General features: G+C 35.5%; 2 protein-coding genes across 4 annotated transcripts; both read left to right on the top strand.

Annotated features, from left to right (window-relative positions):
• Nucleotides 1–542: 542 nt before the first annotated feature.
• LOC129002036 (probable prefoldin subunit 4) lies at nucleotides 543–26,502 on the top strand. Its single transcript, XM_054429542.1, has 4 exons — nucleotides 543–656; nucleotides 8,354–8,458; nucleotides 8,728–8,841; nucleotides 26,267–26,502. Exons 1-4 carry the CDS (start codon nucleotides 624–626, stop codon nucleotides 26,417–26,419), a joined length of 405 nt encoding a protein of 134 aa, XP_054285517.1. The 5' UTR covers nucleotides 543–623; the 3' UTR covers nucleotides 26,420–26,502.
• On the top strand, nucleotides 566–58,391 carry LOC129002032 (lambda-crystallin homolog). Of its 3 annotated transcripts, XM_054429535.1 has the most exons (8): nucleotides 566–656; nucleotides 27,033–27,219; nucleotides 32,438–32,625; nucleotides 35,594–35,802; nucleotides 45,917–46,074; nucleotides 47,703–47,845; nucleotides 48,776–48,870; nucleotides 58,208–58,391. In XM_054429535.1, the coding sequence occupies exons 2-8, from the start codon at nucleotides 27,179–27,181 to the stop codon at nucleotides 58,328–58,330; spliced, it is 957 nt and encodes a 318-aa protein (XP_054285510.1). In that variant the 5' UTR covers nucleotides 566–656; nucleotides 27,033–27,178; the 3' UTR covers nucleotides 58,331–58,391. The 3 variants fall into 3 exon arrangements, with proteins under 3 accessions (XP_054285510.1, XP_054285508.1, XP_054285509.1); XM_054429534.1 differs by lacking the exons at nucleotides 566–656; nucleotides 27,033–27,219; nucleotides 32,438–32,625; ... (2 more) ...; nucleotides 47,703–47,845; nucleotides 48,776–48,870 and adding exons at nucleotides 50,066–50,099; nucleotides 50,384–51,571; XM_054429533.1 differs by lacking the exons at nucleotides 566–656; nucleotides 27,033–27,219; nucleotides 32,438–32,625; ... (2 more) ...; nucleotides 47,703–47,845; nucleotides 48,776–48,870 and adding an exon at nucleotides 50,011–51,571.
• The last annotated feature ends 2,557 nt before the right edge of the window (nucleotides 58,392–60,948 follow it).

The raw sequence follows: 60,948 nt of genomic DNA, 5'->3' as shown, positions 1-60,948 counted from the left end.
ATAAAAAGAAGAATATGAATACAATAAAGGCTCATTTCACACAATCAGTTAACATTCACACAACACTCTCCTTTGGCCTAAGGTTCTTCTATCCGAGGTCCCCCCTCCTTTTCGGGATAGGTAAAGGCCTGATGGACCCCTGGCCGAGAAGATATCTCACCCTCGACCTTAAATCCTCTCATTTCCTAATCATTAGATGCATCCCTCTTTAAAACAAATGTGAACAGAAACTAACAAAAACAAAATAGAAACAGAAACTATCACATAAATGTAAATGTGTAACTAACATAACATAACCTTTGTTACAGAAAGTGTCAAATGCCCAAAGACAACCACAGAAGGATTCAGTGAGTAATAGTCATCATCAGAAATCTAATAGGCTACGTGGAGTAATTATCCAAGCCTTAAGCCTTAAGGGCTCAGAAAAAAAAAAAAAAAAAAAAAAAAAAAAACCACAACGTCCACAGTCCACACCACAACACAACCGACTCGACTACCAACACCAGCAGGATAGCACAATTGAATGTTTATTAAATAAACATATACAATTTTTGTATCATTTAATAACTGCAGCATCAAAAATCTGAAAATATTCCCGAAATAACTTGGAGATTCGCTACGTAATGACTTCAGCATCCAAAGGAGGCTTTCAACCCGTAAGTTTGAATATAATGTTTATTTCTTTTAGGTTATGGTAGGGCCCAGTTTCTGGTTTACTCTCCTAAGTAAGTCATAAGTCATTTATTTAGCCAAATCAACCAAATACAATTAGCGTTAGCTATGTCAAAATAAACTTAAATAAACTGGAGTAAAACTTAAAACATCACAGTGGAGATTCTCAAGATTCAGAAAAGAGCCTTAAGAATTATCACCTTTAATGACAGACTGGCTCATAGTAGGCCATAGGCCCCTTTTAGTGAAGCTAGGAATACCTACTGTCTTCGGCCATTACATTCTCCCGTCCCTTCTTCATGTTTGGGATAAACATAGAGACCCAGTCCATTCCTACAACACCAGTCAGAGAAACATGCTGGATGTTCCCTGCGTTAGGCTCTCTAAGACAGCTGCTACCTATCGAATTCAGGGTCTAAAGTTTTTTAACAAACTGCCGATGACCATTGGGGACTGGAGAAGGGGTTATCTCAAGGAAAAACTTATGTTGATTATGAAAGAGAGAGCCTACTAGGCTATAGAATATCGGAGTTCATGACCGATAATGAGATTGCAAACATACGGTGGCCATCTTTCTATAATTTCTGTAAGTTATTTTTAACCTGTAGGCCTATATAACTTACTTAACCCTCCGAGTGTTATGTGTCGTAAAAGCGACTCATAACACATCCGCTGTAGTGTTATGTGTTGCTTTTGCGACTCACAAACACTGTTTGCGGCGCCGGCTCTGGGACTGACTGAATCGGATTGAACTGGATCGAGTTAGGTATCGTTTTTTTCAGCAGATTCAGAGCTTTCTCCTTATGTCTGTTTCTATACGCTTTTCATTTTAGTTCCGAAAATATTGTAGCAGACAGCTGACGTGCGTATATGTAAACAGCTTGGTTAACCTCGCACTGATGACTGATGTGTTTTATTTCGTTTATCATTGTTTTAGTGTTAAAAATCAAAAGTAGTGATATAAGTGGTGCATTATAAGAAGATTTAAGTGATTTTGAAAAGCTGGTTGATGATCCTGAAGAAGTAGGTAGTGATATTGATGTAAATTATCAGCCATATTCCTAGCTATGGTTAAGCCATGCATTCTTAGCTAAACGCTATGTACCGAAATCTGCTTTTTGCCCATAACTTATTTATTTGCAAACCTACTTCCTTATATTAGGAATTATATTTTTGGAATCCTCATAAAATTCTGAAAAAAGTGGCTATTTAAAAATATTTGTAAACCTATTAGGCCTAATTATAACAATTTATTGAGCGTAAACATAAATTTTTTTCATTTATTTTAATAGCTTAATTTTTGAGAAATGTTAACCCCATAAAAATTGTTGAACATTTTTTTGTAATGTTTTATATGTTACATTGAAGCCCATAATTTTCTAAACAAAATCTATACTTATTTAATACGCAAGCAGGATTTTTGTGACAATTACTCCTCCGAAACTACTGAACCGATTGACATGTTTTTGGTGTCATTGGAAGGAGCGTAACGTGAAGTTGTGCAGGAAACTTTCTTTTTAGGTAAATAATTAGAGAGTGAGGCCCTGGGGCCCTTTTAAGTTTCGTATTTCTCCATAAGATTAACATGGGAAATAAACATTGTTTTGAAACTCCAGCTGTTGTCAGAAATTAAATATTACATTTGCTTTGAAATTTAAATGTAAACAACCAGAACTGTCAAATGCCTGAAGAAGAACACATGTTGTTAATTGTAGACAGTCAATGTGTAAATTATCTATGTTGTATTAAAAATGTGTATAGTTTTTGGATGTTGGTTTGTGTTTAATGATATAAGTTATTAATTATTGAAATTTTATTTTAAGGATTTGGCATATGAGTATGCCTATGATAAATAACTCCATTTCAGAGTTCTGCCAGTTTTTGCCTAACTCTGTTCTGTAGAGTTTAAAGTAGCCTAAACCCCACACCTACAAATTGGCTAAATAACTAAGGTAGGGCTACGGTACATTATAAAAGCTGACAGCCTTTTTACTTTGACTTAAATTGTAAGCTTACCTTTTCCCGTCCATGGACAGTTTGATAGTTAAACATTAACCCTTTAAACTGGAATAGGACTGTTATGTAAATTGTGAGTATTTTTATCAGTTAATAATCTTTTAGTTGACTCTTTTAAAATCATCGGAAATTTGTTATTAGTTTTTAAACAAGTCATTTGTTTATTTGTAACTCCTCAACTCATGTACTTATTTGAAATTGCTCGATTTCGAGCAACATGTACACTAGTTATATATAAAACAGTATACTTTTGTGATATGCAGAAAACCCTCTCATACCTCATAGGTTATCCTGCATAAGCATATGGGAGCGTAGCTTTATAGCAAACCCGAATCTTTAATCTTATTCTACTTTATGCTATGAGCTGGGTAGCTGTTCAATAAGAGAACCAGATCGTGTTCATCAAACAGGATTTTTAATTGTCTTTAAGTAATAAAGTTTAATACAGTGACGGTTACTTTCAAATATAGCCTACTAACAAATGCCTGGTAGGAACCGCTCTGGAGGTAGCTTGAATCTTAGATTGATAATCCCCAAAAACGAAACGAAACTATTCCCTTGTAATCTAATCAAATCAAAGTATCTATCCCCAAAAGAATTCCTTCAAAACAAATCACAAAACTCCAATTAACTTACAGTCCCCTTAAATCAAAAACTTCCCGTACAAAACTCCCGACTACTGGGCCTAACCCCAAGATAGAGAAACCAGTACTCACCCAACTCTCCTGGGCACCTTGCCCCGGGCAACTGACCCCTTTCTCTACCTCAGGTGGCCTATTTATTGATCTAACAGCTACTGAGTGCAAAGCCCTCAGTGTTTACAAAACACCTCCAGCACGCTTCACAGCAAGTAAGGCCTGACCACAGGTCATCAACCTAGCTTGCCCAGGCTACCCTCCTTTACACTTTACATTGTTTTTAAGTTTCTAAGATACATTTTAATAAAACCCTGCGATTACGCAATAAATGGGCGAACATTGAGACCAAAACTAGAGACACTTGGAGGGTTAACTTGATACTTGTACCTAGGTATCCCATTAGTAGCACGGGTGTGCCATGGTTGTCAAAATTTTGGCCTATTCTTGATTTAAAAACTCTTCTACTGAGTAGTAAGGCCTGGTTGTTAAAATATTCTTTAAGCGTGGATTTAAACTTCTCCGCATCTTCAATTTCCCTTATGCCTGCTGGAATTTTATTGTATATTCTTATGCATGTAGGTCTTGGTCCATCTCTCACTAAACTGGACGAAACTTGCGGTACATGTAACATTTCCTTCTGCCTCGTTGAATAGTTATGGATTTGTTGATTTTTTGGAAAATGTTCTGGTTTCCTTTTAACTGTCACTGCAGACTCAAGAATGAACAGAGCAGTATTTTCAGCTGTAAGTACTTATAAAGATTGGTTTACAATGTGATAAGTAAGGTTCTCTCGCAATTGTTCTTACTATGCGTTTTTGAAGCAAAAATATACGCTCCGCCAAAGGACTATTCCCCCAAAATATAACACCATAGTTCATTATGCTATAGAAGCATCCAAAATAAACTTTCAACAGTACAGCTTGATCAACTATCATTTGCAGCCTACGTACCATGTGGCACACAGCTTTCAGTCTTGCTGCTGTGGCATTCACTTGGTTCTGCCATTTTAAGAAACTGGCTATTGTCAGACCAAGATACTTAATAGAGTGATCTACAACAATACTAGCTGCCTCAAGGCGAAGTAGTGGGGTGCTTTCAGGCTTCTTACGGTTGTAGAATTGTATAGCTTTAGTTTTACCCCTATTCAGTATAAGATCGTTTTCTTTACACCATCCGCTCATTTCATTTAGGCCAGTTTGCGCCTTGTCTCTTAGCCTACCCAGGTCACTGTCCTGCACTAAGTGACTCACATCATCAGCAAAAAGCCACACTTTCCCTTCAGTTAAAAATTTGGGTAAATCATTGACATAGGCCTAGATCAGAAACAATACTGGTCCAAGGTTGGAGCCTTGCGGCACTCTGGTGTTTATGGCAGGGGAAATTGTGGAACGGTAGTTTCTTGTTAGTCCATCAGAGCCTGAATATTTTATTGTTACAATCTGGTGTCGGTCCTGTAGGTAGGTAGAAATCCATTTTACTTTTCATTGGAGTGGCTTACCTTTAATTCCAATATTTGCCAGTTTAATTTTAAGTTTACTATGGGAGAGAAGGTCAAACAAAGGCCTTAGTCATGTCATAAAACAAGCACAGGGATTCTTCCTATCCAACACATCCAGGTTGTCATGTACTGAGACTAATAAATAAAAAATTGCATCAGTTGTTGAACTGTTTTTTTTCTAAATCCATATTGTTGTGGACGTTTTGGTGATAAAAGATTGTTATGTGATAAAAAAGGATTTTTAAGTCTTTTAAGGAAAATTATTTTGAAAATCTTAGAAAATGCACTTTGGACTGCCACTGGCCTGTGGTTTTTTACTTGATCTTTCTCATCCTTTTTGTGGATAGGTACTACCTTGGATGTCTTTAGTTTGCTAGGAAAATCTCCATTTTCACAAGATTTATTTATAATTTTAGCAAGTGGTTTAGCAATTGATTCTTTGCATGGGGATATCATCTACTCCACAGCTTTTTTTAAGACTAACCTTATCTATACCCTCCATTACCTCACTTTCAGTAGTAGGCCATAAGCGGAAATCCTCACCGTCACCAACACCCGATATCAGAGGCTCCTCTTCACTTGTCCCAGTCAGTTTTAATACCTCTTCTACAAAGTAATTAATTATTAAATACATTTGCAACATTAACTGGATTCGTTAAATGGATTTGTATTCATCATTCAGTTTCAAGCTTAAATTAACATTATTTACAAAATTATCACCACAAGTTAAACTTTTTACTATCTGCCAAGATTCCTTGCTAACATTTTTAGCATTATCTATTTTAGAATCGTAGAATTATTTCTTGGTACTATTTAGGAGTTTGGCATGTTTTAAAGCATGGCTAAAGGACATGGCTTTTTACTCAATTGATGAGTTTTTTGCCAATTCACTCTCCTCCCTGCTCACCATTTGTACTCTGTAAATATTAATGATAGGGCTAAACTTAGTTAAATGTTTTCATATTCAATTTTATGTATGAAGTGATGTTTTAATTTTTTATTGACATGAACAATCCAGTTTTCTCTGGTAAAAGTTCACGACAGAAGGTAAAAGGTAAAAAGGTATGTTGATTTTTAGCATTCAAGTATTCTGTTTTTGAATTATTACTAGGCCTATTGTTAGGTATTTCTTGTCTCCCAATACAATTGTGTTAGGTTATCTTGTGACCGTAAAACTTCTTGAGTTACCCATTTAATCGGTCTTGACATTAAAAATGCCTTGGAAAACATAGGCTAATTCAAATATATACAAAAATGTTGTGTAAAACTGGTCAAAAATAAAATCCACACTCTGATTTTTGTTATCAATTTGCCAGCCTTGAGTTGCTGTCATTCTTGCAAACAGCTCCAGAGATGAGCTATTTATTTTCCTCTTCTCAATGGTTTTCTTGATAAGGCTGTGTCTCATGGCGAGATTAATTTTGAGGTACAAAATATTATGGTCAGACAGTATTCTTAAGGCTGGCAGTGCCCCAGAAACATAAGCTTTCATCCAAACTAGTAATAAAATAATCAATCTGACTAATACTTTCCTCTGTTACTCTGGTAGGGGTTTTTAAAGATACATGTAGGCCATATGAGTCTAAAACGTCATATAGACACTCTTTTTGCCATGATTCTTTCAAATTGTCCACATTTAAGTCCCCATTGTATACGTAGTGAAGTATTTTTTCTTTTTAGCGAATTTCCCTATAGGGAAGTAGCTATTACCGTAGGTCTCATGGTAAGACTTAGGCCCGGGACCGATTTACTTTTTCATTTTAATGTCCCCAGAGGCCAAAAACACCATTCGTTCAAATTTTTATATATGTATATATATATATATATAGATATATAGATTTATATATATATGTGTCCGTGAACACGATAACTTGAGTAATTTTTATCCGATTTTGATGAAATTTGGTTTGAAGGTGTAAGGCGGGATAAACTTGAATGAGTTCGTGATCCAGCATGATCGGACTATGGGAACAGGGTTTTATGGGGGGGTTTATGGGGTAAAAATTGGTTTTTCTCACTTCTTACCATCAAAACACAAAATTTCCCAATTTTTCTCTAAACCTTCTTAAAGAGCTTAAAAAAACAAACAATTCAGTATATCAAAGTGTTTTTGTATGGTTATTGGTTACGGAGAAAACTAAAAAAATGGTAAATTTAAAATTCCCATGTTATTCTTATGGAGAATATTGTAAAATGTTGTAGTTTGCTTGTTTATGGATATATTTTGATCAAACTTGGCAAATTTATTTATTTTATAGTAAGCTATAAATATTTTACTAAAAACACACTACTTTATTAGTTTCCTTGTAGCAGCAAACCTAGGTACTCGTTAAACCTAATGTTATTTAAATAGATCAATTGAAAATCAATTCGGCCAAATGGAAATTCGCTTAGACGGCAGGTTTGCTGCGGCGGGGGTATTGTACATTTAAAAGAAATGTATTTATTTTTCTGTTGAGACGCAATTCATCCCCATTTTGGGTAAAAGATGAAGAAGGAGTAAGTAAGTAAGTAGGCCTAAGTACGTGTGCATTTGGTTGTTCTGTAGACTATTATTTTTAATATATCAGTCCTCCAATCATTGCAATGACATAAAAATTAAGTTATGCGTAAATTTAACTACAGGCCTATCAATTAGATACAGTGCGATTCTTCTGGTAATTATTTATAGGTAAGGTGCGACCGACGGAGGGTTACCAAAACTTATGTGGCCCAAGTGATGTTTCCAAGTGACTTCAAATCCAAAGATTTAACCTAATTAAATATTATGAGGGTACTTTCCTGTTAATGGGAACATTCATTATTATCAATGACTTTTTCGATATAGCCTATCTGTATTTATATTTCAATCCGATATATCGATATTAGGCCTAACAAATTGAAACATATCAGTTGACAACTACGATAAATACATCAGGTATGAAGTAACTAAGTTCACCAGTCTGTGGCAGGACTAGATAGGAGAGTCTCGCATTGGATAAATAATTACTCAGATGTAAATTGATAAGATTGGTGGATATTTAGTTAAGTACGTTCCACATATGATTAGCCATTTTGCTACGTTATATAGTCAATGTTTATACCCATCTGCACTGTGTGTGTAATGTTATTAAAGTTGTTCTAATATGACTACAATAGTAGTATAATTATAGTAGCCTAAATAAGTTAGGACCTCATTTTACGAGAAAGGAGGTATTAAAAAAGTTCTTATTATTTAGTTATTTTATCGAAAAGGTACTATTGACTCAGGTTATTATGGTTTATTGCGTGACAACTTTGTCTTGTTTCGCCGATGAACAATATTTGTTTAGCTTTAGGCTACAATTAAAAAGGAAACACCTCCTATACATAATATTTTAATGCTTGTTTTGTATCGCCCACTTAGGCAGGTCAGTTTTATAGGTCTGATATTTGTTGTTTTTCTCCAATAAAGTCAATTTTCCAAGCGCAATGAAGAGTTTACTCCAGACAGTGCCACCAACGTTTTATGTGTGTTTATGGTACATTTCAGTATTTAAATGTTTTTTAGGACTCAGATGTCCATATTACATTTGAAGATCAGCAGAAGATCAATAAGTTTGCACGTCATAATGCAAAACTAGAAGATTTCAAAGATGAACTGAAGCAGAAACAGGTAATACTTGTGAAATATGTAACTAGCTTGGCAATTTATTTATCTATTTAGCCTATTTACGACAAAGCGCCATTTTACATTAGAATACAGTGCAATGAAACTTACATAAACAAATTTTAATACAAAACTTAGTCCAATCAATGTAGAGAAACAAAAAGATAATTATAGGCCTACAAGTTTTAGTTTTAAAAATAGGCTTTTGATTTTATCTGTTGTTAATTTGTTTAGTTGGTGTCTGTTATATTTATAAATCCTTTCATTATTCTTAGAATGAGCTGAAGAACCTTGAAGAGGCCGCTGACGAAATTGAACTTCTGTCAGATGATAAAATACCTTTCCTTGTGGGAGAGATCTTTGTTTTTCAGGACCAAGAAAAGACACAGGTATGTAAGACAATAACAAAATAACAATTGTAGTTTTTTACCAGAACATAAATGGATCTTTTAGGTATGCTTTTAGGTGTGAGTGATAAACCCAAGTGTGTAAATAAAGTTTATAGGATATGATACTCTGACACTAATGTAAGTTAGATAAATTTTTTTATTTTGTTAGCCAATGAAAACAGGTTGGAGGTGTACCAAGCCCCAGTATATGCTGAATATGATGCTTTCATTCTGTGTTTTCTTATGCATTTGAAACACATTTTCCTAAACTACTAAGGACTGAAACAATTAATAACAATAAAAATGCTTGGATATCCTATGATATAAAACATAAAAAAGAATAATTATAGCGGACTTGGAAAAGCAATACAGAAAACAAAAAACATATTTCCTAAAACAGGGAGTCAAACAGTTAAGAAAAGAACTGAAATTCCAAATATTAAACGAGAAAAAGCAATACTTTGATAGAAAAATATCTGATTCTACCAATAAGTCTAAATCAACATGGAAAATTATCAATTTTGAGATTAAAAACAAAACAAAACAAGAAAAGAACATTAACGAAGTATTAAATGGGTAAGTGTAAATCGGACCCCACACGTGTAGGAAACATATTTAATGATTTAATTTAATTCACAAACCTAGTAGAAGATCAAGTTCTTTCTAATATTAACATAAATATGCAACCTCACAATCAAACTTTATAAGTTTACAAAAGCCTTAAAGTAGTTTTACATTTAAAGAAGACAATGAAAAAGATATCAAAAAGATAGTAAAATTCCTCAAAAATACATTACCCTTGTTAACACGTTCAGTGCTAACAATTATGAGTATTGCGACCCAAAAATGAGAAAAAATTATAATGTGATAACTAACTTAAAAATGATGTCAAGGTATCAAAAATGATCAATCTAGATGTCTCAGTGTCGATTTTGGCTGAAAATGGTGACGTCACTTCCGGGACGGGAATTGCCGTTCTTAAGTACTGATGTCGGTCCTTGTCCAACCCCTTATTTTTCAGCCCCACACGCTCACAGTCACACAGGAAATAGTTTTGTTTATATTCAACAGTTCTTATAACATAAATATTAGTAAAATATATTTCAAGGTGCAAGATGAACTTGAATGAGTTTGCAAACCAGCATGATCGGACCATGGGAACGGGGTTTTATGGGGTAAAAATTGGGTTTTCTCATTTTTGACCCTCAAAACTCAAAATTTCCCAATTTCTCTCTATACCTTTTTAAAGAGCTTAAAAAACAAATAATTTAGTATATCAAAGTGTTTTTGTACCGTTATTGGTTACGGAGAAAATTCAAAAAATTGTTAATTTCAAATTCCCATCTTATTCTTATGGAGAATATTGTTTGTAAAATGTTGTAGTTTGCTTGTTTATGGATATATTTTGTTCAAACTTGTCAAATTTATTTATTTTATGCTAAGCTATTAATATTTTATTATAAAACACACTTTATTAGTTTCACTGTAGCTGCAAGCCTAGGTACTCGTTAAACCTAATGTTAATTAAACCTAACCTAATGTAATTAATGTTTTTAACCTAATCTATCTATATATATAATACGCTAAGCCGATTTTTGTAAACAGAACTCCTCCCTCATTTTTGGACCGATTTTGATGAATGAAGTGTCAAAACAATTGCCCTAATCTGTAGTTTTGCAAAGTGTTTTTCGTTTTTTCAAATCTTTATTAGTTTGGCCAGGATCGTCTATCAAAGTTGGGTTTTCTCCCATAAGATTAACATGGGGGAATTCAAGTATTTTATTGGAAACTTTGTCTCCACTAATTTGAGAGAACGGCTGGGCGTAGAAACTTGGTAGAGGTGTCCAAAGAAAGGTCTTTGTCTGTAGATGAGTTATCAAAAGAAAAACGAAGTAAATTCGCTTAGGGCTCTGCCCCAGAAGCCTTTAAAGATCCCTCCACAGATTTGTTTACATTTTGGTCATGTCGATAATACTTTTTAATAAAACAGCTGTTAATTTTAAAATTGTATTTCAAACAAAACTCATTTATTGGGAGTTACTGAATTGTCCAAAAGAAGTATTCGAAATGTTATTTTCTGATTTTAAAGTTGATTTTCTTCTGTATCATGTCATGTGTTGCAATGTAAAGTTCCATAACGAAATCAGTAGAAAATCCTTTTATCACAATAACTCTAACAAGTATTTCTTATTAAACTATCTTATATCTATTTTACTGGTTGGTGTCTGCCTTTTTCACACCTTTTCCCTATATTTTATCGTATTATTCTAGACAGATAATCATAGGTTCATGAGATTATTGTTATACGTGCTTTCAATCATTGGAAAAATCTTCGATTGTGTAATACAATACAAAATAGTACCAGTGCAGAAGGGCACGGTGCCCATTTGAGCCGTGTCCGTATTTTGTTAAATTAATAGTGGTTTACAGCAACTGGATAAAACATTTTACAATATTCATGTAGAAATATGTGCATGATTTAGAAAGTCATTAAGCTATAAAACTGCAATATACTGCAGATTTTTCAGAGAGGTTACTGTGCTTGTGACATAAATTAGTCATCAGCTGTTGATATTGTGAACATTTTTTTATTTGATTATCTTTGGATGATTTATTATTGATTCTGGTTGTCATGGAGAAATTAATATTTACCAGAGTTGGATTGTTCTGATGTGGAAAAAATGTTAGTTCTTTTTTAAGCATTAAATATCTTTAACTATTTTTTTTATTTGCATGTTGATTTAATTACAAGCTATTTCGGCATTATGTCAGGTACTGGTGTTAAGTTCTCAGACTTGATTAAGCAGTATGATGGAAGTGGTGATTTTAGTGAATGGTTAAAGAAACTAGAATTGGTATGTAAGCTCCAAAAGGTGAAAGACTTGCAGACAGTTCTCCCTCTATTTTTGGCTGGAGGAGCATTTTCTGTTTATGACGGGCTAGCAGAAAATGTAAAGAGTAACTATGAGGCTCTCACCAATGCATTGCTGCAGGCCTTTTCTGCGAACAGTTTTCAGGCTTATGCAGAATTTACAGCTAGGCGTCTACTACTGGGTGAGTCACTAGATGTATATGCTTCTGATTTGAAGAGACTGGCAAAATTGGTGGACCCTTTTGTATCTGATGAGTGGATTAAGAGCGCAGTTGTACATGGCTTGCCAGAAGATACTCAAACCCAGTTGAAAGCTGCGTGTTCTCTTCAAAGCATGGAGTTGTCGGATGTAATGACAAGAGCTAGGAATCTGTTGGGCAGTGAGTCAAACTTTGGGGCGGTTGCACAGGCTAATGCCAAAGTTTTCAAAGTTGGTAAACAGTGGTCTAAAAAATGCTTTGTTTGTGACAGGGAAGGTCACGTAGCACGTTCATGTCCCCATCCAAATCGTGAGTCAAAAGTAACCTGTTACCGGTGCGGGGAGGTAGGACATTATGCCTCAAAATGTTCACAAATTCCAAAAAACGAGTGAATGGGGCTGCCTTATGTTGCGCGGGTGGCCCAATTTCTTCAGCGCAACTCCCTACATTAACAATAAGTGTGTCGGGTTTTAAATGCTGTGCCTTGCTGGACTCAGGTTGTTCAAGGAGCATTGTGTCACCTAGTTTAGTGAAATATGGAGTAGAACTGAAGCCAGTAAGTCAAAGGATTATAATGATGAATGGAGAATCAGTTGAGTGTAACATGACATGTATGTTACAAGTTTTGATAAGAGGTGTTCCGCTCACAATGAGTTGCTTGGTTGCCAGTGTATTGCCAAGGTATCAGATGCTTCTAGGGATGGATGCAGTGACTGCAATGGGAGGTGTCACTATTGATGGAGATGGCACTATTACGTTCAGGGACGTTGGTATCGGAGCGATGGCTGAGGCCAAGAAGGAGCTGTGCGTGAAGGAAACCTCGGAGAATGGCAACGATGAGATCGCTATTAATGATTGTGACTTTAATGCGAAATTTGTTGATGGAAAATGGACTGTTGAATGGAATTGGAAAGATGGCGGTAAAACACCTAAGATAAATAACCAAGTACCTTCATACTCAATTTCAAAAGAGGCAAGGGAGGCGTTTGACGCTGAAGTGCATGATTGGATAAGAGACGGTTGGCTCCAGCCTTATGACGGGGAGTTTGATGGCTTAATTCCTTTAATGGCGGTCGTGCAACATAACAAGGACAAAGTGCGACCTGTAATGGATTACAGGGAATTAAATCAGTATGTTTCAAGCCATACAGCAGAGAGTGAGGTTTGTGGGGAAAAGCTAAGGATGTGGAGAAAGCTAGGAGAACATGTGAGCACTATCGACCTTCGTAAGGCCTATCTCCAAATCCATATTGCTCCTCATTTATGGAAATTCCAAGTGGTCCGATTTAAGGATAAGAATTATTGTCTAACGCGACTCGGGTTTGGTCTAAATGTCGCACCGAAAATAATGAGCAAAATTGTTAATAAAGTGCTGTCAATGGACCCAATAGTCCGAAGTGCTACGGACTCTTATGTTGACGACATAGTGGTGAATGAAAACATTGTTGACGGTGATGTAGTAAAGAAGTTGTTGGAAAAATATGGGCTGTCAGCGAAACCAGTGGAGCCACTTGATGGAAGTAGGGTTTTGGGGCTTAACGTTTCAAAAAAAGATGGCAAGTTGATGTGGACCAGAGACAACAAGATAAAAGCTTTGGATAAAATTGAGACCAAGAGGGATGTGTACTCCTTGTGTGGGCAGTTAATCGGACATTTCCCGGTGGCTGGTTGGCTTCGACCAGCATGCAGTTTTCTTAAGAGACAATTGACAGATTTGAAATGGGACGATGTGGTGAGCAACCGAATCAAGATAATGTTAGGAGATATAATGGAAAGCGTAAAAGAAAAGGATCCTGTGTTTGGAAAATGGGCAGTGTCATCTAGTGACAAAGGAACTGTGTGGTGTGATGCTAGCAGCTTGGCGATCGGTATTTGCATTGAAATTGATGGTGAAATAGTTGAGGACGCGTCTTGGCTAAGGAAAGAAGATGATTCGGCGCATATTAACTTAGCTGAGTTAGAGGCTTTGTTGAAAGGAGTGAATTTAGCTTTGAAATGGAATTTGAAGGAGTTATACTTGGTCACAGATTCGGCCACCGTTTATGCTTGGGTAACATCCATATTAACAGGAGACCGACGTATTAAAACACATGGGATGGGTGAAGCTCTTGTAAGAAGACGGCTGGGTTTGTTAAAAGACCTCATATCAGAATGTGGCCTTAAGGTGAGGATGGATCTGGTTAAATCGCAATTTAACAAAGCAGATCGCCTGACGAGAGTTCCTAAAAAGTGGTTGGCAAGAGAGGAGGAAAAGATCAGTATTGCAATGATGGGTGAAGAAGAGGATGAGGATAAACAAAAGTTGGTCAAAAGAATCCATTGTCTGCATCACTTTGGTGTTAATCGGACTCTTTTCACAGTTAGGCGTTGTTACCCGGCCGTTGAGTTTAGTAAACAGGATGTTGACTGCGTAGTCAAATCATGCAAAGAATGTTTATCTGTTGATCCATCCCCCATAAATTGGAAGCCGGGGCACTTGGATTGCGACAAGAATTGGCACAGGCTTGCGATTGATGTGACTCATTATGGGTCATATAAATTTCTTACAATTATAGATTGTGGTCCAAGTCGGTTTTGCATTTGGCGACGGATCCCAAGTGAGACTAAAGAACAGGTAGTAAAAATCTTACTTGAACTGTTTTCAGAACGAGGTCCACCCCAAGAACTATTAATGGACAATAGTGCAACATTCAGATGTGAACAAATTGAACAAATGTGTGAGGAATGGGGGGTTATCCGTCGTTTTAGGTGTGTAAACCGTCCGTCCGGCAATGGAATCGTTGAAAGAAACCATAGAACGATAAAGAGAATGGCAACAAGAACCAGAAGAAGTGTCCAAGAAATGGTATATTGGTATAATTTAACACCAAAAGAAGATTTGAATGAAGAGTCGACACCAAGCTCTAAATTGTTCTGCTACAGGTGGAGGTGTAAGGGCGAACCTGTAAATTGTGACGATGAGCAACTAAGAACTGAGTTTTCACCTGATGAACCTGTGTTTGTCAAGCCTAAAAACTCTCTATGTACTACGAGATGGAAGCCTGGTGTGGTCTCACGGCAGCTCTCACAAACCAGCGTAGAGGTTGATGGTATGCCACACCATATTGCTGATGTTCGTCGTGCTGGTGATGACACCACGGGGGCGTGTGCTTGTGACATAAATTAGTCATCAGCTGTTGATATTGTGAACATTTTTTTATTTGATTATCTTTGGATGATTTATTATTGATTCTGGTTGTCATGGAGAAATTAATATTTACCAGAGTTGGATTGTTCTGATGTGGAAAAAATGTTAGTTCTTTTTTAAGCATTAAATATCTTTAACTATTTTTTTTATTTGCATGTTGATTTAATTACAGTTACTTCGATGTATTCATTCAGCTTATTAAAAACATAATATAGATATGTATACAAATAAGAACTTGAACTTTTAGAGAGCCTTTGAATGTTATTAGACTAACGAAAAGGTTATTATGTAACTGAAAAGGCTGAGACAACTATCTGACATCCCCCATGTCTAGAAATTCCAGCTTAACAGTAACCCCACAGCCAATTTGTCAAAACTGTGCTAGAGGGTTATTCAATGGCACAGAAGTACGATATGAACTGACGTGACGTGACGAAGGAAAAATCAAACTTACACTGTAACGGATATACCTTCCTTTGAAGTTAGAACGTGTCTTTCCAACAAAACGATTTTTTTCAAATAAAATCATAGATTAATCTGCATTACACTGATGAAATTACAGCAGTTTTCAACTACAAAACATCCACCAACACGATTTTAATACTATTTAAAGGTTCTTCCAAAGGAAGAGATACCAGATAGCATACCAACAACTCCGATGGCGTACAGTATGGGAAATATTTTATTCATTGAATGATTAACCATATTTTGTAACTAACGCAATTAATATCATTATTGTTTTTACACTTATTAATTTTTAAACAATGCTAAATGCTGAAAATATGTATGTCACTCAATTTATCGCAGTTAGATTAATTAGCGTAAGCCTTGAAAATAACCGTCGATATCGACGGGTTTCACCTAGTGTAATTAAATAGATTTAATTGAAAATCAATTCAGTCAAATAGAAATTTGCTCAGTCGGCAGGTTTGCTGCGGCAGGGGTGTTTAAATTTATTGTTAGTAAATGAATTCACAAATAACAAAAATCTACTAATAAATTCAAATAAATAATATATTTTATCTTTTTCTACAAGGCAATCAAGGTTAAAATTACAATCAGATATTTATCTTAATGGTTCAAAATTAAATTAATTGGAGTACACTAAATTCCTTGGTCTAATATTAGACCAGCATTTAACTTGGGATAAGCATGAGGAACATGTGGTAAAAAAAAATCTTCAGCAAAAATAAACCTGTACTAAATTCTACGTCAACAGGAAACAGCTCTTAGAATTATCTTTGGTTTAAAAAACAGAGAATCAGTTAGGGTATATTTTTATAAATCGGGTATAATGACCACCTATGATTCATTTATACATTTTTGAAGCCATTCTACATGTATAAAGTTCAGATCATCAAACTAACAATTTCCACAGTTACAATTTACAAAACACCAGGCATGTAGAACAACACAGATTGAAGTTATTTGAGGAAAAACCAGTTTCATTGTCAACCAATTTTTATTTAGCCTACCCAAAAATATTTTCAATGAACATTATAACAATAACTTTAAAAAACTATTTTCAATCTTAAACATTAGGCTATAATCAGTAGAAGAGTTTTGGAAATTATTAAATAACTAGCTGTTGTACCCGTGCTTTGCAACGGGCAGAGGACACAAAATAGAAACATTTTAATCTTTACATCTGTTGCATATAATAATAGTTACACATCCGCCAACACTTTTAGAAAAAAAAAAAAAAAAAAAAAAAAAAAAAAACAGTGGTGTGGCAAAACACAAATAATAAATGTATCAAATAAAGTAAATGTGAACTGAAAGCTATGTTAAGATAAAATAAGAGTATTTTGTATTAACATTTGATAATTAACATATACAACAGATTTTAGAAAACAAAAACAACGTACAATTTAGTTATTGGTGATATTACATATATTAAAAACAATGTGATGTGTAAGTTATGTTAAGTTAATGTAACACATGTTAAGCAGTTAGAATTTATTTAAAGTAGCCTCCAAATTTATACAAAACATCTATACATTGTAATTTTCATACTGTTTCCATGAAAACATATCAATAACATTGTTTTCATAACTTAGACGCTTTATAAAATCCAAAGCAAAGCCGGAGTTGGTACAGCAACGGGTATAGAATCTTTTTTTTTCTATAATCATTGACATAGTTTTAGAATAAATAATCCATGATGAAAGGTTAGATAAACCTACCTCATAGTTATGGAAAACATTATATTTAATTTCTTTGTATCAGCTGTCTGAAATTGTGAAATATACAGTTTAGCAGTTCTTCTTGTTTAAATTTAAATGTCAAAGTAAATGTAAACAAACATTGATAGTGTTCTCATCGCAGCCATGGAGACCAATCAATATTTACTTTTAAAATGTTCACCTCAGAACTTTTAAAGCCAAAGGGGCAAAGCCTACGGTCAGTATCGAAAGGAGAATAGTCCTGTAATGGTCCTTGGTATGGTAGCTATATTTTTGTAAAATTTAAGCCCAGTTGGTTTAGTAGTTTTTGCACCTATTAGTAACACACATACAGACAGACACCATTAGATTTTTATATAATAGTATAGATTAGAAATATGCTATGTTATAGGCCTAATTTATGTTTGTAATCTTTTTAATTTATTATACTTATACCTAATTTTTTGTTTCTTTTTTCCTTTCTGTGACACTATTCATGTATTTCCTGTAAAAATACTTTAATGAATAAAGATGATTTGTATTGTAATGTTTGTAATAAGGTGTGACGTGTTGTCGAAAATCTTAGAAAAATGTATTACAACAGTTTTGAGCTCGCTGCACTTTTGTTGCCAAAACCACGGTCATATCATTAACTAACACAAAACTACAATATTACAATAATTGAAGTGAGAAAAAACTAGTTATAGGTAAGCCGTTTAGAAAACGACCTGCGCGAAATTTTTAGCGCATGTAGGGGAGGTAACGTTGAGGGAGGGTATGTTCCCCCTCTCCGCCAATGTCCGTTTTCACACTGCAGGATCTATTTTTTCCAAATTTTAACATTAGGCTTATGGGACTAAAGTAGCCATATGACAGTTTTTTGTTTACAAGAAAAATGTAAACAAGGGAATCATAAGGTATTTCCGAACTTTCTAGACTATTCTTTTAAACGTTTTTAAACTATTCCTATGATTTTAATAAACAAGAAAATGCCGTTAAAACATTTTTTTAAGGCGCGGAATTCACTGAAAATCGAGAAAATATACGGAACTACTTTCTCAATGCGCGAAGCATAATCAAGGAGCGGAGGGATACGGACCAGTGACTACTTTCTTGGGAATCTATTTGTGTTGACAGCTGATCAGAAACAGCAAATGTTAGAAATCAGGATTTAATAAGCGATATATCGAACCGCATCGAAATCGATATTTAATCCGATAATACATCACAGGTTATATTATGTTGAATTACATCAACGGTGCAGTCAGCTATTACACTTATTAATAAAACGCAGATTGAACACTGATCTAATTTAGGCATTAGACATGTGGGGAAGTAGGTCGGGGTTTATGAGTATTCATGACTACATTAAAAGTTTTGAAGTAAGGTTAGATTAGGGAGGTAAAGTGTAGGTTATAAGTAGGTGATCGAGTTGTTTATTTGTGTTGTGCCATATAATTTTTATCTTTTGAATAGTTGGTTAAACGGGGAAACGATTTCAAAAATGCTTGCATAATGGTCTTAACAGACCATCTACTGTATTCTAGCATTGACTTTATATAAAGTCAATGATTCTAGCAAATTACTACATAAAAACCAAATGAAAAGAACATTTGGATTTGGACCTTTGACCATAGCAAAACTAACATATAATTTATGAAATGTGAAAAGTTGTATATCATTAAATACTATTCTGTAATATTAATAATTGTTCGGCAAATCCTCATTTTAATGGCTCGGCTGAAAATGGAATCTGCATTTTGTGAAACAGTAATTTGGTAACAATTCAGTAATTTCAAATGTTGATAACAGTAGCCTATCCTAAATAATACTGTTATTTGATTGCCAAGCCACGCACGATACATACGTCCAGTTACAACCGTAATAAGTAAATAATTAATTTATACTTTATACCATACATCCATCGCTGACCAGTAATGACTGGATAGATTTCGTCAAAAAATTACCTGGGCTTATAGAAGTACACTTTTAATCACGGTAAGGATAATTGTCTAGGCCTGTACAGAAGTAAGTTAGATAATTTATAATTATATTATCTACATTGTTCAATATTACTTAAGTAATATTTATAATTAAACAAGATTAACTTGGATAATATTAATACACCATGCTTAAGCATTGAAGTACATTTATTACATCATCATAAGTTAGTTCTTCTTACATTGAGTTACAAAAATAGTACACCCGACACCACAGCCTTATGTATCATAGAGTCCTTTAATAGCAAAGGTAGGCTACTATATATAAAGTTATTATAGGCTATACTATTATGTAACATCCTCCTTTTTTAATCAAAATTATTTAAATCAATAAAGTGTTGACAAATGTTGATTAAACAAATGAACAGACAGACTTAAACATATTCCTTCAAATGGTTAGGCTTTCTGATGGTTCGACCGAATCTAGTGGTTTGGTTTGGTACTGGCCTATTAGGTAAAACATTAGGTACTGGTACTGGTATGTTTACATTATCCTCAAACTCATTCTGATTAGGCCTTTCAATATTTTCTAACCCAAAATTAGTTTGTGCGATTAGATCAGAATAATCAGACGGAATGACCTTAGAATAACACTTTCTTAACATAATTCTATTTCTACGATACACTTGACCATATCTATCCTGAACAACATAACTTCTGGGGGGAAAGTTTAACTTTTCAATGACTTTACCACTTATCCACTCTTTACCTTTTTGAATCAAAACATTATCACCTTTATCAAAATGACATAGTGACTTTGATGTCCTATCGTAATACAACTTAGATTTTTCATCTAACCTATCTCTGTTGACATGAACTATTTTTGGATTTAATGCTTTTGTATTTATAGGCATTTTTGACTTCAATACTCTATTTAAAAATAACTGTGCTGGACTAACATTAACATTGTTAAGGGGAGTGTTTCTATAATCCAATAGCAACAATTCGATATCTTTACCACTGTCCTTTGCCCTTCTCAACAGATTTTTGCATATCGCCACTGCTTTCTCAGATCTACCATTACTTCTTGGATAAAAAGGACTACTGGTCACACTTTCAAAATTATATTCATTTGCAAACGATTTAAACATGTGAGAACTAAAAGGAACATTATCTGAAACAAAACGATCTGGTACGCCAAACTGCGAAAAAATATGTTTTAGAACTCTTATGACACTGTTAGCTGATTTGTCAAATAGCTTTCTTAATTCTACCCAGTTAGAATAAGCATCATTTACAACCAAATAATTTTTTCCACCATACTCTAGTATGTCACTATATACAAACTGCCAAGGCCTAGTAGCCTTTTCATGATTTAAAAATGGTTCTTTGCCATTTGCAAACCTATATTTTTCACATATTTGACAACTTAAAACTAGGTTTTCAATGTCCCTGTTTATGTTAGGCCAAAACAAAATTTGTCTTGCTCTAGCTTTGCATTTAACTACACCAAGATGTGATTCATGAATTAGGTTTAGCATACTTTGTCGCAATACAGAAGGAACAATGATCTTGTTACCAAAAAATAGCAAACCATTTTCATGGGAAATTTCATCCTTAATCTTATGATAGGGTTTCAATGCATTATCCAATACTTTATAACCAGGCCACCCTTCATTAACGTATTTGATAACCTTGTTCAAAACTTCATCATTTTCAGTAGCAATTTTAAACTGTAGCTTTTTACTCTCAGACATACTTAACTGATTACTTAGACTATGTACCATTACAGATTTTTCAAGTTCACTGTTTAAATAACTATCATTCTTATCATTCATGTTCTTATCAACTTTCCTTGACAATAAGTCTGCTAGTACATTAGATTTACCAGGTAAGTATTTTACTTCAATGTTATACTTGAGTAGTTCTAGTTTAAACTTCTGTAACCTATTGGAAACTTTATGCATGTTCTTGGAAACAATCGAAACTAGAGGCTTATGGTCAGTATACACAGTAACCTTTTGACCATAAATGAATTTATGATACTTAGACAACGCAAAACACATAGCTGCCATTTCTTTATCTATTATTGGATACCTTAACTCTGTATCGGTTAGTGCTTTAGACGCAAACGCTATCGGACAGCCTTGCTGTAAAAGACATGCTCCATACCCATAATTGGATGAATCAACAAAAATTTCACAATCTATTTTAGGATCAAATATTTTAAGCGATGTCGCTTCAGCAATCTTAGACTTAAGTGTCTCAAATGATTTTGTATGATCTTTTGTCCAAACAAAATCAACATTTTTCTTTAAAAGTTGTCTTAAAGGTTCAGTTAACTGACTCATGTTATGAACAAACTTAGATAAATAGTTAGTTACACCTAAAACACTTTGTAGCTCTTTTTTACTTTTAGGCTCTTCTAACGCAATAATGCTTTTTACACGTTCTGGTTCTGGAGTAACACCTTCTTTTGAAAATATCATGCCTAGATACTTAACACTACTTACTTTAAACTGTAACTTTTTAGCATTGAACTTAACATTGTTTTTTAACGCTCTTTCCATTACATGATTTAAGACTGTGTTATGTTCTGTTTCTGTTTCCGTAGCAATTATAAAATCATCAAAATAGATTCTTACATTAGGAATGTCACCAAACATTTGAACATTATATCTTTGAAAAATTTCTGGACTTACTCGTAACCCGAATGGTAGTTTATTGTACTTAAACTTTCCAAAAGGAGTTATGAATGTAGTTAGCAAGCTACTTTCATTATCTAATTCTATTTGATGAAAACCATCTTTCATGTCAAGTACTGTAAAATAAGACTTTCCTCGTAACAATAGTTCTAACTCATCTGACGATGGAATTGGATACAGATCTAACTTTACACATTCATTAAGCTGAATTGGATCCAAACATATTCGTAAGGACTTGTCTGGTTTTTCTACTATTACAATATTATTTACCCAATCAGTTGGATAATCAACTGGTTCAATTACATTATATTCTGTTAGCCTATCAAGGGCCTCTTTAAGCTTAGGCTTGACTGATTCAGGAATTCTTCGGACTGAATTTACAACAGGTTTAGCACCATCTTTGAGCTCGAGATGTAATTTCTTAGGAAATTTACCTATACCAGTAAAAACTTCTTTATGCTTGTCTACAAACTTCATTTTAGACGCTAAACTCTCTGAATCTAACTCTAAATTATTAATTCTTTGAAGTAAATTTAACTTTATGCAAGCATTTAACCCTAGTATTGGAACACTTTTAGTTTTGACCACTACATATTTAATTTTGTATTTGACTCCATTGACCTCCATTGAATCAAGAATTACATTTCCTAAACATTTTAACTCCTGATTATCATAGCTTAGGATTTTGCTATAATTAGGCTCTAAACTGACCTTGGATAGCTGCAACTGATCCATTACATGTTCAGGTAACACATTGCACTCAGCACCACTATCTAGTTTAAAACTAACACTTTGATTATTAATTTTAACTTGTTGCATCCACGATGACACTTTCACTTTATTGTTCTCCATGCTGTTGATCTTCTCGACGACCTCTCTGGACACATCTTTGAACTGGACTCCTCCTTGGGCTGTATGCTGCGGACTGGACTGCGAACTTGTGTCTTCTTGGAATAGGGCACTTATAAAAATATCTTCCATTTCCTCTAGCCCTAGCTTAGCTTCATGAACAGTTTTATTATGATTTGGCTTACTTTTATTGGCACTTCTTTGACAACCAATGGCATAATGATTCTTAAGTCCACATTTTTTACACGTTCTTCCGTACGCTGGACAGTTAGCCTTTGTATGTTCAGTTCCACACTTAAAACATTTGTATGTTTGAGCTGTCTTTTTATCTTCACGTACTGTAGAAGACTGGTAGCTTTGTTTTTGATTAGGCCTAGTATTACTAGCTTTATTCTGAGAACTAAAACTTCTTCCATTATTGTACGACTTAGGTCTTGTATTATTAATGGCATGTAAGCCTATGCTATTATATGAACTTAGGCCTACCTTACCTTGCATTATTTGCGCTTGCTGTCTACTTAGTTCAGCGGCTCGACACTGATTTAAAGCTTTAGTCAAGGTTAGGTCACTTTCTCGAAGAAGTACTTCTTGAAGCTGTTTATCCACTATACCAATCACTACACGATCACGAATTAGACTCTCCTCGTCTTCTTTAAACTCACACGGCTTTGCTAGACTCTTCAGAGCAGTTACAAAATGTTCAATTGATTCATTTTCTTGCTGAATTCTTGTAAAAAATTTATACCTGTTATATACAACATTCTTCTTGGGCATGAAATAATTATCAAACTGTTCATTTACCTTCTGCAGTGTATCAGCTTCTTCGGGTTTAAATGTGTTGTAGATTTCTATCCCTTCATCACCTATGCAATTTAGCAGCATAGCTATTTTCACCTTGTCTTCTTTTCTTTCATTCCCTGAGGCGAGCAGAAAGTTTTTGAACTTTTGTTTAAATAATGTCCAATTGTTAGCAACATTATCGTCAATTATTAGACCACGCGGCGGCTTGAAATCCATGTTAGGTTAGTTTCCAATTCATTTACATTTCTATAACAAAGTCTTTAACATCGATGTTATGTAGATGAAAAAATAACACCTACGCCACACCTACACCATGTTCAATATTACTTAAGTAATATTTATAATTAAACAAGATTAACTTGGATAATATTAATACACCATGCTTAAGCATTGAAGTACATTTATTACATCATCATAAGTTAGTTCTTCTTACATTGAGTTACAAAAATAGTACACCCGACACCACAGCCTTATGTATCATAGAGTCCTTTAATAGCAAAGGTAGGCTACTATATATAAAGTTATTATAGGCTATACTATTATGTAACATACATTGTATATTTAAGGCGTGTATTCCCTTCTTATTATTATTCTATTTTCACTTAAATCAGCTGAATGCGATGTTTACTTATTACTTATGTTTGGGCCTACATTTCAGCCATCTTATTTGATTGTTCACATTGAAATACATGATTGATAATTCAGTTCATTTTAGTCTTTTAAAGGTGTTTTACATTTGAGTCTTACATTAAAATAGTCCTACATTTTTCGTAGGCCTATGTTTTATCTTTGACTATCAATACAACTAGACATTCCATCCCCATGCTAAATTTGTAACCAGCTTTTTCATCAAAATCTGCTGTATCCAATGGCCAATGGTACAGTAAGTAATAAGGACAGTAAGTGGTAAGGACAGTATTGAAATGCCGTCTCTAAATCGTCCTAATAATGGTAGAAGACCTACATTCCAGTTACATTACAATCATATCCTCCATCAAGAATACTTGGTATTAACAATCATAAATTATTTCTAGCAAAGAAAGCTGAGTTTAACCGATTGCAGGGGTTGAAATGAAGACCAATGTTTATGTTGCACAGTTGAATTTAAATGTCAAATTTCCCCTCTTGTTGTAATACTTTAATACTCGTTTTTTAATAGTTACTGTTTTTTTTTATACTTTAATATAGGTAGCCTACTTTAACCGATTGTAAGGGTGAAAAATGAAGTCCAATGTTTTTGTTGTAGGCTACAGTTGAATTTGAATGTTAAATTCCCTTTGTCCTTTTTATACTTTAATGTCCTTTTTGGATGTTAATATCAGATTCCAACTACTGTAATATTTTCCTGGTCAAAACTACTATAATGCACTTCTGGAAGAGGTAAATTTGAATTATTATAATTTTAATCAATAAAATCAGCATTAGTAAATAAATCTATTGACCTTTTTACATTTAGTTACTTATACAAATATCAAATCACGTTTGTTCCGCTCAACTGGCTTTCACCTCTCTGAAAGCAACCCTAGCACAACACACATAAATAACGATAGACTTAGTCCCAAAGAATTATTGTAGTTCAAAAGGAAATAATTATTGTATTCAACGAGAGCGAGGTGCCGGTCCGGTAGCAGTATGCGAGTACACTGCACTCTGCAGGGTTGTGTTTGTGTTGTGTTGTGTTGTATCACTGCGCGGTGTTCGGGAAGGTTGGGGGTTGGCGGCAGCGGAGTGGGGGAAGAGCCATAGTCTGTCTCACTCCCACAGCTCGGTATCTCTCTCTCGCACCAATGCTACGAGGAGGACGCTTTCTAACAGGCCGACCTATAGTAAAACTAGCTGTTACCCACGGGCTTCACCCCGTTTGACATCATAAGTATTAATCAAACTATTGATTGGTTAAGTTAATCTGAAATAAACAAAATACAGTAAAAGAAACAAATAATCACAGCTGATTTTAATAAGGCAATGAATTGAAATAATAACAAACAAATAAATACAGCTGAGGTATTTTTAACATTTGGTATATGAAAAGTTCCCTTTAGAAAGGAATTACGACCTTAAAGGGCAATTTATGAAATAATGGATAATTTTGCGCAAGGGTTCTCGTCATGACGAACATTTTAAGTATATGGTTTATGGGGGGTGTGACTTGTAGTTTTCTCAAAAGTTCATGGGTACTTTTGGCTTTATATATAGATTTTAATGTAAAATGGTAAAAGTCTTTGCATCTTCTTCAGTGTGTGGACAGCAGCAAACACCCTTGTACAGGTGTTAACCACAGTGTCAATCCAGTCTAGTTTGCTGTGTACATCGTCAAACCAAGACTTTTGACATTGTTTTGGCTTTGTAATACAGTCCTGTTAACAGTGATGTTGGGTAAAATGTTTTGGTCAAGTCGGTTGAGTAGTCGTGTCGTGTGTGGCCAATGATGATTGGTTTGTTTTTGTCCATTCTTTGTTGCTCATTCCGGAAACTATTCTGTTGATGTCGTCGTTCATTAATGTGATTGTTTCATTCGCCTCCACTGAATTTAAAATAATCGTAGATTAGTAAGTCATTAGCATAAGAATGAAACTTGGCGTGTTGTAAAACTGAAGTCATGTCGTTTATGTAAATGGATAAAGTAAAGGGCCAAGTATTAATCCTTGAGTAACACCACAACTGTTTAAGAAATAATCATACTAGCCAGATGATTTTTTTTTTCAGAAATGTTTAGAAGAGGCAAAACAACAAATACAGAAGGAGATTGAAGGGATCGAAGATAAATGCTCTAAATTAAAGGAAATTATGTCAGATTTGAAGACTCAACTGTACGGCAAGTTTGGAAGTCACATCAATCTGGAAGCAGAAGAAGAATAATTATGTTACTTTTTTACTAATTTATTAATTTTTAACACTGTTTTCACCTCTTATGATTGTGCTAATAAACTAATGACACTATCTGTAGGGCTTTATTATTGAATACCTAAAAAACCCTTTACCAAAAATATTATTAATATGAACGAGAAAGGTGTTTAGCAGAAGTTAAAAATCAAGTTTGAAATTTGTTTTAACAATAATTTCTTGACATACATTAATTCCAAATCACCTTGTATTTGCTTTATTATTTTATATGGTGATGTGTTGAAGGCTCGATAATGTTTTGTTTTATGTATTCATATAACTGCCGTAGCAAATTCTTTTTAAATATATATCTGATGATTGGTAAATAAATGCATAATTACAACTTCTTATGTAAGTGGTAAATCATCCAATCTGAACAGGTTTTATTACAAAAACAAATTTCTTATGCTTAACTCCTGCTAAGAAATTAATCTAAAAGTGAAAGTTTATGCAATAAGCTTACTAAGAAATTTAATCCTTTTAAAATCAAAACCACTAATAAACAATTCAAACTATAATTGCTATCTAAATTTAATTGTGAGTTAGTGCTTTTCCTTTTGTGTTACTGAGAGTAATAGGCCTATTACAGGTAACAGCTGTTTATCAGTCGTAATCCTTCATGCAGTTGACCTCGTTATCTGGGTGACCTTGTAGCTAACCAGATAACAGCTGTTCTTTAAAGCAGAAACCAGTCTGACTGAAGCGGTCTGTGAAGTAGTACAGTATCTTACCAACATGGCTGAAGGTGGTAAAGGAAAAATTGGAATACTTGGGAGGTAATTATTGGTATTAAGTTTTATTCGTTCGACTTATGTATCATTACTAATATTTTAGAGTAAAACAGATTTTATAGTGTAGTTTGAGATATAGCATGTTTTCAGTTCACTAAACTTTGGTTTGGTTAGGTTGTCCAGTAACAGGTCATTGACCCCCTCTTGACTCTCCCGGTTATTTACTTATATTGTCAAACAATTGCTTCATTAAAGTAGATAACTTCCATCATGTCTTTGTATATAAAACATTAGGCCAAAAGTTGGTCTTGCAATATTTATAACAAACTCTGAGAGGAAGGTTAAGTCTTTTTCACAATCTCAATGAAAAGCAATCAATAAAAAATTGTATTCGCAAACTGACACACTTTGCTCCATTAGTCTGACATTTAAAAAGTAACACTACAGATTTTTATGGAAAAAATAAAGATGTCAATCACTTTTGAGTTTTGAACCATAAAATATACAGCCTTGGGTGTTGTTCAGGGTTGAAAGGACTATAAGATACTAAATAAATTTTAATCAAATCATTTAAATATTTTTTGTAAAAAGTCATATTTTTCTGTTATTTTCTGAGTTTTTAGAAATTACAATCAACAATCGAGATTTTAAAAAAAGTTGAAAAAATGCCTATAGATATTATGGATTTAGTACCTACATTAAAATTTTAATGAAAGTCGGATCACAGGTGTAATCTGTACACATCCACACACACAGACACACAGATTACTTCAAAACCATTTTGACAAAAGAATACTTTCTCCATATACAGTACCATGTATAGGGGAGAACGTAAAAACATGCAAATATTTTATGTATAGATGTTATATTTATATAATTATTGCACAGCATATGCTAACGGTTGATAGGCCAACCTTTACTTTATACCCCTTACAGCTCCAATTTTAGGTATTTAGGTATATTTCATCAGCTCTAGTCAAGAGTGATGTTTTTACTTTCTCCCCCTAAACCCTATACCATAGTATATGGAGAAAGTATATTGTTTTTGTCAAAATTTTCGAGTTTGAGTTTTGAGTGGATACATCCGTTTTGGGTCCCCCTGGACCCAAAAAAGAGGTTTTCGAAGTGATGTCTGTGTGTGTATGTGTGTCAGAATGTGTGGATGTGTACAGAGCTACAGACTACAGTAGACTCCCTCTTATCCGGACTCCTCGGGACCGAGGCCAGTCCGGATAACGGGTTTTATCGGTTAAACCAACATCCCCAAAAGCTTGTTAAAACAGACTGTTTACTGTGATATTTGATTTAAATTTAGGAGAGCATTGTATTTAGACACATGATAGCTGGTCTCAAAACTTTCCCACGAGAACAGTGGTTTCAGTAGGCCTACTGCCCACTTCCTGCCGATCTAGTCCGGTTAAACCAATGTGCTGATAAAAATTGTCCGGTTAAAGAGATGTCATTTCCGCCCAAGTTTAGTCCGGTTAAGAGGGAGTCTTTTGTACGTACACCTGTGGTCCGATTTTGATGAAATTTGGTATGTAGGTAATCCATGGTATCTCCAGGCATTTTTTCATTTTTTCAAAATTTGTATTTTTAATGGTGTTTTTCCCATAAAATCCATAAAATAACGTAAAAATAAAATTTCTTCAAAAATGGCCCGAACGATTTTGATAAAAATGTTGTAGCTCTTTAAATTCTTAACAAAATGGTAGAACTCCCTTAATTGTAAAAACTACAGTTAAAAAGTTATTGTAAATTATGTTATTTTCCCATCGAAAAAACTTATATAAAATAAGCAAAAATAATATTTTTGAAAAAACCGGTTTTGATTGAAATTAGTATGTGATAATCCTTATAATTCCAAACAACATAATGCAACCCCCCATTGCTGTAAAAAGTTACGTTTCAAAAGTTATTGTATCTCATGTTATTATCCCATAAAAACCCATTAATAAAAGGAAAGATTGATATTTTGGGAAAAACCGATTCTGATTTAATTTTGTCTGTTATGGTCCTTATAATTCCAAACAAAATAGTGGATCCCTTCATTCCTGTAAAAATTACTGTTCAAAAGTTAATGCAACTTTTGTGATTTTACCTATTAAATATTATAGTTACTATCATCGCTTACCCATGATAAAGGTTGTTGACAAGCTAATGGGACAATGTATGTGTCAGATTGCTGATACCGTTTATTTACTTTCTCCCCCTACAGTAGTATCGTTTTTGTCAAAATTTTTGAGTTTGGGTTTTAAGTGAACATATCCGTTGTGGGTCCCACTGAACCCAAAAAAGTGATTTTCGAAGTGATGTGTGTGTGTGTGTGTATGTGTACAGAGCTACAGACCACACTTCAGTGGCGTCATTTCACCAAATCCTTGGTGGGGGCAAACACCATAAAAAATATGAGTATATTTATTTAAATTTAGGCAGAAAGTTGATGAAACTAAGAATTATTGACAACAGACAGAAACACAATAATTTTATGTTGGTAAGTTAGTCATCTAAGAAACGTGATCAATAGTTACATGATGAGTTAATATTATGTTTGTTATTATAGATTCATGACCAATTTCTCTTACAACATTTAGCAATGAATACGGTTGTTCATAGCCTATAGTTTATAACAGTTTATTTTGGTTTTTAAATAAAATACAAGTATTTGAGAACTTAAAAGCAAATCAAATTTTATCACCAATAACATAATTTGACACAAAAGTACAAAAGGCTATTTAACTATATTAAAATGGTAGTCTACAATGTTCAAAATAAATTACGTAAAATTTATACACATGTAAGTTATAATTTTAATGCTTGAATAATTCATAAAAGTAAATGACAAAGCAATGCTTCTAAAAAATCTGAATTTGTATGTATATATATATATATAAAGTAGAAGTAAGTGGTTTATCGTACAGCACCAAACAGAAAAAGTAAATGAATAAGAAAACTACTAATTTATTTGAACTCAAAATGTGCTATCTAAGACAATAAAACAATGATAATTTTTGTTTCAAATTACTGTGCAAGAATATACAGATTTTTGTCTGCTGTGCTTTTTAGGATTTGACAGGAGAAAATATTTGTATATTGGCTAGTACAGCATATTTTTTTCTCTAGCCCTGGATCCAGGGGGGGGGGCAAATGCCCCCCCTGCTCCCTACCCCCGCAAATGACGCCCCTGCCACACCCATAGTCCGATTTTGATTAAATTTGGTATGTAAGTAATCCATGGTATCTCCATGAATTTTTTTTCATTTTTTTCAAAATTTTGATTTTTAACCCTTTGAGTGCCAACGTCCGGGGAACCGGACGTTTTTAAAACGAGCCAAAAGTGCCAACGTCCGGCCGACCGGACGTTTTTAGAACGAGCCAAAAGTGCCAACGTCCGGTTGACCGGACGTTTCGTAATGATCGAACAGCTGTCATAACAACCGAATAAATACTCGGATTCTTTTAACCCATATATTAACATTGAGTCGAAAGTTGCTAGATGCGATACATCGATTTTCGTTGGTCGAAATATCGAAAATTCGATTTTTACGAAATTTTAACCTAAAAATCGCCAGATCGCGCTCGGCATTTTTAGCGCGACTTTCGGGAAAAATCATCGGCATTTTTTGAGCGTTACTTTTATTTCTCGCCTGGCACTCTAAGGGTTAATGGTGATTTTGCCATAAAACCCATAAAATAACGTAAAAATCTGATTTACTTAAAAATGGTCCGAACGATTTTGAATTTAGTACAGTAGACTCCCTCTTATTCGGACACCTTTTAGCCGGACATCGGTTTAACCGGACTATACTCGGCAGAAATTACATCTCTTTAACCGGACAATTTTTATCAGCACATCGGTTTAACCGGAGTAGATCGGCAGGAAGTGGGCAGTACTGAAACAATCGTTCTCGTGCGAAAGATTTGAGACCAGTAATCACGTGTCTAAAAACAATACTCTCCTAAATTTAAGTCAATTACTGTATTCAGTATGCATTAAAACGGTCCGTTTTAAATAATTTTTTGGGACATCGGTTTAGCCGGAAAACCCGTTATCCGAACTGGCCTCGGTCCCGAGGAGTCCGGATAAGAGGGAGTGTACTGTACATTTAGTATGCTATAGTCCTTTAAATTCTGAACAAAATGGTACAAATTTCATTTTCTTATAACTTATGTTATGTAACTTATGTTATTCTCATAAGTAACTATAAAATAACAAAATAATTTAGTTTAATGAAAAAGCCGGTTTTGATTAAAACTAATGTGTTATGGTCCTTATAATTCTAAACAAAATAGTGCAACCCCCATTGTTGTAACAATTATGGTTAAAAAGTTATTGCTTATAACTTTTGTGATTTTTTCCTATAAAATATCATATTTACACCCACCGCTTACCCATGATAAAGATGGTTGACAAGTTTATGGGAGAAAGTATGACTCAGATTGCTGATACCGTTTATTTAAATGTTGAATGCATTTCCAACCTGCTGTACTTGTAAAGCCCATTAAACAAAACAAGGTGGTTATGGAACCCTCAATCTTTTCACTTGGTTATTCATTTTATTGTTTCTCTAGGATTTGAAATATAACAAAATTAAGTTTAAAAAATGATGAATGAGGACCAGGAGACGATTCTGTTCTATCCCTAAATAGTTTTCATAATGCTCCTCATTAAAACCCCCTTATTTTCATTACTCATTCACACTCACTTTCTATGCAGTATTTCTAAGCATTATTCTTTTGACTATTAACAGAATGGTAGGTATTTATTACAGTATATAATATTCGACAGTCTCTTGGATAAATGTTCAATGGTAATAAACAAGGTAACAAGGAATAAAAGAAAGATAAAACAGTGCAACATGAATAGGTTTAATTATATCCGCTTCAAAGATCAGCTCCTTGAAACTAGCTCACCACAACCACCACCACTCTTGGGTTTGACATATTCTTGTGGTGAGACCATTTAATTCTTGATAACACATTTCAGTCAACACTTTTATTTTGTTCTCTAATACCACACACATATTTTGAAACTGGAGATATGTTCAATTGCTGCATTAATTTTAAAGCTCTGCAAAGTCTTGAGATACATACATGCTACATGCTACATGATACATGCTACCCCTGGACGCCCATTGGTTGAATTGAATTGGCCCATGATAGCCCTTGGCATGGTCTCCCTTAGCAATGTTGTCCACTGGCACTGCCTCCTACATTATCATCTTGCTGAGCAAACGTGTACCAACGTGTTGTTGACTTGCAGTGGGCTGATTGGCCGTAGCTGGGCCATGCTGTATGCTGGTGTCGGCTACTCCGTGGTCCTGTATGATGTGGTAGAGCAGCAAGTGACAGCGGCTCTCGCTGACATTGCCAAACAGCTGGAGATGTTAGCGGCTGGTGGGCTACTGCGGGGCTCTCTCACTGCTAAGCAACAGCTCGCCTGCATCTCTGGTGAGCTTAACAAGTCTAGTCTGAAGACAAAATTATGTTACAAGTTAGAAAAGTTTTATAATATCATATGTTATTTATTTATTTACATATCTTATTTTGATTTTTGTTTACTTTGAAAATGGCCTTAGAGCCGAAACTATAGTCAGTAAATATTTTAATAAATAATTCTACTTGGGTACTAAGTTTATTTATGTTTAATCTTTATTTATATACTAGCTGTACCCGCGGGCTTTGCCCCGTTTAACTTCATACTTGGGCTCGTTCGCATGGCTCAATCACGTCCTGGTTGAAGTTCGTTCGCATGGCTCAATCACGTCCTGGTTGAAGTTCGTTCGCTACGCTCACTCACCTTTAGGTTGGAGCTCGTTCGCTGCGCTCACACGTCCTGGTTGAAGTTCGTTCGCTACGCTCACTCACCTTTATGGTTGGAGCTCGTTCGCTGCGCTCACTTGCCTTCAGGTTAGCTCGTTCGCTACGCTACCTCGCCTCCGGGTTGAAGTTCGTTCGCTACGCTCACTCACCTTTTGGTTTCAAATTAGCTGTTGTCAAATATTTAAAAAAATAATAGTGCTGCACTCTGTTGGTAATCCTTGTAACTTTAATGCTATTGAATATCATAGAACAGAACCAACTTGTTTAATTGAAACAGCTGTTATGATTCATTAATTCCATTTAAATATGAGTACTCATTAGGTTATCATGGGAAACTCCAGAGCCACTGGGGCGGAGCCCGAGAGTCCGATCAGAATAAAAACCACTTAGTTTTCCTATTTAATGCCTAAAGAATCAGTGTACCAAATTTCAGCCTCCTAGGTAAGTGGGAAGTGGGAGAATTAGTGATGAGTGAGTGAGTCAGTCAGTCAGTCAGTCAGTGAGGGCTTTGCCTTTTATATATATAGATAGTAGCCCTATTTTTCTATTTTTCATATATATATATATATTAAATATTTAAGTAAATAAGTACAACTGAGCACCCTGAATATTATATTTTATAAATATAATATATTCAGGGTGCTCAGTTGTACTTATTTACTTAAATATTTAATATATCAGCAGCCCTTACACGTGAACACCTAAATTAAAACATAAATGACTAATATATATATATATATATATTAATTATTATAAAATATAATATTCAGGGTGCTCAGTTGTACTTATTCACTTAAATATTTAACATATCAGCAGCCCTATTACGTGAACACCTAAATTAAAACATAAAATATATATATGTATATGTGTGTGTCCGTTAGCACGATAACTCGAGCAAAAATGATCCGATTTTGATGAAATTTGGTACAAACGTGTAAACCTATGTTTATTCGAACGAGTTCGCGATCCAGCATGATCGAACCATGGGAACGGGGGTTTACAGGGGGTTTTATGGGGTAAAAATAGGTTTTTCGCATTTTTGACCCAAAAAACATAAAATTTAGCAATTTCTTTCCAAACCATTTTGTAGAGCTTAAAAAAACAAATAATTTAGTATATTGAAGTGTTATTATGCGCCTAATGGTTACGGAGAAAATTCCAAAAAATTGTAAATTTAAAATTCCCATGTTATTCTTATGGAGAATAAGTAAACTGTTGTAGTTTGCTTGTTTTTTTGTTTATGAACATATTTTGATCAGATTTGGAAAATGTTTTTATTTCTTACTAACTATTAACATTTTAAATAAAAAAAAAACACTTTTACCCTCCCTGTTGCAGCAAACCTAAGTAGGCTATGTGTTAAACTGATTCTATTTAAATAGGGAATAAATGTGATATTTTTAAGAAGACATTTTAGTGTAAATCCAATCAGGCAAATGGAAATTCGTTTAGTCTGCACGTTTGCTGCGGCGGGGGTATTTATAACATATATTAATTGTACATTTAATGGAAATAAAATAATCTTGAATGACAGTTTTGTTTTGATGGACTACGATCAGCTGGTTATTCAGCCAAGACCAGTCACAGTACAACTCCTCTAATCCGTCTTCTACGGGACCAGTGCTATGGTAGAAACAGTGAATTAATTGCTTAACTGACATTTATTGATCGCGCAAGATCGTGAAAGACGCTAATAAATTTCCTGTGAGCACGGGAGACATGTAATATTTTCATGATCACGGAGGATGATGATAAATGTTTCTGTGATTACGGAAAACGATGATGACGTTTATGTGATCAAAGGTGATGAACAAGATTTTTAGCAGAATTGCAGGAGACGGTGACAATCTTCACACGGCCATGGCAAATAGCCACAATATTACCACAGTAAAATTGTTCTCTGATAGGCGACTATAAGATCGGATTAAGCGAGGAGTCAGTCAAGATGAATTAGAATGGGTTCTACTGTATTGAAAGCCCAATGATCAAGGACAGCCAAACCAAGCTTCAAGGGTTCAAATGCCAAGCTTCAAATACGGGATTTGCAGTACATTTTAAAATTTTATGTTTAAACCATTTGAAATTAAACTAATCAATGACAAGTATTTAAGCTACTAGTGATAATAATGCCAGATTAGTTTGAAAGTCTATGACAGATAACCAACTGAATATTATCTGCTTATTGTACATGGTGTTTTATTCCAATATCTCTTTCTTAAATAATAATGTCAAAGGGATTGAAGTGTTTACAATCTTAATAAACTCAATTTTCTTATAAATAGATATTGCAAGACCTCATTGTACATTATAATTTCTATTATTTTGTTGAAAGATGCGTAGTTAGCACAAAATATGACACAAAAGTGTACAGTAATCAGTAATTATATTGTTTTTATGCAAACTTAAGAAAGGATTAGGTTAAAAGGATCCCTTAAAACAATTAGGTTTTATTGACTAGACCAGTTATATCACTAAACGGATGTCCCAATCAATTTATGCTATTTCTGAAGGACCAGTACTAGTCTGACATAACCGATTGATAATTACTTAAATTTTAAATCCGATACATTTATAAGAATAATTTCTGTGATTACAGGAACATCTAGTTTAGAAGGCCTAGTCCAAGATGCTATTCTAGTCCAGGAGTGTGTACCAGAAAATATAGAATTGAAAAAGAAAGTCTTCCAAAATCTGGATAAAGTTGTCGGACCAAAGACCATCCTAGCTAGTTCTACATCAACGTTTGTGCCATCACTGTTTTCTGAGGATCTCAAAAATCGAGCTAGAGTTGTTGTAGCTCACCCGGTGAGTAATTAAATTTTATTACTTACCAGTTTTATCATCGCCCAACTTTTTGATACTGTGTTTTATTTTTATGGAACAATTAAAGAGACTTTATAAATTCATGAAACTCAAAATGCTTAATATTGTATATTTTAAAACCTTATAATTTTACCATTCTTTGATCATTATTTTTTTAACAGATATATTATGCATTGCTTCATGTTAAAGATCCACTCCTCAAAATCTAAATCTAAAAGCTTTTGACTAGAAATTATTACAGTAGAACTCCAATCATTCGTACTCCACTATCCAAACCGTTTACAGAACAAATTTTTAAAATTTTAAACTACAGTAGTACATTTGTTTATTATAGAAACCTTAAGCCGTTATCACAGCAAAATCCTGACTATCACTCATACTCGTATGGATATCATCATCGTCTCCAGGTTTCACAGAATAATCATTATTGTTTACATTAGAGGGCAATTTCTTGTAAAAGGCCAGCATCCATGACAAAACAAACAAAGGAGATTTTGTAAGAATAGATTACTTTCGTCAATAGCTCATTGAATCGTGAGTTTCACTTCAGTACATGTTTCGACACATTGTCATCATCAGCTGAGTACTAGTGAAGTTTTTATTCACCCGATTAGATGGCTTCGTCATTGTTAAATTAAATAAACACATAACACCAATACGACACGACACAGAACATATACATTTACAACACGTAAAGCTTTAAGACATGCAGGCCTGCTTGAACAAAACACACGGTCACGCCGCCGCGGGTCGGGACAGTCACTTCTCATAGAGATCTATGATGAGGTGGAGGCAGGGAATTAATACAAGCTCCCTCACTTCTCATAGAGAGCTATGATGAGGTGGACACAGTGAATTAAGATAAGATGCCTCACTTCTCATAAAGATCTATGATAAAGTGGACGCAGGGAATTCATAAAAGCTCCCTCACTTCTCATAGAAATCTATGATGAGGTGGATGCAGGGAATTCATATAAGATCCCTCACTTCTCATAGAAATCTATGATGAGGTGGATGCAGGGAATTCATATAAGCTCCCTCACATCTCATAGAGATCTATGATGAGGTGGATGCAGGGAATTCATATGAGCTCCCTCACATCTCATAGAGATCTATGAGAAGGTGGACACAGGGAATTCATACAAGCTCCCTCACTTCTCATAGAGATCTATGATGAGGTGGAGGTAGGGAATTAATATAAGCTTCCTCACTTTTCATAGAGATCTATGATGAGGTGGAGGCAGGGAATTAATATAAGTTATTGAAGTTTACTTACTTACTTACTTTATTGAAGTTCTTAGCCTTGAAACTTGGCTTAATGTATTTTTTGCTCCAGTTGAGTCAAAGTATGATGTATTTCACCAAACTTTTATGTATTATTTTGAGTTATGTTTTCCTAAGAAATTATGTAGAAAGTATAGACATAGAAGCAGGTGGTTTACTGAAGAGCTAAAGATTGAAAAACAATCAATTATTGAGTTTGCTAACAATGCTAGAATTTTAAAAAGCAAAACCATGTACAAACAACTAAGACAGAAGAATAAAATGTTTAGAAATAAGGTTACAGCTGCAAAAAAACTATATTATCAAAATAAAATAAACAACTCAAGTAAAGCCCCCCATACACGAGCGAGCATGTTCGCGAGCATGCTCGTGACGGTGTTGGCGACGAACATGCTCGCCTGTGTGTGGGATCCGTCACGGCGAGCATGTTGGGCTCGGCGCTCGGCTCGTCGGACTTGGCGAGCCCGAACACGAACATGCTCGCGAACATGCTTGCCGGTCTGTGGGGACGACCAATATGTTTGAGAGCATGTTCGCCGCTGCAACTTGGGTAGAGATAGGCTAAATGATTTCATCCATGTAGCCGTTACTATGATTCCAGTTACACTCGTGGACTCATTACAAGTAACCGTTCCGGTTCCAAACGATTACTTCGTTACCGCCATTACAAAGTAGCCGCAATAGACAGATTACACTTGTAATCATCATGGTGTTGATACTCTGATGTATTCCAGTTACAGTAATAGATTTAGAATCAATGTTTACAGAAGCTAAATAAATATTTATTTGTGTTTGTAACGCAATAAATACAAATTCAAATGAGTTTCCAAAATAGAGTGTTCATCAATTACAATATATATATTACTACACAAATGTGTAAAATCAATTCTGTAGTAATTTGTCACAATTAAATAATTCTAAGGCCCCTATTAGCCGTGAGCAACATGTGGCGCAGCTAGTGGAGCCGCCGGTGTCGTACGTGTAGAGGGGCATGGAGTCAAATGGTGCCTATTAGCCGCGGGGAGACCGGTGGCGCCGCCGAAAAAGCTGCCCGAGGTGTTGCCGGGAGTGATTTTGCCCAGCAACATGTGTCGCGACCGTTTTAGTGTCCAGGCAGTCGGGGGGCATTGCAGTATATGGAGCCTATTAGCCGTGGGCAACATGCGACGCCACTGACTGCGCTCGCATGCACTATTAACGTGAAAACGAAGCCTGTCACACAGTCTACATCGTGGTTTGAGTCGATTGAGACGTGCCTCACCATATTGCTGTTATATTCATTAGTGACTTCGGTTCACTTTGTTTACCAGTGACCCTTTTAACTTCTTTCCTTCCTTTCATTCTTTCCTTTTTGTGTCATTAGCGTTTTTAGTCGTCTTTAGTTTAGATAAACAATGTCCAGTGCTAATAGTGACGTGCAAATTGTGGATGCAGTCACTCAACGTCATGTTTGACACTAGAGTGTTGTGGTGAATTCCGCTGTTTGAGCGAGCTACGAATGTATCGCGCAACTAGTGTCCAGGTTCCAAAACGCTGTGGGCCACCGGCGGCTTCACTAGCTGCGCCACATGTTGCTCACGGCTAATAGGGGCCTAAGAAAGGCTAGAATAAGCAAAACTATGAAAAATGTTATTGCTCAACTCTGGAATTTTAACCAACATTATTTTCAAACCATGACGGATGAATTTAATCCGATAACTTAAGGCCTGGCACAAACGGTCGATTTTTAGATCGGCCGATTACAAAATCTGCTAAAAATCAGTCGCCCCTGATTTATGTCTAAGAAATAATGCGTATGTTGCAAAAAAAAACTAAATGCTGTAATTGCAGCAAAAAAGCAGGAGTAGGCTAAATAGGCCTACACACAACTTGACTGTCACAGAGCACAAGAGAAGCAAGAATAGGCCTAGGAACCGCTACCGAGCGACGAGCATGTTCGCGAACATGTTCGCGAGCATGCTCGTCCGTCTCTTGGAAACGCCAAGCATGTTCGCGAGCATGCTCGTCCGTCTGTTGCCAACGCCGAGCATGTTCGCGAACATGCTCGCCCGTGTATGGGGGGCTTAACATGAACAAAACCAGCTGGAAAATTATTAACTCTGAAGTCGGTAAGGCAAAAGCAGATAACCACATTACTAGTGTTCATATTAACAATCAATGTTGTTCAGACCCTTATGTTATATGTAATTCATTTAACAATTATTTTACTGATTTGGTTGACACAAACATTGTTCCTAATTTGGATTCACTTGTTAGGGATGTAAAGGACAGTGTAAAAGTAGTTGAGTCAGATTATATAATTCCGGGTTTTCATTGTATACCTGTTGATGAGAAAGAGATAGACGAAATAATAAGTCATCTTAAAAACTCATTTAGCACCGGCTATGATGAGGTCCCTGTGGTGCTCATCAAAAAAGCAAAATTACCCCTCAGAAAACCTATAGCCCATTTAGTAAATTCTTCCTTTGTATCAGGCATTTTTCCTAATAAACTAAAAATTTCTAAATTAATTCCATTATTCAAAAAAGGAGATAGATATGAATTATCAAACTACCGTCCAATTGCTCTGCTTCCGGCCATGTCCAAAATATTTGAGAAAGCCATGTACAACCGTTTATATAGCTTCCTGGAAAGTAATCACCTTTTTGAGGACTGTCAACATGGATTTCGAAGTGGTAGATCAGTTGTGACAGCTGCTACAGAGTTTTTAGAGTCAGTTATTGATTGTTTAGATGCAAAATAAAAGGCTCTTGGTATTTTCATGGATTTAACCAAGGCATTTGACTCTATAAACCACAATCTACTTTTAAATAAATTGTCTAGCATCGGAGTAAAAAATAAATCTCTTCAATGGCTAGAATCATACATTTGTAATAGGAAACAATTTGTAGAAACTATCCAATTCAATAATCAAATGAAAATTACTCACAAGTCAAAAATTAGAACTACTAGGTGGCGTTCGCAGAAGCATCCACAAAATTGAGCGGAGTCATCAATGGTTCATATTATATTGTTAGCGAATTTCCCTATAGGGAAGTAGCTATTACCGTAGGTCTCATGGTAAGACCTAGACCCGGGACCGATTTACTTTTTCATTTTGAGGTCCCCAGAGGCCAAAAACACCATCCGTTCAAATTCATATATATATATATATATATATATATATTTATATATGTGTCCGTTAGCGCGATAACTCGAGCAAAATTAATCCGATTTGGATGAAATTTGGTACAAACGTGTAAACCTACATTTATTCGTACGAGTTCGCGAACCAGCATAATCGGACCATGGGATCAGGGGTTTATGGGGGGTTTTATGGGGTAAAAATGGGTTTTTCTCATTTTTGACCCTTAAAACTTTAAATTTCTAAATTTCTCTCTAGACCATTTTGAAGAGCTTAAAAACAAATAATTTAGTATATTGAAGTGTTTTTGAATGTTCAATGACTACGGAGAAAATTAAAAAAATTGTAAATTTAAAATTCCCATGTTATTCTTATGAAGAATAAATAAACTGTTCTAGTTTGCTTGTTTATGGATATATTTTAATCAAATTTGGCAATTTGGTTTATTTCATGCTAAGCTATCAATATTCCAATTGAAAAAACACACCTCAACATCTCCCCGTAGCAGCAAACCTAACTACTCACTAAACTTAATGTTATTTAAATAGGAAATAAATCTGAAAATTTATAGGGAATATTTTAGTAGAAATCAAGCCGGGTAAATGGAAATTCGCTTAGTATGCAGGTTTGCTGCGACAGGGGTATTTTTGTCATACTGCAGTGAAAACAGTCGTCATTGATGCATGCGTTGCGGGTCTAAAGTAGCATTTTTACTCTTTAGGGAATAAAATTCGTTTTTAGCCTCTATGGAGTAAAACTCAGCTGTTGTCAACTCAGTTGTAAATTTCTATTGTAAACGATTGAATACGTATCGAATTATGTAACGATTCGTGCTTCATAATCATTTTAACCTACAGTCTACAGTCTCTTTTCATAGCATTTTAGCATTGCAGATACATTAATCCATTCCCACACTCAACACTGCCCACCTTTACTACTTCCTTCACCACCCCCTACGTCGTGGACCTGTTTCCGTCTCTTACCATAGCATTTTAGGATTGCAGATACATTAATGTAATTGCCAAAGACAGTTCCCACACTCTGCACTGCAAGCCTTACTAATTCCTTCACCATTTCCTACGTCATAGACATGTTTCCTTCCCTTCTCACAGCATTTAAGTATTAGATACATTTATCTAACTGCCCAAACGGTTCCCTCACTCTGCCCTGCCAGCCTTTACTACTTCCTACGTCTTGGGGGATGTTTCCTTCCCTTCTCATAGCATTTTATGATTGAAGATACGTTAATCTAACTGCCACAGACGGTTCTCAACTCAACATATGTTCATACCTACTTCCTAAGCCACTTCCTACATCGTGGACCTGTTTTCATCACTTTCCATAGCATTTTAGGAATTTAGATACGTTAATCTAATTGCCACAAACATTGCCCACACTCCGCACTGCTAGCCTTTACTACTTCTTTCACCATTTTCTATGTCGTGGGCATGCTTCCATCCCTTATCATAGCATTTCAGCATTGCAGATACATTAATCTAACTGCTACAAACGGTTTCCAGTTCCCAAACTCCACACTGCTCACCTTACTACTTCCTTTACCTCTTCTTACGTCGCAGACATAATTCCCTCTCTTCCCATAGAATTTTAAGATTGTAGATACCAAGATACCATAATCTAATCGTCATAAACAGTTCCCACACTCCGAAAAACTCGCCTTTACCACTTCCTTCATCTCTTCCTACGTCACGGACCTGTTTACCTCCCTTCCCATAGCATTTTAGGATTGCAAGTACCTTAATCTAATCGTCATAAACAGTTACCACACTCAAAAAACTCGCCTTTACTGCTTTCTTCATCACTTCCTACGTCACGGACCTCTTTACTTCCCTTCCCTTAGCATTATTGGAATGCAAATACCTTTATCTAATAGTCATAAACAGTTTCCACAATCCGCACAGCTCACCTTGACTACTTCCTTCACCACTTCCCACATCGCGGACCTGTTTTCCTCCCTTCCCATAGCATTTTAGGATTGCAAATACCTTAATCTAATGGTCATAAACAGATCCCATACCCCGAACAGCTCGCCTTTACTTCTTCCTTCACCACTTCCCACGTCGCAGACCTGTTTCCTTCCCTTCCAATAGCATTTTAGGATTGCAGATACCTTAATTTAATTGTAATAAACAGTTCCCACTCTCCGGACAGCTCGCCTTGACTACTTCCTTCACCACTTCCTACGTCGCGGACCCGTTTTCCTCCCTTCCAATAGAATTTTAGGAATGCAGATACCTAAATCTAATCGTCATAAACAGTTTCTCCACACTCCGGACAGCTCACCTTGACTACTTCCTTTACCACTTCCTACGTCGTGGACCTGTTTTCGTCCCTTCCCATAGAATTTTAGGAATGCAGATACCTTAATCTAATCGTCATAAACAGTTCCCACACTCCATGCAGCTCGTCTTGACCACTTCCTTCACCACTTCCTACGTCACGGACCCGTTTTCCTCCCTTCCCATAGAATTTTAGGAATGCAGATACCTACCTAAATCTAATCGTCTTAAACAGTTTCCACACTCTAGACTGCTCACCTGTACTACTTCCTTCGCCACTTCCTACGTCACTGACCTCAAGCTAGTGTCGTCATTTGATTATATTTATGATCCATACCACCGTTTATGTTCTAATATCTGTGGAATAATGCTATCAGCTATTATTTATCTACTGCATTCAAAAGTCAACAGCTGATCATATGTCTTTGTTTATGTGTCAAATACTGATTCCATAAGGATTACATTGAAACTTTGAGACCCAGTGGGGCGGATTCCTGAGAGACTTTTTTAATGCCGTATAGATGTTGGCACTCACCGATATGGTCTTTATCACCATGCAAAATTTGAAAACGATTGATTCAGCCGTCTAGGAGGAGTTTGCGTATTACGAAATGGATAAAAGTCGATGTATAAGAGCTTCGCTCGCTCCGCTCAATTAAACATGGTGTACCACAGGGATCCATCTTGGGTCCCCTTCTATTCATTTGCTATGTTACAAACCTACCAGGGCTGACTAAATCTAGCAAACTTTACCTTTATGCAGACGATGTAAATCTTACAGTTACCGCTAATTCTGAAGAGGAAATTGAAAAGACAGCTAATGCTAATCTAGATATACTTTCAAATTTTTTCCAAAACAATCAGCTACTTTTGAATCCAGATAAAACAAAGTTCATAAATTTTGAGACCCGTCAGACAAGACTTTCAATTAATCCTTCACTAGAAATTAATCAGAAACCTATTGAAGAATTAGAAAATATTAGATTCTTAGGATTTGAAATTGACAAAAATTTAACTTGGAATTCTCACGCAAACAAAGTAATAAAAAAAACTGTATCTGGTCTATTTGCATTAACTAGATTAAAAAATCTTCTTGGTCAAGTAACATTAAAATCAATATACTTTTCGTACATACATTCTGTTATTTCTTTTGGAATATCTCTGTATGGCGCTACATCTATCAATAACTTAGGTACAATCCTAAAATTACAAAAACGAGCTATAAGAATTATTTTGGACCTTGACTCGAGAACTTCAAAAGAGCATTTTAGATCATTAAAAATAATGACTGTATATGGATTGTACATCTATGAAACAGTTCTATATGTTAAAAACAGATTTTCTCAATTGGCGTTAACTGGTGAACACCACCACTACAATACCAGAAACAAAACCAACATTGCTCTAAACCGCCACAGATTAGAACTTTACAGTAAAAAACCAAGTTATACCGGCTCCAAATTTTACAACAAAATTCCAAATGAAATTAAATCAGCAAAAAGCATAGTCAGATTTAAGAGGGGTCTTAAAACATTTCTCATCAACAAGGTATTGTATTCCCTTGATGAACTTTAAAATTTTTAGAAGGAGCGTTAATTTGTAATTTGTATAAACTTATGTTAGATTTTAAGAACTTTGTATCCATAGAATATAACATTGTAATATAAAAACATTTAAGAGAATGACACTATTCATGTACTTTGTGCTTCAATGAATAAAGAAATATTGAATTGAATTGAATTGAATAAGCTCCCTCACTTCTCATAGAGATCTATGATGAGGTGGAGGCAGGGAATTTGCTCCCTCACTTCTCATAGAGAGCTATGATGAGGTGGACGCAGGAAATTCAGATTAGCTCCCTCACTTCTCACAGAGATGTATGATGAGGTGGACGCCGGGAATTCATATAAGCTCCCTCACTTCTCATAGAGATCTATGATGAGGTGGACGCAGGGAATTCATATAAGCTCCCTCACTTCTCATATTGAGAGCTATGATGAGGTGGAGGCAGGGAATTTGCTCCCTCACTTCTCATAGAGAGCTATGATGAGGTGGACGCAGGAAATTCAGATTAGCTCCCTCACTTCTCACAGAGATGTATGATGAGGTGGACGCCGGGAATTCATATAAGCTTCCTCACTTCTCATAGGGGATCTATGATGAGGTGGACTCAGGGAATTCATATAAGCTCCCTCACATCTCATAGAGATCTACGATGAGGTGGACACAGGGAATTCATATAACTTCATGTTGTTAGCCTCCGGATCACTGGTAAAGTAATAAATAATGGTTTAAATACCTTATACTGTCAAAAGTGATCCTTTGTAGTCTATGTAGGCTACTGCAGTTTCATTCCCGGGGGAACTTCATCAGGCTTGTAATGACATCAACATTTCATTCCATAGGAAGTCGTCATGGTAAAAATCCATCAAGGTCATATATACATAAAACACGGACGAACACACGAACATTACACATAAACATTACGAAACACGGTACCGGGAAGCTCGTTACGCACGAAGGGCAGGTCTAGACTGATGCGTTATCTTGATCTCCAAGTGTATTTCCTCCCCCTCCTACTTGCTTATCACGAGTTGACCAATGTTTTGTTTGCGACTCACCTATTCTTATTGCCCATTCATAAATAATATTAGACTTGAAACCTCTTTGTTCATTTAGGACATTGTGTGGTTCTTTTTACACAGCCTTATAAATCTCGTACTCTTCCATTGTGTCCATGAAACGGCCGCTTTTACATTTATGCAGAATTTCAAGGTTGTCGTCAATTTTTGAGTAATTATGTCTATTATTAATTAAGTGATTGGCGTACGAGGATGTATGATTAGTAGTAGGTTTGCCTGGTAAATGTTCTTTGAATCTGATGTTGAATGATCTAGCTGTTTGGCCGATGTAATAACTAGGACAATCGTTACAGTTTAGTTTGTAAATACCCGTGCCCATTCATGTTATTTTCATCAGTTTTGGGAGTTGCATTTTTCTTAATGATATTGCCTAATTTATTTGACGTTTTGAAAGATATTGTACAATATCTTTCAAACAATATTGGAGATCAAGATAACGCATCAGTTTAGACCTGCCCTCCGTGCGTAACGAGCTTCCCGGTACCGTGTTTCGTAATGTTTATGTGTAATGTTCGTGTGTTCGTCCGTGTTTTATGTATATATGACCTTGATGGATTTTTACCATGACGACTTCCTATGGAATGAAATTTTGATGTCATTACAAGCCTGATGAAGTTCCCCCGGGAATGAAACTGCAGTAGCCTACATAGACTACAAAGGATCACTTTTGACAGTATAAGGTATTTAAACCATTATTTATTAATTCATATAAGCTCCCTCACTTCTCACAGAGATGTATGATGGTTTAGGTGAATCCCCCGTACTACGTGCCTCTTGTAGAGATTGTCCCAGCACCATGGACAGAACCCTGGGTGCCACAGAGGGTGCGGGAGCTGCTCACGGAGATTGGCCAAGAACCAGTCACCCTCTCTCGAGAAGTAGCTGGCTTTTCCCTCAACAGGATACAGTGAGAGAAGTCTTTTCTATTTCATCTTTGTTTTACTCTATCTATAGTAACTTTACAAAATAACCTTAAAAAATATAAAAATCATATGCAATTGGTGTAAAGCCCTTCCATGACAAGTGGGTCACTTGACCTTGGATGGGCTCAAATTTGTAAGATGAAAACATCTGTCTATATCATCAATACACTACATTAAACATTGTGAACAATAAGGCTTTTTGTTTTCAGATTTAACCCGACATATTATATACCAAAATGTTGGTCTAGGTGTATAGATTTGTAAACTGTCCTTACATTTTTGAAAAAGTCCCTTGGGCTCTGCCCCAGTGACTTTTAAAGTTCCCATGTTATCCTTTCAAAGAACATATTTTTTGTTTACATTATGATCAGCTGGATAATTTAATTGCCGTTAATATTTTAGTTGCAATTTAAGGAAACATGTGCTAGACACATTTACTGACTTTGTTAAAATGAAATATTTACTATTTGAATTTGGGTTTGCGCAAATTTTACAATGGAAAAAAACGAGAAAGCCTGGACAATTTGATACTATATTAAATTACTAGCTGAACCCGGCAGACGTTGTCTTGCCTTTGACTATTTATAATCCCGCGGGCTTTGCCCCGTTTAACTTCTTAATTTTCAAGATGATCTTGTTCGCATGGCTCAATCCCGTCCTGGTTGAAGATCGTTCGCTACGCTCACTTGCCTTCAGGTTAGCTCATTCGCTACGCTAACTTGCCTCCAGGTTAAAGTTCGTTCGCTACGCTCACTCACCTTTTGGTTGCAAATTAGCTGTTGTCATAAATGTAAAAGAAATAATAGTGCTGCACCCTGTTGGTAATCCTTGTAACTTTAATGCTATCGAACATCATAGAACAGAACCAACTTGTTTAATTGAAACAGCTGTTAAGATTCATTAATTCCATTTCTCATAAGGTTAACATGGGAAACTCCAGAGCCACTGGGGCGGAGCCGATTGGACGGATCACGAAATTGATGGCGTATAAGAATGCTTTATTGCCGTTACACTGGTTTACATGCATGGCACAGTCAAGGAAATGTCTTAGAACTAAGGTTTTAACTAAGGTTTAATTTAACATCAGTTATAAAGTCTATTTCTCTATATGGGCACAGGTTTAACAGGTAGTTTTTAAGTACTATTTTAAATTTAGAACAATTAAAACATCTAATTCTAGATCACGAAATTGATGGCGTATAAGAATGCTTTATTGCCGTTACACTGGTTTACATGCATGGCACAGTCAAGGAAATGTCTTAGAACTAAGGTTTTAACTAAGGTTTAATTTAACATCAGTTATAAAGTCTATTTCTCTATATGGGCACAGGTTTAACAGGTAGTTTTTAAGTACTATTTTAAATTTAGAACAATTAAAACATCTAATTCTATAAGGTGAATTAGATTGTAATTAGATTATAATTAGATTATAAACCTATTCCATGACATTCTACACGTATGTACCAAGTTTCGTGGCAATCGGTTCAGCGGTGTATGAGTTTACCACTGCCAAACAAACAAACAAATATATATACAAACATCCTCTTTTATACTTATAGATCTAGAAAATTACACCACTACAAATTTTACACTGCCATTTCACAAACTTTAGGTATGCAATCCTGAACGAAGTATGGAACCAAGTAACAGAAGGGTTGCTCAGTGTGGAGGATGTTGACAAAGTCATGTCTGAAGGCCTGGGCATGAGGTATGCCTTCTTGGGGGCCCTGGAGGTAGCTCATCTTAATGCTGAAGGTATGACCTACTATTAAATGGCTTAACACTTCAAAAACCTTCTACCTTTACTCAGCAACACTTTAATTTACATTACTTCCATAAATACTTTAATACTTTTAATTGAAATAGTGACCATAGGAAGGTAGGTATTTTAAGCCAAGTATGAATGGGAATGAGTGTAGGATGAGTGGCACCATCTTGTAGTCTTGTTATTGACCAAGGCCGACATGTGTTAAGATTATTGAGCTAATAGTTAACACAATGCATAATCACTGATAGACAAAAGAAATGTTTCACAACAAAACAAATTCCACCACAGCTTCGAGTCCTCTCTCTATGTACAGTAGTTGTAATGGTGTGCCAAGTGTGCAGTGTTGATTTTTCTTTTATCTGTTTTTTATTTACTTTCTTTTGGGTTTTCCTTTGAAATATAACTGCTCTAAGAATCGTTTCAAGTGATTGTTTTTCAATATGTTTTTGTGTGGCAACAAATGGCTTCTTTACTAATCTTGTTACGTTAAATATTACACAAATCACTTAATTGTTGTGCAATAGATAATTGTGTAACTAGTGGGCAAAATAAAAGTGGCACTGTACAACTCGTTTTTAGGTTAGGTTAAATCCAAACATCGAACGAAATGAGAAATGCTGCACCAGCTGATTGTAGTCGTAATATCTTGAAGTGTGCCAACTTATTTTTAAGCGTACATGGATAACGTGCATAATAAAAGCACACCATTTTGTGTTGTTTGGTTGGAATACTGGTGTGCACCAATGTAAAATCCGTGCGTCAAAGGTAAAAACAGTGTGACAATGTAAGACTTTGTTTACTATAATCTGTGCAAGGAAGCCTAATTTGTCGCGTGACTGTAGAAAATTATTTTTAACGATCCTCTAAACTACATAAACTCAATAATTTACTTTATATTCAAAATCCTTGTTTTACAGGCATAGAAAACTACTGTGAGAGATACCACAAGTCTATATACGACACAAGCATGACATTCAAGCCAGTGCCCCACATGGTTGGTCCTGCGGTAAAGGCAAGTACCTCATTCATGGAGGAAAGTTAGTTATTTATGGTTCAAAACTGACAGAACTAAGTTGATCATTGTACTTTTAACAAATGGTCCTGGTAAAATAATCACATAATCACAGGTGATTATAATCTGTTGACACGATTACTGGGAAGATAAAAGTTAGACTGTTATCTTATAGTTTAAATTCATAACATTTTCTGTAAAAAATTAGTTTAAATAGTTTTTATTTATATTTTTAGAGTAAAAATAAAATATATATTCGCTTTAATGTCACATAATGATATCTTTAATCATTTAGACTACTTATGGGCTAAAACAAAGGATTTGAAATTTTAATGATAAGGTAACATTTGAAGATTATCTCATTATAGCTTAACTTTTTTGGAAAAATGCCTGGTTCGGATACACAAAGTTCAGACTTTTAAGTCAGGTTAAAAGTAAAACAAAACCAGCTACAATAATTTTAAATTATATTTAGATTATTCTCTCCTCTAAGAATAAATCCGTTTCAAACCAAAATATCTTTTAAAGCTTTAATTGATAAAGAGCATTTAAAAATTAAATTCTAAATGGAAACAAACTTTTATGGATGTTAATCTTATACTCAAAAGGGCTTAAAAGCAATAGTTCGGCCGCTTAGAAAACGACCTGCGCGCTAATGCTAAACCAATGCTGGATGAGGTCGCTTTCTAAGCGGCCGAACTATAGTCAAATAATTAAACTTTGTGTTATTGTATTTACAAAAAAAAAATAATAATAATAATAACGCCTGTATTTAGTTTTACATGAAAAAATTAAGTGTCTTAAGCTGTTTAAATCGTAGTTTACAACAAAATGTTTATTTGTTGATAAAATATGCTATTAAACATGTGTTTACAAATTATTGTCAAAGCAAAATTTCAATTGAAGACAGTGGAAAAAACTGTTTGTGTTTTTTGTCTGTTGTAAATTTGTTTTTGCAAACACAATATGTTTATTAGAAACATAAACATTCATAGAGTCACAACTGACTTGACAAACAATTATCCAGCTGATAAAAGAAAGTTGAAAAGATCACTGTAGTTATATAAATAGACTAAAACAGATAACAATGTCTATCAAGTGACCTTGACCTTGTTTGAGACTTCAGACTGCCCTGAAACTCCAGTTAGTTCCTGCTGGATTGTGGACTACTTTATCTGGTATAGAGTCTAGAACCACTACTGTTACAGTGTTTATTTAAATAGCAACTGGTGAGTGTGTGCATCAGTTTTGTAATTTTGCAAAGCATCTAGTAGGTATGTTTATAATATGAGACCTTGCAATAGAAAATTACAGGACATAAAATTAATTTCAAGTTTGAATGATACTAATTTATTGACAATGGTAATTCAGTCATAAAAACCGTTCTTTATCTAAAGACAAACACTTATACCAACTGTTTATCAGTCTTTTACCTCAAGTGCAGTCTCTCTCTTTTGCAGCTTATTTAATCTTTATTTTAAGTTTCAAAATGTCATTCATGCAGTGTTTTAAGGACAATATTTTGCCACAAATGATACAATCTGGTGTTTTTGGTGTGGATCCTACTGTCTCAAGTGTGAAAGATTGTTCAGAAGATAGAGAAGAGTTTATGTCAAATGTGAAGTTTGTAGATGTAGAACTGAAAGTTGGACAGGCTTCAGAAAAAATTCCTTTGTTTTGCAAGTTTGAAGACAACGATACTAAAGAGGTGAAAAGGGAAAAATTCCAAACCGACTTGCAATTTTCCAATGAAGTCTTTGTGTATAAAGAATTCATACCGTTGTTTCCAAAATCAGTTACAAACATTTTCCCCAAATTTTATTTTGGTGCTGCGACTCCAGGAATATCTTCAGATCCGGGGTTTATTGTTTTTGAAAATCTACATCCAAAAGGTTTTGAAGAAACTCATGAAAAGGTGTTTTTAGATTATGACCATTGTTCTCTTGCTTTCTCAAAACTTGGTGAATTCCATGGATCAAGTATTCAAATGAAAGCTAAGAACCCGTTGGAATTTGGGATCAAGATCAATCAGCTAAGAGAAACAAGATGGCTGAACAAACACAAAGAGCTACAAATCTACTTTTACAAACATACCACTAAGAGAGGGGTGGTCCCGTTGTTGAAAAAAGGTGAACATGTTGATTTGCTGAACAGCTCGTTGGACCACTTGAGCAATGTACACGATGTCATCAAAGAAATCCTAGAAGTAAACAAACATAGTGTTTTGTGCCATGGTGACTTTTGTCGGAACAATATGGTATTTAAATACGAAACCTCTGGACACAAACCTGTTGATGTAAAATTCTATGATTTGGGCACAGCGAGATATGCCTCACCCATCATCGACATATCGTTCTTTTTATTCCTCAACACGACTGCTGATCTCCGCAGAAGATACTTTAAGAGTGATTTTCTTCAAACGTATCTTGACTCGGTGAGAAAGTACGCGGGTACTGAAGCTCCTACTATGGAACAGTTGTGGGAGGAGTTCCAGAAAAAAGCTGTTTATGGTTATTTACTGGCCTCATTCTTCCTTCCGATCATGTGGCACGGACACCATGATCCACCGACTGATGACCTTGAAGAGATGACAAAACAAAACTTGCGTAAAGGAGGAGAAGAAGTAACCGAAATGTTGTCTGATATTGTGAAAGATCTGATCACTTGGGGATGTTTGGAGGGATTTAAAAGCTCATGATATGTAAGTGATATTATGGATACTAAAATTGTTTCTATGTAGCCCAGTCAATAAAGGTTTTGTGTCGAAACAAATTAGCGACAGGCAAAACAATATACCAATCGTTAGTACCCAACGAGATATACATTTTCCCAAAAGTCCCGAAAAATCCCCCCGGTGCTTTCCCCCCCACCCCCCCTCAAAGTCAAAATTGCATGGTTTTACTAAAACACGTCTTGTTTACATACGATTTGTCTAATTCGGTTAAATAATAGCTTGTTGTCTTTCAAATTAAATTTCCTACAAAAAATATCATATACACGATTACCGTAAATCTAACAGTTTTTCCGTAATTTAGTGTAATTGGTGAAATTACGAAAATATTGACACTGTTATTTTGGATTTTCTACTGTATTTTGTTTATTTGCGAGAAATTCAAAAAATAGTTTGTATATTGGTTGTAGAGCGTTTTCTAACGAACACATACATATATATAAGTCCAGGATTCTGATGTAAATGTGGGCGGTAGTGTAGCCTAAATAGACGATGGTCGGAGCGCTCGGCGGGCGACCCTGCAGAGCCGCGCCAACGCGACCGTCGAGTATTTATATACTGTATAAATAAATATGGGCAAATGTGATTGCATGTTTGAGTTGATAGATTAATTAATTTATATAATTTGGGACGCTATATTATCTTAATTTGCAATTCTTGCAATAAAATGCGACCCCTTACTGTTCATTCAATAAACTTAATACGGTACTATAATTTTATTTTTAAGAAAACTATATCGTTGAAAACGAAATCAAGGCTGCCAGTTTTAGTTCAGGAGAGTTTCACTCCAAACCCTTGACATGGTATTACATTATCCACCACCTATGGACCTGCCGTGTCCCGGTCTGAAATTCTTAATTTTTATCTCATATTGACGAAATTTATAGCATCACAAACGACCTCCTTGCCATTTATGAAACTTAAATACTAGACTGAGTTTAGTTTGTTAGGCACATTTTCCTGAGAAGGATGCTATCAGTTCGTTTTATTGATACACAGAATCTCCAACAACCAAACAAAAAGAACAACTGACAAGAGTTACACAGAAAACTTATAATCAGAAATCATAATTATTACTAATTCAACGAGACGTGCTACTGCAAAAGAAAACTTTTTGGGCAATAAAAAGAATAAAAGAAGAATGCTGCAAGCCGTATCGTTGGAGATGAAACAGATGGGTGTTACCACATAGTCATTTACTGCTGAAGAGGATGCCAGCTATATTGTCAACATCACTTTAAGAAAATCAAATCAAAACTACAAAGTTATTGTTGTTGGTACGAACACTGACCTTCAAGTCGCGTTAGTAGCTTTGGCTTCACCAGGGAAAGACATATATCTTTTTAAACCTATTTGGCCTAGTAGTGCTATAGTGTAATGTTTGAAAGCTAGTAAGTGATTGATTATTTGTGGATATAAGAGATGGATTATTATTTGTACATGTGATAACTGGGTGTGACACCATTTCATCTTTCTACGGCTTAGGAAAATTGAAAGGAATGGACGTGTTAAGGTCTTTACAGCTGCTGAGAGTCAGGCAGTAGTTTTCAATGACAAAATGTGTCTGATAAGCGGTTGTTGACTAATGGAAAGACATTTGTGTTAGGAATCTATGGGCTGGATAGGTACGCTAATTTAAATTAGGCTATTTATTTTAAATTCACTATAATGACAAAGAAAGCCTCTTAGAGATCCAATTTTGATCTGGCTATACTGCCTCCCACCAGTGAAGCATGTACTAAGAGTGTACCTACAAGTAAAAAGGTGGATTGGTAACAAGCTCTTGCCGACTAAATGGGGCTGGAAATAGAATCCATCAAAGAAAACGAAGGAGAAACTAAATCTCTAAGATTATTTCAATGTAAACCAATTGCGCCAAACAAATGGTTAACGTTAATTTCCTGATAATGTAAGCAAACATGCGGAAACTATTGCGGGTGTTGTAAGTTGGGCACTGTATGGTCTAAGGTAATTTTTGGCGTATTTGCAATCACGCCCTCTGACTCCCTACTCTTCAACTGAGCAGGGTCTGTCCTCTCACTTCTTGTTTTTCTTATTCTTCCCAAGTTTGGACCAACAGTCTTCTGCTCTCTTCTTCTCCCAACTTCTGTCCCTCCTTTTCCTTCTTCTGTTATAAGAGACCCCACGTGTTAGGTGGACCGTGCTGTGCTGAGGGGTGGATAGCACCAGGCCTCTTTAGAATGGTGTCTGAATGGTACCTTCACGAAACCATGCACCCTCCTGAAGTAATCAGCCTTACCTGGACATGCAGGGCTCTGTCCTGGTCAACTTCATATTCCTAGCGAGAAGCTCGAACGTGGGGTAGTACCGCAAGTCATGGAAAGGGAAGTAAAATGCCCCGACCTTTGAAGAACTACCCAAAACGAGCAGATCCTGGTGAAAAGGGCGATCCTCGTAGAGTAGGGCAGAGCATGAACCCGCTGGTACCTACGCTTCTTAGAACAGGGCATGGATCCTGAAGAAGCCAGGAAAAAAGAGGAGGAAAGGAAGGCATCAGCAGCTCAGGACAAACCGGCGCTTAGAAAGGAGAAAAAGGGCACACAAGAAAGTACCCCACCCCTGAATAAGAACTCTTTGAGAATGTTGACAGGTTTTCTGGACATTGTCGGCACAGAGGTCATCTGGGAGAAAAAAAGAACATTGTTCAGGAAAGTGACTGCCGATTCTGTCAATCAAGGGAAGAAACGCACAAACATACAGGGTGGCTGAAAAGTAACTTGCACCCCCCTTAACTTTTTAACTATTTGAGATATTTGAAATCGGTTTGCTGGAACTTGTTTGGATATAAAGGGCTACAATAATTATGGTCAGTTTTGAAAATTTTGCTCTTTTTTGGGGTAGTGGGGGTAGGGGGTAGCTCAAAATTTTTAAAAATAGCAAGTATAGTCTGGGGTAGCTCAAAATTTTTAAATAGCAAGTATAGTCGAGTTTGGTATCATTTTACAGGTCTCTACGAGACATAACAATTAACACAAAGAAAATAGAAATCGGACCAATAATAACGAAATGGCAGCTAAAAATGATGAAGACAATGGTTATTAAAAGTAATTTTGTTCCCCCACTATCCCTCCTTTTTAAAATTGACCATAATTATTGTAGCCCCTTATAGCTAAGAAGGTTGCCACAAACAAATTTCAAATATCTCAAATGGTTGAAAAGTTAAGGGGGCGTGCAAGTTACTTTTCAGCCACTCTGTATATTGGCTGAATGTGATGCAGTTCGACGAAAGAGAGCCAAGAGCTTGGGAATGCACCAAGTAGCAGTTAGAGATTTTCCGCAGTTAGAATTCGACCTGACGCTGAACTTCATTAAGGAGTTAGGATTGGGGATGGTTCTCTAGGCTAAGACTGGAGACTAGTTTGGGGGACACAATAGATCTTACAGGTCGCACTGTAATCTTCCCCCCAGGTATCTTAAGTACCATTATCAGTAGTGGTCTAATTTGCCATAACGCGTCTACAACCATTGAAGAGGACCAAAACGAAGATGAGTAAAGATAAAGGGTGGGATAAGGGTGGGAGAGGGTGGGACTCTTAAAGGGTGGGAGGGTGGTACTTGATGCTATAAATTTTGTTAATATCAGATAATTTAATAATTAACAATTTATTCAAAACTGCCAGTTTTGCCAGACCAGGACACGGCGGGTCCATAGGTTTTGGATATTGTAATACCATGTCAAGGGTTAGGAGTTCTTATTTTGTTTTGAACGATATAGTTTTCTTAAAAATAAAATTATGGTACCTTATTAAGTTTATTGAATGAACAGTAAGGGGTCGCATTTGATTGCAAGAATTGCAAATGAGGATAATATAGCGTCCCAAATTATATAAATTAATTAATCTATCTACTCAAACATGCAATCACATTTTCCCATATTTATTTATACAGTATATAAATACTCGACGGTCGCGTTGGGGCGGCTCTGCAGGGTCGCCCGCCGAGCGCTCCGACCATCGTCTATTTAGGCTACACTACCACCCACATTTACATCAGAATCCTGGACTTATATATATGTATGTGTTCGTTAGAAAACGCTCTACAACCAATATACAAACTATTTTTTGAATTTCTCGCAAATAAACAAAATACAGTAGAAAATCCAAAATAACAGTGTCAATATTTTTGCAATTTCACCAATTACACTAAATTACGGAAAAACTGTTAGATTTACGGTAATCGTGTATATGATATTTTTTGTAGGAAATTTAATTTTAAAGACAATAAGCTATTATTTAACCGAATTAGACAACTCGTACGTAAACTAGACGTGTTTTAGTAAAACCATGCAATTTTGACTCTGAGGGGGGGGGGTGGGGGGGAAAGCACCGGGGGGATTTTTTGGGACTTTTGGGAAAATGTATATCTCGTTGGGTAATAACGATTAGTATATAGTTTTGCCTGTCGCTAATTTGTTTCGACATCGGCTATATATTTGTCTTTATTGACTGGGCTAATGGTAGAACTTGACAAATCACAGTTTTTCAGAGTTTATGTTGATGACCAGTAATAAATTTTAGGCCAAAATTATGCTTTAATTTGGCTGAGATATACTATTTTAACGTCTGTATGGATTTATAATGTTTAAGTATAATCTTTTGCTCACAACAATAAATTTAATTACTTCTTTATACTTGCTGAATGTAAATAAATGAAGATTGTATCAAACCAGATAAATAAATGCCTTTTAACCAGACATCGGTTTAACCAGACTACATTTAGCGGAAATTACATCTCTTTAACCGGACATTTTTTATCTGCACATCGGTTTACCCGGACTAGATCGGCAGTAATTGGGCGGTATGTTAAGCCTGGTTTACACGGGTCGAGTATGTCAGACGAGTTATTCGGCCCAGTTACTAGGCCCAGTTGTTGATTTGTTCAACTTGTCCGGTACTTGACTGGACTGTCTACAGGCATTCCAATTTCAAACAGGGACAGTGTAGGCACAGAGAAGTAATTTTTATTATTTCTCTATGGTGTAGGGTATTCTGTATACCGTAGCTTTCGTGTTAGTTGTTGTTTGAGTTTAAAATGGCCCTTCAAGAGTTTAATACTGAATCCATACAGTAACTTAATTAAATCACTGATTTAGATTATAAGATATAAAACTGAATCACCACTTAAATTCAGAGGTTGCTTAAAAGCTTTTTTGCAAATAACTTTTAAACGGAAGGAAATAGACCAAAGTGAAAGGTGATTTTCTGAAAGAGAATAAGATTTGTTACAAATTACCTACTATACTGCACCTATTTAAAATAATATGTAAAGGCAGCCAAAAGTTGCCTCCAAATAAAAAAATTTAAATCACTGTTTTCAATGTATTTCTGATAGAACACATTTTTAGAGATTGAGCTTTCTAACGACCCATTGATAAATAAAATCGGTCCAGTAGAACTGTAGATGTTAAGTTGTACAACAATTTTGAAAACTGAATTCTATAAGAGTAGACTTACGAGACAATTCAACACAGTACTGTTCAACTTGTACTTGTACAAAATCACTTGTACTGTTAAAATAAACCATTGAGCATTGAGGGTAGGTTGATGAGTAGGCCTACACTACTCGCTGAACTAACCTCAATACTGATCGTTGTGTGTGATGGACTCACTCAGCGACCACAAAAAATCAAAATAAAATTAATTCTGTGGTCGCTGGACTCACTTGATATCAGTAAACAGATGTTTCGCGGGCAAATTGTGGTGGTGGGGGTAGCTACTGGGCCGAGCAACTCGGTTTTCAACTAAATCACTCGACTCGCTCTCAACTGTCCTATTTTTATCAACTCGCCCGTTGCTCGACTCGCCTACATGTCTACACCATGCGAGTTAAAGAGCGAGTGGCAACTGGCACACTGACTCGCCCGCCGTACTCGACCCGTGTAAACCAGGCTTTAACGACTGTTCTTGTGGGAAAGATTTGAGACCAGTGATCACGTGTCTAAATACAATGAATCTTAAGTCAAATACTGTATAGTGTATACAGTATGCATTTTAACAGTCTGCTTTAAGGAGTTTTTGGGGAAGTTGGTTTGTCGGAAAACCCGTTATCTGGACTGGCCTCGGTCCCGCCCGAGGAGTACGGATAAGAGGGAGTCTACTGTACCTTTTTATTGTTATCTCGCAAATAATGTCATAGGGACCAATTAACCCATAAGGCCCCTGTTAAATTTCTAAAAGTTGAAAGTCACGTAGGGAAAAACCCTGTGGTCTGATTTGTACCATTTCAGATTTATACCTTCCCATTTATACCTTTCCCATGGAAATTTATACCTTCAGATTGTATACTATGGTTGTGCTAAATTTCGTGCAGATCGCTTCTGCCGTTCAGGAGGGGTATTTGTAAAACAAAAGCAGGAGTGTAGTAGAAGAGCTTTGCTTTTGAGCATGGACCTTGTCTTTGAGGATGGACCTTATACAAACGGCCCGCTAGGAGTCCGAAGGAAATCATAAATGCATGCGTCCTTTAATAAGCAAACTCCCCAGTTAGACTCTTACGCAACCAACCTGTGACAGTTTTTGTGTTATCATGATTGCTATCCTCTGAGATGGTGATGTCAATATTGATAACTATAGTTGAAATTTGCAGGACATCACTAAACAGATGACCTCTATCTGCCCCTTGGACCAGTTAGCCCGCAGACGAGCTTGGCGGGACATGTGCCTCACCCGTCTATCTCAGCTCAAACAGGAACTGAAGAAGGAAAAGTAATTTGTAATGTTTTTTATTTAATATTTGTTCTATGACTAATAAAACATCCACAAACGCAAAATATACTGAATTATTTTCCTATTGTAGAATTTTATTTGGTTGTGCGAGGAGTGTCTGTAAGTTAAGTACTCCATGGATCTTCTGTCATATTTGTGTAGTTAAAATCTGAGACCATCGTCATGTTCATTTATGTATACAGTAAAGCCAAGCTAATTCCATTCAGATTCAGAAACACTTTATTCAAGATTTACAGTATACAAATATAAATGCAGAATGGCGTCATTTTCCAACCATTTTCCTGGTTGGATTTTCATTAAAATATTCCCTGAAAATTGTCAGATTAGTTTCCTATTTCAATAATCAATTAAATTTTAATGAGTAGGTTTTCTGCTACATGAGAGGTAGTATAGTGTGTTTTTTATAGCTTACATTTTTATAGCTTAGTAAGACACATTTTATCAAAATATGTCCCTAAACAAGCAAACTTCAATAATTTATCACCTATTCTCCCTAAGAATGACATAGGAATTTTAAATTTAAAGATTTTAGAATTTTTTTTTAACCATTTGGCATACAAAGGTTTATTGCGAACTGTGCGATTAGTGTCCCATTCTATTGTGTGAGCTGATTACTATTGAAAGAAACTAACTTGCTCAATGACTATTTAGAATCACATGGTTTATAATTAATGAAATCATGTGTATGCTTGTTTTATCTTGAAAACAATATGTTTCTGTAAACACAGTTAATAAAAAGGTTTAACAACTATTAATCAATTATATTTTCTTTCTTTATTTAAAAGGTCATGGTGCCCAGGTACGTTTTATTTTGTGTACCTATACTCTGAAAATTAATCTAAAATGGATGTGAAAGTACAAATATCAAAGCTTGATGGGTCTCAGTCCTGGCGTAGGTGGAAGAGGCAAATGGATTTGATGTTGAAGCATCATGTCACGTGTGTCATGTGTGTTGCCTAGACATTGCAAAGGGCCAAAGAAATTTGCCTAGAATCACTGTAGACGATGTGACTGGTCTAAGCCCTGAGGAAAAATCAAGAAAAGAACAGGCACACAATGAGGCAGTAAGAGCATATGAGAAAGATGATTCTCTAGCCCAGGTCCTAATGGTAAGTGCTGTAGATGATGCTCATGTTGAATTGACAGCAACTTGTGACTCAGCAAATGAAATTTGGCAAAAATTGTTAAGTATGTATGAACAGTCCTCAAGTCAAAGGTTAGATAGGACTTTGGAAAATTTCTTTTCTGCTAAAGTAACCAAGGATGAGGAATTAGTTCAATACATATCTCGTTTGCAATTAATGTTCAGGGAAATAAATGAGGAGTTGCAAAAGCATAATGCCAATGTATTGCCTGATATTGTACTAATGTCCAGAATAATGAGTACATTGCCAAGTGACTTCTTTGAATTTAAAAACGTGTGGGAAAGCATTCCTGTTGCTGATAGAAGTATAGAACTTTTGACTGAAAGGTTCAGACTTATTGAGTCAAGGTTACCTTCTAAAAATTCAACAAGTGGAGGGCATGCATTACAAATAAATAAGAAACCATCATCAACTTGTGTTAAGGAAGTAAAGGCAGGTAAAATCTATGCCAGCAGTTCCAAGGTTAAGTGTTTTATTTGTAAAGGGCCGCATTACGCTAGCAAGTGTCCTCAGAATCAGAATTCAAGGAAGCAAGAAACTTAGAAAAGAGGTGGGGATTCTTCTAATGGGAACAAGAAGAAATCTAGTCAATTTTTATGCTTTGTAGCTGACGGACTTTGTAGTGTGATGGTACGGTACATTTATAGCTGACTCTGGTGCTTCACAACAGTGTTTCAAGAGGGAATATTTTGATACTTACCACGGTTATTCTAAGCCTGTTTCAGTTACAGTAGCTAATGGAGAAGCTATCTATGCTGAAGGAGAAGGTGACATTCGATTTGTTGTAAATATTGGTAAGATTAAAATTCTCCGGATATTGCAAGGAGTATGGTCACAGAAAACGTACTACTATAACCGAGAATGCCAACCGCATGGTAAAAAGCATTAAGCGTTTTGAGAGAGCTTTGCCTGTCAATCCGTAGGCAGCGCCACCAGCGTTGCTATGCTATTGCATGGCAACGCTGGTGGCGCTGCCTACGGATTGACAGGCAAAGCTCTCTCAAAACGCTTAATGCTTTTTACCATGCGGTTGGCATTCTGGGTTATAGTAGTACGTTTTCTGTGGTATGGTATATTCCAAAACTAGGCAGAAATCTTCTTTCGGTCTCCAAGTTAGTTGAAAAGGACTACAGTATACGTTCAAAGCTTATAAAAATAAGTGTGTTTTTATAAAGGACAATAATCCACATTTATTTGGACACAATGTCAATGGCTTATTTGAACTTGAAATGTCAGTATTACAGAGTAAGTCTTCTGTACAGCTTGTGAGTAGTAAAAATAAAACTCTACAAGAATGGCATGAGTACTCATGACTTTTTCTGTGAGGGATGTGTGCAAGGGAAACATCACAGAGAAACTTATCACAAAAGAACAGTAAAACCTGAAAGTCCAGGTGAGATTATAAGTGGTGACTTATGTGGACCAATGGAAAATATTTCTCTTGGTGGTAGTCGTT

This window comes from Macrosteles quadrilineatus, unplaced genomic scaffold (assembly GCF_028750875.1).
Source record: "Macrosteles quadrilineatus isolate MER2022 unplaced genomic scaffold, UCM_ALF_1.0 Scaffold_9__3_contigs__length_116548681, whole genome shotgun sequence".
NCBI lineage: Eukaryota > Metazoa > Arthropoda > Insecta > Hemiptera > Cicadellidae > Macrosteles > Macrosteles quadrilineatus.
Note: the sequence above shows the minus strand (reverse complement) of the source record. Positions and strands in the feature narration are given on the sequence as shown.

What these genes read in the sequence shown, in the direction of transcription:
- LOC129002036 (XM_054429542.1), top strand. Translation starts at nt 624, where the DNA reads ATGACTTCAGCATCCAAAGGAGGCTTTCAACCC. An exon ending in ATGAACTGAAGCAGAAACAG is followed by an intron (nt 8,459 to 8,727) that starts GTAATACTTGTG and finishes CATTATTCTTAG; the next exon opens with AATGAGCTGAAGAACCTTGA. An exon ending in AGGACCAAGAAAAGACACAG is followed by an intron (nt 8,842 to 26,266) that starts GTATGTAAGACA and finishes TTTTTTTTTCAG; the next exon opens with AAATGTTTAGAAGAGGCAAA.
- LOC129002032 (XM_054429533.1), top strand. Translation starts at nt 50,360, where the DNA reads ATGTCATTCATGCAGTGTTTTAAGGACAATATTTTGCCACAAATGATA.